Raw genomic sequence first — 72,089 nt, 5'->3', positions numbered from 1 at the left:
TGTGGGACACTCGATCGAGTACCGGGTTTTCAGCGAGGGTTTTTTATCGCGTTTTGTTAAATCCGCAAATCATTTCCGCCTCATTCCTTCTATCCTTTAGTCGCCTCTTTCCCTTCCCTTCACCATAAAACCTCCATGGAAACCTTTTGAAGGTCCTTGTGCCTTAGGAGAGCATAGCTTGAGTCGGGTAGCGGTCTTTTGTCGGGTTTCTCCTTGTAGGTATGTCGTCATCATCATCCGTATCCTTGTCTTTGCTATTAGGGTTTGCTTGATAGTAATAGATGATTGTGCTGTGGTTATAGGCATTGCTTGATTGCTGGATATGTCGTATGTTGGCATGGATTGGTTGCGGTTGCTTAAAGGTAGGTTCGCCTACTCAGTCTCTGTAGATGGTCTAGTGTGTCGGTTGTATTGTGGTTGTTGTGTATTGTCGTATTCGTATTGCAGCGGTTGTTGATTGTGAGTGTTTGTTTCTGGTTCTCGAGATGCGTTCTCGGCTGAGTGGAGTCACTTGCGGGAGTGGCTTCACGTCCTAGTTTCGCCCTCCGTGGAACCCGCCACGGGAGGGGATGTGCACATTAATGGGACAGGGTTATCACTCGGTATGATGAGCGGGGCTTAGGTGGGAATGGCTGCGGTCTCCCACTGGCAGGGCTGGTCCAGTGGACAGTCGGTGACGGAGATTGATTGGAGTGGGTGTGATTGTGTGTGTGACTGATTGTGTTGTGTTGTATTGCTAGATGTCATTGGTTTTGTCATGTCTTATCTCAGTACTGACCTTGTGTGGTTGTCTTGTTGTTTTATGTGTCTGTTGTGATCCCTTATGGTGAGCAGTCTGTCTTAGCAGGTGTTGATATCGTTGATAGCTGGAGTCCGGGCAGGGATGAGTCTTCACGAGATTTGATAGTAATAGCGAGTAGACTTGAGTTGTAACTTTTATAATGTTTGTTGGTTTTAAATCACTTGTAATATAACATAATCGTTCTTTTATCGACATTTGATTATTACTGACCTCGGGCAACCGAGATGGTAATGCCTTTATATGCTAAGGAAGGCCTAGTTAAGGCTCCTCTGAATATGGGGGTGTTACAAAGTGGTATCATAGCGACGATTTTGGAACCTGTAACCAATGAAAATAATGAACGTAGCTAGTCTAATAAAATGAACCTGGTGTATGTATAATGGGAGCCCCGCTGATGCTAGATTTTGGGTGAGTAGGCGCCCTCATTTCAAAATATTGACCCCATTGTACTTAAGCCAGTCACTGGGCATGGGAACGTGGAGTCTGTGTGTACGTATGAAATGTGTATGTTGATTGTGTTAGAACTACCTGTGGTTGAGTCTTTGTTGGAGTTAATAGGGACGTGATAGTTGCGTTTAGATTGTGCATAGTGAAGTTTTGGCATAATAAGTGAGCTGGTACGATGATTATGAGAAATGTGACAGGAGTTTATTTAATAGAAATGCGTGAAAAGTGTGGAAGTGTATGCTGTGGTAGGAATAGTAATCGTGTTGGTATTTGCTTCAAGTCATTAATAACGGTGATCCTATATGAGTTTATAATTCCTACCGTAGCTATAATAACGATAATTAAGGAAGTATTTAGATATAATACGAGAATTAGTAACTAATGATGCGTGTATACAATGCTTAATGATTGAAACTTTCCGCTGTGTAATGATCGATTGGTGTAGAATAATTTTGCTTATATTGAATTGGAACAGGATAGGCCTTAATTTACTATGTAGAGTGTGCATTTATATGACATATGAAAGAATGATTTGTCGTTAATTATATGTTTCATGTTGATGTGAACATGAGTTTGGTAGTAATGTGGTAAGATGAGTTTAAGTATGGTATGATGACGTGATTATGCCTATGAATAACTCGGTAGCAGGTAAACCGAGTTGGGTAATTTGTTGTAGCGTAAAAGACATAAACCTTATTGGTTGAAACGGTATGACACGATTGAGTAGTAATATTAATAAATGAGTAAGTGTGATGACTAGTGGCGAATTCCGAACTTAGTTTGGAATCGACACGCGATATTGTTTTTTCAGGAATCTTCAATTTATCTCGTATTTCTGATCTAGTACTCAACCTTACTTGACCGAGTGCGAGTTCTTACTAGATCGAGTAGACCTCACTCGATCTAGTTAGGAAGCTATGACGTCGGGATGTGGAAATTTTCTGCAGATACTCGACGAAATAGCACCTACTCGATCGAGTAGAGGGCACTCGATCGAGTACCCTAGGCACTCGATCGAGTAGGCTACAGTACAGAGCCACTTACGGGTTTCTTAAAACCTTTATTCTTCCTTATCCCTCTCATTCTTCCTTCTTATTTAGAACCCTAAGCCTAAATTCCTCTCAAAAGCTTTTCTCATCTCGTGTTGGTGGTGATTATTTGGGTTGTTTCTTCTTATTTGTTTGTATTCTTTTATTTTCCTACTTAATCAAGGTATGATTTCTTCTCTCTTTACATGCTTTTATGCCTTAAAATTTGTTGGGATGATGGTATATCAGAAATTTTCGATTCATATGGGCAAATTATTGCTTTTAATTGTTGTAATATGAGTCACATGCTTCCCTTTCATGAATGTTGGTGATTAATTGCTGTAGAAATAGGCTAGAAATTGCCAAATTGGGGCCGAAATTTTCTAGGGTTACCAAAATCAAAAATTTATTTTAGGTTGTTTTACATGTTATATGATGAAATTGAACACTATATATCGTACATATCATGTTGAAGGATGAATTTTGGTGATTTTCACTCTAAAAGTTGCCTTAAAACTCCGTCTTAAAAGTGCCCCGAATTGAAATTCGTCTTCCATATTTGAAAATTTGGTATGGAATATGAATGTTTAGGTTAGGGATAAACTTCAATATGATAGTGGTAATGTTAATTGATAGTGAATATGTCAAAATCGTTACAGCTGTGGAGACCGTGTGACAAGTCTAATTGAGTTGTTTTGTTTCTAATATTGAAGGTTGATGATGATATTGTTCTAAATTACCTTTCTATGAGTATGTATGAATTCCTCACATGTCTTTAAGCATGTAGATAGAATAGCATTTGAATCATGTTAGGATGTTAGAATTGATTGAGTAAACCATTTATATCATGCTAAACTTTTCATAACTACAGAGTTTGTCTGAATTGTTGAAATTATATATTGAATTGGGAACTTGTTGGTGAATGTGTGTACCTAGCTGAGTATTTGAAGTTCGATTGTGTGAATTGAATTATGTGCCTTACATGTCTATGCAAGTTGGTCTAAGTTACATGCTGAAACAGATGCCAAGACTGAACATAGGGACCCGACAGAGCAAGAGGGGGAGGGCTTCACAGCTCGAGCCTGGGGAGGGTAGTGGACCCGTAGTACCCGCGGTACCGGAGTACCCTACGGTTGTGTTTGTGGACTTTAAACAAAGGGAGCGTTTTGTGGTGTTGCAAAAACGCAAAATGAGGCCAACTAGGTGTGTGGATACTACACTTTTAGAGGATTTGGGAATAGAGATGGATGTCCGTCACATATTTGAGACTTTGGGTTTGACGGGGCTGTATCGGCTGAGGAAACATTCCTACCCTTTCCTTACTTTGGAGTTTATGAGATCCTTTAGTTATGACCCAGCTGCCCAGACCGTTGAGTTTCGGTTGATGAACACAAGTTTCTTGCTTACCATGGACCTTTTCGCTTCTCACCTTGGGTTGGCCAAGCCTCCCAAGGATTCTATCACTGATATTCCTGCTGAGTGCAGTGTCTGCCGCCTAATGCCTTGTCTTACCGGAAAGCCGGCTCCCACCTCAAGCAACATGTTGATTAATGATGTTCAGCATGTTACCTTGAGGATCTTTCTTCGCTCTCTTTCGAACCTCCTTTATGATAGACCGGATATCAGTATACTGAACAATCATGAGGTGTTGCTTCTGATGTCTTACTTGAACCCGGAGCGGGCCAGGAAGGTGGTCTTCAATGCTCCTGCCATCGTCTGCGCTAGCCTTGCTTTGATGGCTACGGCCACTTCCCGGTACCTGAGTTGTGGTGCTATCGCCACTCGGTTAGCTGAAAAGCTAACCTCCTTTGATGCTTCTTCGAAGTACGTGCCTCTGGCTACACCGGTGCCTATGATGGACCGTGACTACTATCTCGACCTGAAATGGTTGAGAACTTTGGCTGACGGTAGCCTAGCCTGGAGAGTGTGGGGGATGAGTTGGATGGGGATCCCGGCTCCTGAGCACCTTCCACCGACCGAGCTGTTAGAGCCGGTGGTGACAGCTGTTGACTCCGACGAGGAGGAGGAGGATGATGATGTGCCCCGCCAGTTGCAGACCTACCTCATTGATGACACGATTCTCGAGGTGATGCCCGAGCCGAAGAAGGGGGAGAACGCGGTGGTAGTAGAGGAGAGGCCTAGGTTGGGGAGAGGACCCCGTCGAGTGAGAGAGAGGACCGCTGAGACTAGACCACGGCCGGTAGCACCACCACAGCAGCACCCTTTTTCGTGCTACCCCTACCTTGACGCCCCGGAGACGCGATCAAGTTACTTGCCAGAGAGAGTGTCATCTACGTTGACACTCAGGAATATGCACGAGATGGCGTACACTCAGGGGATTGGGACAGAGGGACCGCATCCGGTATGGTGGAGTGGAGTTGGGGACTATAGTGGGGTTTTCCACTTTTACGAGGTGGATCAGTCAGCTTGGGGGACGCCTCAGTCCTTTGCCTTTGGCGGCTTGACCCCATGGTACGTGAGTCCGGGAGCTGGAGAGGGGGTTGATGCGGGTGTTGGGTCGTCGGGAGCGGGCACGTCAGGAGGCGATGGTGGTGGTGATGAGGTGATGGAGGAGGAGCAGCAGGAGGAGTGATACTCCTATTTCTTTATCCTTGTTTATGATCGTTGGTATTGGATGTTGGTAGTTGTTAGTAGTTAGAACTTTTACTCTCGGATTTGTATGCTTGGCCATAAGGCCGGATTTGCTAGTTGACTTTGTTGCAGGATTTTGTGAGTCGGGAGGTCATTCTGACTCAAGTTATGTGACGATTTTATATATTTATATGTGTTGGTTGTGACAGGTTTCCCAAAATTTTGACCTGTAGGTACTCGACAGAGTACCTCATACTCGGTCGAGTAGCTACAGGTGTGGCAGATTTGAGGTATTCTGATCTCAGGGCTACTCGATCGAGTAGCCAAGATACTCGATCGAGTAGCGGGCACTCGATCGAGTACCACTACATACTCGATCGAGTAGCACTTTATTCTGAGAACTTTTCGAAAATTAAAAATTGTTTAATGGTTACATAATTGTATGTTTGATGTTTAGCACGGTTAGTGATGCTTAGTGACACCTTTGAACCGTTAATGTCGTATGTTAGAAGTCGCGCTTGGGTTTTATATGCATATTTGTAACAAGTAGTGAAGTGGCGATTGTTTCTTGTTGCTTTAATATTACATCCGCCATATTTACTATCTATTCATCCGAGTTACATATTTTCATACACTTGTACATATGATATTACCATGCTTTCTCGACGGCGACTAGTTATTCGGGTGGGTTGTGTATGTTTTCTAATTTAATGAGTATATGATTAGTGAGTAATGTCCATAATAAATAATATGGTTTTAATTTATGTTACGATGCAAGTAATAAGTAACAGGTGTGGTAATTGGTGGTGAACTTCGGGGACGAAGTTCCTTTTTAGAGGGGAAGAGTAATGTCGCAAAATAAAAAGGCTGATTTTGAAATTATGTTGTTGTTCGTTTATAATGTTTTGTTGTTTATTTACAAAATTTTCTATTACTTTGGTCACATTGCTTGTATGAAGTTGTAAGTAGTCACTTTAGTTCATTGAATAATTCATGCGTCGAAGCGAAAATTGATAGTATGTTTTAAAAGACGGTCATAAAGAGGTAGTTGTGGTGCCATGTGTCGTAAGCATGTCGATATGAGATATGTTTCGTGTTGATGGTTGTTACTAGTAAAGAGAGTAATCCTGTAACATGATGGGTGATCGTTGTTTGTGTTGGTTTGCAGTGCGAGGTTGGTGTTTTATATGATAGCTGACAAGAGTCGATATATATATATATATATATATATATATATATATATATATATATATATATATATATATATATATATATATATATATATATATATATATATATAGAGCGTTAGATAGTGATGATGATGACGTGGGGGAATGACATTTCAAGGAGTAGTGAATTGTGTCGAAAGAGTGGTGATGTCGTTGTTTCCCGTGTCTTGTGCGTTAAAGTAGCTGAGTTGAACTTCGGGGACGAAGTTCTTTTTAAGGGGGGAAGACTGTAATACCCGCCCTTTTAGAGACCCTTTGACCAGCGTTGACTGACCTTGGGAGAGAGAATAATAATTAGAAGTGCGTGCGAAGTTACCTTGGGGTGTGAGTTGTGAGTGGTACTCGATAGAGTAGAGGCTACTCGATCGAGTATCGTGGTTACTCGATCGAGTATGGGGTCACTCGATCGAGTATGTGGGACACTCGATCGAGTACCGGGTTATTAGCGAGGGTTTTTAATCGCGTTTTGTTAAATCCGCAAATCATTTTTGCCTCATTCCTTTTATCCTTTAGTCGCCTTTTCCCCTTCCCTTCACCATAAAACCTCCATGGAAGCCTTTTGAAGGTCCTTGTGCCTTAGGAGAGCATAGCTTGAGTCGGGTAGCGGTCTTTTGCCGGGTTTCTCCTTGTAGGTATGTCGTCATCATCATCCGTATCCTTGTCTTTGCTGTTAGGGTTTGCTTGATAGTAATAGATGATTGTGCTGTGGTTATAGGCATTGCTTGATTGCTGGATATGTCGTATGTTGGCATGGATTGGTTGCGGTTGCTTAAAGGTAGGTTCGCCTACTCAGTCTCTGTAGATGGTCTAGTGTGTCGGTTGTTGTGGTTGTATTGTGGTTGTTGTGTATTGTCGTATTCGTATTGTAGCGGTTGTTGATTGTGAGTGTTTGTCTCTGGTTCTCGAGATGCGTTCTCGGCTGAGTGGAGTCACTTGCGGGAGTGGCTTCACGTCCTAGTTTCGCCCTCCGTGGAACCCACCACGGGAGGGGATGTGCACATTAATGGGACAGGGTTATCGCTCGGTATGATGAGCGGGGCTTAGGTGGGAATGGCTGCGGTCTCCCACTTTGGCGGGCTGTCCAAAGGACGATCGGTGACGGAGATTGATTGGAGTGGGCGTGATTGTGTGTGTGATTGATTGTGTTGTGTTGTATTGCTAGATGTCGTTGGTTTTGTCATGTCTTATCTCGATCGACCTTGTGTGGTTGTCTTGTTGTTTTATGTGTCTGCTGTGATCCCTTATGGTGAGCAGTCTGTCTTAGCAGGTGTTGATATCGTTGATAGCTGGAGTCCGGGCAGAGATGAGTCTTCACGAGATTTGATAGTAATAGCGAGTAGCCTTGAGTTGTAACTTTTATAATGTTTGTTGGTTTTAAATCACTTGTAATATAACATAATCGTTCTTTTATCGACATTTGATTATTACTGACCTCGGGCAACCGAGATGGTAATGCCTTTAAATGCTAAGGAAGCCCTAGTTAAGGCTCCTCTGAATATGGGGTTGTTACAATAACCATGCAATAGGCAAAACCCAAATGCCCTACGCCTCGCCACATAGAAGATAGAAGGGTCTGCCCTATTTATGAATCGATCGATAAAATCAAGCATTCAGACTCCTTTTGAGGTCGCAAGACGATCAACCTCAGCTCTTGTCAATCCAAGCAAATCCCTAAATTTATTCTTATATTCTTGAGAAGTAGAGGGAATAGCAGGCATATGTTCTGGGTCCCAACCACCAATTGCAGCAATTTCTTCAGGAAACGGACAGATATCACCTCCAGGGAAGGCAAACACGTGGAAGTTCGGGTCCCAATACTCAAGACAAGCATCCAAGAACGGTTTGACGACCTTAATTAGCTTCAAGCTCAAAATCGATCCAAAGTTGTAGGCACCCATATCGTGTTTCTCCACATTTGAAAATTCGTTGGTCCATTCTTTGAGACGGATTTCTAAAGTATTCATGATGTATGATTAATTAGAGAGTTTTTAGGTAATAGACGGAAGAAAGACGGAAGAATTATGTGAATAAAACCTCCATCGACGTCTATATTTATGCTAAAAGCTGTTTCCTAAAATCTGTCAGGACGGACACACTGGGGAAAGGGCGCAGCACCTGCTGCGCCTCTTCAAAGGGACGCAGCTCATGCTGCGCCTCTTCCTCAACTGTATTTCTGTGATTTTCCGCGTTGGATCTTTCCTAATTCCTTAAAGCACAATTTCCTATTCGTATGGGTTATTATTTTTGGTAATTCCGTCCAATTACCGTATTTCGAGTTTCCTAATTCAACGGGCACGTATTTCGAGACGAGATCGGCATTTTCGTCAATTCAACACACTTATCCATTTCTTTTTATTTTTTTTCTTTTTACGGAATAATTTCACCAATTTAATTATTTTTCAAACTTATCCATTTCTTTTTAATTTTCTGGGGAATCATTTCACCAATTTAATTATTTATTTTTCAAACTTATCCATTTCTTTTTAATTTTTCTTTTTGGGTAATCATTTCACTCCCGTTTCATATCACATTTTAAACTTATATGTTTTCATTTTCATTTTCTTAGCGGGTAACCCTCCCTACCGTCCGGTCATGTTCGGCAAATTTTTTGCATTTTTTCGAGTCTTTGTCTTGCGCTAATTTAGGCCATGTGTACAAATACGTGTTTTATGTACAATTTCTATGAAAATTTTTGCAGTATGACGGCATAAACCGTCATCTACCAAACCTGTTCAAAGCTAACATGCAGGTACAAACAAGACAACCCAGCAGCAAAGGCACTCAGGCCGTCATATGTACAACCAAAAAGAAATATGTACACCAAACCTGGGGCTCGTGCCCGAAACAAAGTCCGAAAGTCCAAAATAAAGGTCCTAAAAATGTACAAAAGTGTATGCAGTACAACCAACAACAAAAACAACAGGAAAACAAACGAACTACTGTTGGTCGCCGCCCAACTCGGTAAATCTCGCCTCGAGAGCAGCGATCTCGGCGTCGCGGACCTCTAGCTCCCTCAGCAGGCGAGCTGTCTCCTCTCGGGACTGCGCTAGCTCTCGCTCTAAGTCACCCTCCCTCTGCAAATGACAAGAATTGGCTCATGTCAATCATTTCAAACATAAATAAAGTTAGAGAATGAAGTAAACGAAAGGCTCATACCCGACGTCCTCGACTGCCAGCGAGTACCTCGACGGCAGTAACCCGTAGCCGGTTAGCTACCCTCCACAAAACCACAAACCGAGATGGCGCTACCTGCATTTCAATAAACAAGGATTATCAATGATTTGACAAAGTTAAACAAATGTATTCTTATACAAAATTTAATTTAAGTTGGGGAACTTACCCTCCGAATCAGATGCTGCCAATCGTCCAGGCCAGCATCTGTCACCGCCTCGCCAAGGTCTCGAAGCTCGGAGACCGTCGTCATCCCCGCCGCGTCAGTGTACTCGAGGGTCTCGGGGTACCCTGGGGGCTCGACGCCCGCTGCCTCAAACTCCTGCAAAATTCAAATGGTTCTCATTAATCGATGATCATTCATCATGTTTTCAAACCAATCAAAAGAAAAGTGAAGTACTTACCACGACCGGCCAGTACACCAACCTCCGGTAGAGGAACGTCGAGTAGTCCTCGCCAGGAAGAAGGAGAGCGTCACCACCGACGTCTGCCAAGTCAGCCTCCCTCTCAACATCAGAAGGCTCCCTGAACATCGTCCGAGGAGGGTCGATGGGGACCGTGAGGGCATCTTGAGAGCACTAGCGAGTCAAACGCTCGCCCAAGTACTACACGAGGCCCATTGACGTCCTCAGCAGCAACCGGCTCGAGCTCCTGGGTCGAAGGACCTCGGCCACAAAAGGAGGGACGCCAGTGTAGTCCGCCCAAGGTCTGGGCACCCACTAAGATAAGCAAACGAGAGGTTATGATCAGTTCTAAAAGAAAGCAATGAGAAAGCAAACAAAGAAAGGTGAGTCAAGGATACTCACGCCCTCCAGCTGCAGAGCGTTCACATCCCGTCGACAGACGTCGTGAGCACAACGCTGGCTCTTCGTACGGCACATCACCCAATCCCTCACGACGGGATAGGCTCTCTCCCCCAGCTCCGTCCTCTTGGGCGCGAAGCTCAAAAAGTAGGAGTACATCCACGCCTGCAAACAAGATAATCAATAACGATCTTTCGTGATTCGATAAGAAAAGGAAATGATCTTTCATGATATGAAGTGAAGGTTCATACCTCCAGCAGCAGTCCAGGACCAACAGTGGCAGGAGAAGTCCCCTTCTCCACCAGCTCCGGACGAACCATGGCCCTCATATAGCGAATGAGGACCGCAAAGCCAGCAGTGACCTAGTCCCATCGACCTAGGCCACTCAGGTCAGAAAGGAAGGGAATAAGCTTCGTCGACAGCCTCTCTCCCTTGTCTTCGAGGTAGAGCGAAGACAAAAACCACCAGAGCCATAAACGAGCTCTCTACTCCGCAGTACAGGGAGGAGGAGTCGTCTCCCTCCCATCGATCACCACCATCGTCGGGATCTTCCCAGCAAAGTAATCCCGGACGTAGGAACTCGGCACCAACCCATAAACCGCAGCAGCTTTTGCCACCAGGTTCCAGCCGATCAAGCTCCTAGCCTCAGCCGAGTCCACTCTCATGGCTGTCTCCGGCCACACCACAGCCTCAGTCCTGCACGGCAAAATCATGCCGTAATCCTTCAACGTGACCCCAACCTCGCCAAAAGCATGTGAAAGGTCGAGGTCGTGTCCCAGAACCGATCAAGGAAAGCTCGAATCAGGCTAAGGTTAGCCCGAATCTTCGTTCCCTTGATATCCCTCCAGGCTCGTACCAAAGCACCAAATGCTCCCCGCTCGATGATGGTCTGCTCCTCCGCCGACAGTCTCCCGTAAGCCTCCATCATCGTAGTGTAACCCAAGAAAGACCTGATGTTCCCGGCCTCCTATTTTGATTCAGAGCAAGAGCTATCTTTAGCTCGAATGAAAGAGGAAAGGGATAGCAAATGAAAATAAAAGAAGGTGAATGAAAGAATGATGAATTCAATTTACCAAGCTTTTCACCGCCCTGTAGGACAAGTGACTCTCCGCCGCCCAGATGAGATGTCGGCTATCCCATCTCTCAGCCCACACCGGTGCTCCCCTCAGCTGGCGACCACCTCGTCCAACATTGGCCTGCCTCGGGACCTCCTCCTCAATAGCCTCCTCCTCGACGACCTCGTCCTCAGCAGCTGCCACTGCAGCAGTAAAAGCCTGCTCTAACGCCTCCTCGAGCGTACGAGAAGGGTCAAGAACAGTGTCCACGTCCATGGGACCTCTCCTTGACGTAGAAGCCTCGTCACCTGCAAGGGTAGGGTAATTTAGGCCGCGTCAATAGACGACGAGCCTTAGTTAGGAGATGTTCGAGCCTTCAAAGCTCCAAAATCGCTCTTTTCTCGCGCTCTTTGGCCATTTTCCCAAAACCCCAACCACTCATGTGGTAGTATGGGTCAAGTCAAGTCTAAATTGAAGCCTAGTCATGGGTTCGAGTCGGAATTTCGACAGCATTTCGTTATAACGGTGATTATGCCCTAGAAAAGTGTCCTGAAAAAGCCGTCACAAATCAAAAATCTGAAATGGTAGGAAGTTTACCGATCATACAAGGATTCCAAATATCAAGTTTCATCATAAATGGGCAATCCTAAGGCTATTTTCGAAGCAATTTACGGTTCAGCTGTGAGACCGTCACAATTTCACTCAAACGCTCAAAACTCAATGAAAATTCGAAGTGAACACATGATTATGATCCTTATACTGCCAATTATCCATTTACAAAGTCAGTTTTACATTGCAAAATCGTTTGGGGGAAAAGCCCCAAATTTTCGATATTTTTAGGGTTGGAAACCCTAATTTGTCGATCCAAATTGTTCAAACGCGGAAGGTTAATGCCAAAATAATACACATACCTCGATTAGTCATGGAAAATGCAGGATTTGGATCAAATTTTGGCGAGAAATGGTTGGAATTTGAGAGAGTTTTGAAGGATTTATGTTTCGAAAATTATGAATAAAACACGATTTTTATTTGAGTTTTTACTCTGACAGGGACATATCTAGGAAAGGACGCAGCAGGTGCTGCGCCTTTTCCATGAGACGCAGCCCTTGCTGCGCCTCTTCCTCCGTTCCCCTCCAAGTCAATTTTCGAAAATTCGTTATAAGTTCGTTATTTGTGGGCCCATCTTTGGTGCGCCTCTTCCTCAACACCATATATCATATATTTGGTCCATTTGATGTTTATTCTTCGCCCGGACCCGTATTTTCGAGCAAACTGCAAACTGTCGCGGTACTTTATCAAGACCTCGCTTGCCATAATGAGCGAATACCCTCTGACAGGTGTTTTGACGCGCCCCGGTTATGTTCCCCCAGCGAGAGTTCCGGACAACCAATTGTCCCTCTCAAGACGTGGAGATCAGCCTCAATTATGTTCCCCCAGCGAGAGTTCCGGACAGCCAATCGTCCCTCTCAACACGTGGAGTTCAACATCAATCTCGAGTTTTGCTGAAGTTTGTTTGAAGACTGACCCAAGCAGATTTCTCCCAGCAGTTCCTGCCGACGTCCTGCTGCCCCCCTTTCAATCCTCAATATTGCGTTTTGCCTTCCCCTTGAAGTCCGACAGAGTAAGGAGTTTCAAGGAATTTCAGGTATGGTCTCTTCTTATGGCTGGCGAGCCTTCTTACGTAGTCTAATGGACTTTAAACGACCCTCTCCAATAGTCGACATACTCTAAAATGTTCCCGACGACAGGTCCTTGGCACAGATCCCTTGAGCCGCCTCCATCGCCATAGTCGTTAGGTTGTACTCTTTGATTGACCTGATGGCTATACTCTGACTTTCGCCTTGTCCAAGCCTCAGTCAAAGTGGGGACTCTGTAGATACCTCATTTCTGCACCTCTCGCAAACCACCCGGTGATGATTGGGCCGCATGTTTGGTACACGGAACGATTTATGACAGTTCGTAAGTTTATCGTCAAGTGATAGCTCAAACCCTTGTGTCAACCCCTTGGTCGTCATCTACGCACCATGGTTTTGACAGTAATTAGAGTACATTTGGAGTCCGGGTAAAAAACCGTCTTCTTTTTCTAATAATCGTTTAAAATGCCGAGTCAGAATATTCTGGAATTTTCCGGATATTTCTAAACATATTTTCAATCTTTTAGTCATTGGTAAATTATATCCCGAAATTATTTTATAAATAATAAGGAAATCAAGATCAAACCGCAATTCCATAATAGAAACGCGGAAATCTTTCTTCCGCATGAGGAAACCCTTGGGGAAAGGACGCAGCAGGTGTTGCGCCTCTTCCAAGAGACGTAGTGTCTACTGCGCCTCTTCCAAGAGACGCAGTGGCTGCTGCGTCTCTTCCCCAACTCCTTTCTGCGTATTTTAAGATCTTTTCGAGATTACTTCCAAAGTTTCACCGAAACCGTAATTCCTTCGTGTGATTAGTATAAATAGGGACATTCGTTCCTCATATTTCTCACGCAAGTGTCTGCCCTTCTCTTCTCCCTTTGCATTCTAAGACCACGCTTTTGCTTTTTGGCGTCTACGTGCTTGAACTTTCGACCACGTAAGCTCGGATCCTTCTGAGTACCAGCCTCATTTTGCATGACTGACCAATTTGACCAACTCCACATCAATCAACTCAATCAACTTTGTTTAATTTCCTCTTAGAGGGCACTTTTGTTGTACATTCGAGTCGAGCATCGATAAACGTTAACTTAGTCAATCTTGTTTCGTCAAACATGTAAGTCTGAGAGTGTAAATCCCATCTTTTATTATTGTACTTTATTTTGTAATCATTATTATAAGGTTTACGTCGAAAATATATTCAAAACCGATTTATAAAACCTTTATTCAAACTCTTTTTAACGGATTAATGGGAGACAGATGTCGAGAAGGAACGCAGCAACTGCTGCGCCTCTTCGAAGGGACGCAGCACCTGCTTTGCCTAGAGCTGGACTGTGGGCCGGGCTGGAAGCGGGCCGGGTTGGTGGGGGATAGCCCGAGCCCACACCACGGGTTGTAGGGGTGCGGGTTATACACGGGCCGGGCTGCATTTTGCTGGCCCTGAACCGGCCCGAAGTTTAAACCGGGTTCACGGGCTGGCCGGGTTGACACGTCATTTTTTTTTTTTTTTAAATATGTTCAAGTTTTGTAACTTGTAGACTTAGTTTGTAAATTTGTCGTATTAGTTATAAATTTGTAATATTTTTATTTGTAAATTAGCGGTATTATTTTGTTTAAGTTAAAATTAAGGGAAAAGCAAAAAAAAAAGGGCTTGATCAAAATTAATGTAATTCTATAAAACGATATCAAATATTTTTAATTATTTGATATTATTTTTCAAATTACGTTAATTAGGATGCCTACGTATCTCGAAAGAATCAAAGCCCACGTAGTTCTTCACTTACCTTACTTACCTTTATGGCGGATTGGTGGTGTTGGCCGTTGGGCGGTGAGTCGGTGATCAATAATCTTCATCGGTGTTGTCGGGACTTCCGGCAACGGAAGAAGCATCGGTTGTCAATAAATCATCCGTATCACTATACTCATTGTCATCCTTTTCTCCTTGACGTCTTTTTTCCGCTTGATCCCAATCTTTTTTGCACACACACATTTTGACGGTTTTTGTATCCAAGCTTGATCTTTTTTCATCTAGAACCCTTCTACCTGCACTAAAAGCAGACTCGAACGCAATGGTAGAAGCGGGTACTACTAGTACATCCCTAGCAATTTTGGATAAAACGGGAAATTGGGCGGAGTGATTGTTCCACCATGTTAGAATGTCGGGTTGTTTCCCCCCACCGGATTGATGGTCAAAACTTAAATATTCGCTTATAGTATAAGAGGTGGAAGTTGTTGTAGAAGAGGAAGTAGATGAGTGTTTATTTTTAAAAATTTTGTTAGCAATTGGGTGATCAAAAATAGTGTTAGTCGGCATTTTAGACTTCTTAGAACTAGGTTCACATTCCCCCGCAAGTTCATTTTCATAAATAACATATAATTGATGCACAATTGTTAAAGCATAATCAACATCGACTTGGGTATCATATGTGTAACCTAAAATTGTGTAATAAAAATCAAGCATGTCTTTTAAACCACTTGCTTTAACACATGGATCAAAAATCAAACCAATACAATAAATAGTGGGAAATGTAATAAAATATTCTAACCATTTTTTTCTCATTTTCAAAACAACCGGTATTAAGCATTGTACGATTTCACATTGTTTCATAGCATCAACAATTGAGCAACATTGCAAAATAACACAATGAACATTAGGAATATAAACTTGTGAAAAAACTTTTGTAGCATCTTTAAAAGATTTTAACAATTCACATACATATTGGGCAAGTACCCACATAGATGGATCAATTAAGTTGACATCGTCTTTATGACCCTCATGTTCATTATACAAAGGTGTGATAACATCTTTATATCTAATAGCATCCTTAAGCATGTTATAAGTTGAATTCCATCTTGTTGGTGTATCTAATGACCATTTTTTAGACCTTAAACCCAAACTTCGACACAATTCATCATATTCAAGTCTAAAATTCATGCCATTTCTAATCCATTTAATTACACATATAATTGGTTTTAACAAATCAAATAATTCATGAATACCTTCTTGGGCGGACAAGTTAACAATGTGAGCACAACATCTAATATGAACAAGTTCTCCTTTTAACAACAAATTGATTTGTTGTTTAACAAATTCAATGGCTTTTGTGTTGGATGAAGCATTATCAATAGAAATAGACATAATTTTGTTGGATAAATTAAACTCGTTTATTGTGGATTTAATACGAGTGAATATATTTTTACCGGTGTGTCTTTCTTCCATTAAATCAAAAGCAATTATACGTTTTTCTAATTTAAAGTCATTACCAATCCAATGTACAGTAATACATAAATAAGGTTCACCTTGTTTAGATGTCCAACAATCACTTGTTAAGCAAACACGATTATCATATGATGCAAAAAAAACTTTCAATTCATTTCTAGCTAAGTCATATTGAGATTTAGTACGTTTTTTTAATGTTTTTCTTGACACTTTATAATAAAGAGGTTGTAAAGACAATTTAACAAATTCTTCTAATTCAACACTATCACCATAAGTAAAAGGTTTCTCGGTCATACAAACATATTTAGCCATGTTATCAACCATAGTGTTTCGATTATAAAAGAATGGTCTACCTCCACCGGGCATCGAAGATGCATAGCCACTAATTGTTGGTTGTTTTACCTTTCCTCCACCGGATTTGTGATTAGTGGCATTTAGTTCATGCTTATCCAAGTGATGGGTCAAGGTACCCGTTCCCGTTCCCTTCTTCCATTGATAAGGGATGACTTGCATTCCCACCAATGGGCAAATTTTACAAGAGCATATGAAATGCACTTCTTTGCCTTGTACTTGACCTTCACGAGGCACTTTCTCAAAGTACGTCCAAACCCAAGAAATATCGCCTTGTCTTCCTCCTTTTTTCTTGGTAGTAGACGAATCTGAACCAACAAAAGTTTGCGATTCTTGGGTATTTGGAAGGCCACCAACTAATAAACATAATAAACAAAACTAATTAGTAATATAATCAAGTCAATTAATAAATGAAAATTAATTACAATATAAATATAAAGAAATTAAGATTAGAGAATTAGAGAGAAAGTATAATTACTTTGATTATATTTTTAATTAATAATATAATCAAAGTATTTAATAACAACATGAAATGATAAAAATAATTAATAATTAATAGTAAAAATGTTTTACCATCACCAAACATTCTTTCCATCTCCTCTTCATCGATTTCTTCGGGTATATCAATGTTGATATTATTAGACATTATGATAGAATTAATGAGAATTTGAAAGATTAAGAGAGAATTAGAATTTTATATTATAATTTATAACTTCACAACTTGAAATAACTTGATTATTTGAAATTAATTAGAAGATTAAGAAGATGATTAATTGATTACTAGAGAAGTAGAGAATAGATTGGAGAAAATTATGTGAATATTTAGCTTGAATGAAGTGAGTATTTATAGAACTAATTAGGGGGGAAAATACAAAATAATTTGAATTCAAATGTAATAAAAAAAAAAAGTACAAAAGTGAGCCCTAAACCAAACGGTCGACCCACCGGGTCAGGCAGGCTAGACGGGTTCACGGGTTGGTGCGGGTTGGTAGCGGGCTGGGTTACAACACACATAACCCGGGACCGGCCCGTGATTATAACCGGGTTGTGCGGGCCAAGAACCGGGTCTGGCGGGCTGGAAAAAGTGTGACCCAGTTGAGCGGGCCGGGCTAGCTCGTGCTGGAGTCCAGCTCTAGTTGCGCCTCTTCCTGAGGCTGCCGCAATTCCTGCTTTCCTTCTTCTTCCTTCGTCTTTTGTTCTTTCGTTTATTCTTTGCTTTGTCTTTGTTTGTTCTTATTTAATTAACACGATAATTTTAACATGATAATTTTAACATATAAATCATTAATAATTTATCATCATTAAATTCCCGACTTAAATCCCTTATAATTAATATTTGCGGGTTTTCGTCATTAAAATTAATTCGGATTTTTAGAGATTCGGTTCATCAATATCAAGTCTTTGAAATTCACCTTTGCATATTTGCATCTATTATTTGCCATCACCATCATTAGTTCGTCAATAATAAACTATTTAATTTAATTCATTAATCCTTGTAATTCATTATTGTAATTAATTCGTTCCAATTAGTTTTATCTCGTCTTTTATTGTTTTTACGACCAATTCACATGTAAATAATATGTTAAACCACTTCTATCCGAGTCAAATATCAATAATCGATCGTTTAATTCACCAATGAATATCAATGATATGCAATTCCGACTTCACAACCAGAATTCACCTCAGGAACAGACGCAGTGAGCACTGCGCCTCTTCCAAAGGACGCAGCAGTGTTGCGCCTGTTCCGGGTTGAATTCTGCCTCTGAACTTCCGTTGTTGCTTTGACTTAGTTGTTAGTTACGTATTAATTAACTATTATTCGTATTATCACCTAATAATCTGTTCGTTAATTTATTTTCCCTTTCTTTTTCTCAAATTATCCGTTTTAAATGTATTTTTGACATAAATCAATTAACCCGTTGTAATTATTGTATTTGTATTTTATTTCTTTATCATATTGTTTGTATGCTCTCACATGCAATCAACCTAAATTTCTACCTCGACATTAATGCATGTTAAATTACGTGTCTACCGACTTAGTTAATTCTCACATGCTAGGATTAATTTATTGGATGTTTCATAGCATGCATATAACCTTCAACATATCAAGTATAGACAACTTCCCTAATCATTAGTAGAGGCCTCTATCGAGGCGGGCAGGATTAGGTGTTCGAGAAAAAGAGCTTCCTAATATGTACCCTCACCCATTACTCCAGATCTCTGTGAACATCCGTGTTCATTGGCATCCACGAGAGTCATTCTAGACATAGAATGCTAAGGGTAACGAGTTCTTGGTGTTCATGTCACTACTTTGTGTCTTGACATGACATGAGGTATTCGAACGGTTTCCAATTTTCCACAATAAATTGGTAGCGACTCCACAAATGCAAAAGCTTGCCCGCTTTTCTCCCGACCGACCCCCCGTGGGCCCGCGTCCACACTCTTCCTGAGGCTGCCGCAGTTCCTGCCTTTCTTCTTCTTCCTTTGTCCTTTGTTAATTCATCTCGTTTGTCCCGTCTTTTCATCTTTTCTTCGTATTTCATTCGTATAACAATTTTAATTCATAATTCCTAATAATTTATCGAGTTAAATCTGACTTAAATAATCAATATTTACGGGTTTTTGCCAATTAAATCTAACCCGGATTTTTAGAGATTCGATTTGTTCATATCAAGTCTCTGGAATTCGACTTTTGTATATGTTTCTATAGGTTTATCGCGATTTTCTAATTCGTTAAATAACCTTAATCAATTTGTAATCAATTAATCCTAATTAATTCGTAATTGGTTTTAATCCGTCTTAATCTGTTTTAATTCGTCTCTATCGTTTTTATGACCAAGTTCACATGTAAATAACCTGTTAAATCACTTTTACTCTAGTCAAATATCCATAATCAATCATTATAATTACCAATTAACATTAACAATTCGCAGTTCCGGCTTCACAGCCAGAACTCACCTCAGGAACAGACGCAGTGACCACTGCGCCTCTTCCAAGAGACGCAGCATTCTTTACTTTTCGGTTGAGTTCTGTCTCTGAACTTCCGTTATTGCTTTGGCCTAATTCGTTCAGTTTACGTATTAATCGACTATTATTTGTATTATCGCTCGTAATCTATTTAATTTCTAACCTAGTTTATTTTCCCCTATTTTTCTCAAATTATTCGTCTTAAATGTATTTTTGACGTAAATCAATTAACTCATTGTAATTTCATTTATTGAAATTATTTATTTATCGTATTTATTTATCATGGATGATTTATTTACTTGTTCTTACATGTAATTAATCTAAACTCTAATTCGACATGTATGCCTAATTATTTGTGCACTGACTTAGTTAATTCTCACATGCTAGGTTTAAAAAGTTGTTTGTTGCATTGCATGTATATAATCGACAACATATCAAATATAGACGATTTTCCTAATCATTAGTAGAGGCCGCTATCGAGGCGGGCGGTATTAGGTGTTCAGTAAAAGAACTTCCTAATACGTACCTTCACCTCTTACTCCAGATCTCTGTGAACATCCGTGTTCATTGGCATCCACGAGAGTCATTCTAGAGTTAGAATGCTAAGGGTAACGAGTTCTTAGTGTCTGTGTCATTACTTTGTGTCTTGACATGACACGAGGTATTCGAACGGTTCCTATTTCCCATAAAAATTGGTGGCGACTCCACAAATGCAAACGCTTGTTTCCCAAGCGATCCCCATGGGCCCCCATTGTCTACAAATAGGTTAATACACAGGGAGTATTTATGAGAACGATGACAAATATTTTTGACGGATGTTGGCATGATGTTCATTAAGTGATGATCGGTTCAACATCCATCAAAGCACACTATAGAGTTAAGAGGAATGAACCTGTGTTGGCTTTGGAGACGGAAATGCAGCATATCTTCGCCTAAGCTTAATACCATTTCCCTAAATTAGCGATGCCATATAAGCCAAAAGCATCAACATTCAGCCATGCCTCCCAAGTAGGATCCTCTCCAGTAAAGAGGGCATGAAGTCCCTGCATAGAGATGATCACACAAGGTAAAAAAATTACTATCAATTTCAAGATACAAGATCTCTACTTCCGGCAATATGCGCCTGACCTTCCCACTGCCTACCCTAGAATACTCTTATCAGGACCAGCAGGTAGCATTTAATTCATATCCATGCTTTATGTTTCACTTGCATACTCTCTCCCTTTCTGACTATCTCTAGCTTCTATAGATATTGTCTCTTGCTCTCTCCCATAAACCCTTGCACTTAACTCATCCCCTGCCTGACTTTATCTAAGCTTATATCTTAAAAAATAGTAAAATATAGTTTGACAATCTCTGTCGTTTCTCAACTGCCTGCCTTCTCTTTGCATTGAACCAAGCATTTTCAGTGAACCAAATGCCAGTAAAGTAAAAACATGTCATGACCTCACCAACCTACTATTTGCATAGCCCACACCCCTCCAAAAAAAGACTTAAAAAATCGGCAGTTGCATAACCGATTCTCATTACCGCATTCCCCAACCTAAATATCAACACTACCCAATTCAAGTGAAACTATAAAAGAATGCAAACTAACCATGCTAGAATGCTAGTATGCCGCTGAACGGAACGAACCTGCCAATTTGAAACGGGGAATACCATCTTCCGCCGAATCAACTTCTCCTAACCCTATTTCATCAAATCAATGAAACAAGACCTTTAAAAATCATCAAAACCTTAATAGAAAGTCCAACAATAAGAAGCATGAAAAAAACACCATATTTTCTTCCTCAGTAATATTTGACTTGAGTGTTCTACAAACCATGAAAAACAACCGGATACATTGCAGCGCAGAGTTCATTTGCAGAGTTCGGACTGGCTGTAAAAATATTTAAGTTCAACCAATTTGTGTTAAAATAATTGTCACCTTTTATCAACATAAAAACCTAGCCACAAGCCAGGCCACACCACTTTCAGGTCTCTATAAATAGATATATGGAGCGAACTGGCTACCAATATCTATTCACTCTATAATCAACTTTGTAAATCATAATGTTCCACGTTACAGTGTCTACTCTCAAGTCATCATTTTGTGACGAACTGCAACAACCAAAACCCCACATTTCAATAAATAACTCCTTGTATACCAATATATTATAATATATACGCGTTAAATTTCTACAACAATCTCTATATCAAGGGCAATAATCACCTAGATAGCAGGGCAAAACTCTAAAACACACTATCAAATCGCCATCAACGTCTAAAGAACTAAGCTTCCCATGATTCCTCATCTCCTTCCCTTTATACTACAATTGTTGCTGGTGCAATACTATACCGCTCTGCACACCTCACAATTTCGCAATAATTAAGCTAAACTTAACTATAAAAGAGCATTCTTTAAGCTAATTACAATGCTAAACAGTATCATATTCCTCAAAACCCTATTAAAATAGCAATTGGGCAAATCCGTAAAATTGAAGAACCCCGCCCAAAAAAGAGCAATCACTTAAATTGTTCACCTCAACTTCGAGCAAAGCATTGACATTTTCGACCTGTAGATTGCTAATTAGAAATATTTTTCAATTTTTTTTCCATTTGCGAATTTTTTTTTTCATAATTTTATATAATTACTTAATATATGGTCAATAAGTTAATGAATTAATTAATATATGAGTAAATTATCATATAGGAAATATATATAAGTAAAATGTTTGGATATTTTTGTAACATAAAAGCAAATGTTGGATTACCCTTGTTAAAATCAAAAGGTTGGATTATTTTCAGAATGCTTGACAAACGTTGGGTTATTTTTGTTAAATTTGCCAAAAAAGAAAAAAAAAATAGATGACGTTACAATAATCTCTATATCAAGGGCAATAATCACCTAGATAGTTAGACAGAACTCGAAAACACACTATCAAATCGCCATCAACGCCTATAGAACTAAGCTTCCCATGATTCCTCAACTCCTTCCCATTATACTACAATTGTTGGTGGTGCAATACTATACCGCTCTGCACACCTCACAATTTCGCAATAATTAAGCTAAACTTAACTATAAATGAGCATTATTTAAGCTAATTGTTAGGGCCAAAATTACCGTATTTTGCCTGGGCTACGTGGCACAAGATAAGTGGGTAATTAATGAGTAATGGACCCATCACATACTTGGGGAGTCGGGCCCATGGACCGAGCCGGGGAGGCAGGCCCGAAAGCAGAATAATTCGGGGAAGGACAGCAGGTGAAGAAGAGTTCGGCTTATACTAAGATACTAATAAGATCCCGGGTAAGACAAGGAAATCCTAATTATTGCCATATTCTGAATAAGGAAAGTCCAAGTTATTACCGAACTCTACCTTGAGGAACAAAGCAATTAAGTGGGAAGCCCTAATAAACCCACTAGGGTTTATTCACTATAAATACAAGGAAGACAAACCAGAGAAGGGATTCATATTCGTCCACACAAGAACAAACAAACGGCGTGCAACAACCATCTACGTATTCTCCATGCTAAAACCCATTACTTCATCATCAAAATCTAATCATCATGAACCCACCATCATTAGACAATGATTAACCATTATCACCCCATTATTACCATAAAGAGACATATGCCATCATACCTTACCAAAATCCATTGTAATTGTACATGAAGTCCCACGTATATACCCACAAAGTAGCCCCTGCCATTCGGTTAATACTCCGTCTGTCTCCCTTATGCACCGGACAGATTATTTATCATCAGATCCGAACCGTTGTATATTATACTTGTGCTCCGACTATCATATAGTGGAATATTGGCGGGATTCCGACTCCCTCCGCGGTTGTTTCCTACATCGGGTTTTCCGCGTCACCAAAATCTCTTGTGTCATTATTACCTTATTTTGTCCTTTACTTTGTTTACATCGCTACTTCGTCTTAATTACATACATATTTCATCGCAAACCATATATAATTTAACCCCCCGATATGAGGCTAAAAAGAGCGGTCACTTTAACCCTAATTGGTAGAAATTTACCAAAACACTAATTACAATGCTAAACAACATTAAATTCCTCAAAATCCTATTAAAATAGCAATTGGGCAAATCCGTAAAATTGAAGAACCCCCCAAAAAAAATAGCAATCACTTAAATTGTTAACCTCGACTTCGAGCAAAGCCTTGACATTTTCGACCTGTAGATTGCTAACTTGGATAAATATCATAGATCAATGATAAATATACTTGAAAATGACAAATTGGTTGAAAATTAAAAGTATGCAATTAGGGAGTGCTAAAAGGGAATAAACTTACAGCTTCATCGCGATGGATGTCTAAAATGATGACTTGTTTGTCGGCGATCATTACAGCTATCTTTCATGCTAAAAAAATAAAAGTTAGAGCCTTACCGCTGCCACATATTCTTTGAGTAACGAATATTTACATTTGTTCCATCCTATTCATTCAAGCGAATAAAAAAAGAATGAGATGTTAGTGTTAAAAGCTTGAGAAAGTATACAATTAGCTGAATTTGCCTTGAAGGCGGCAGTCGAGAAGATCCTTAGCCTGGCCTATTGACAATTAAAGGGTAAAAACACCAAAAACAAAGAGAGCCCAAATCTCAAATCGACTAATCATCAAAAAGGAAGTAAAGAATACAACATATAGTGTTCTTGAAAATGGTGCTTACCTTGAAGGCGGCAATCGAGACGATCCTTAGCCTGGCCAGTTGCTCGGGTCCAAAACCTGAAATCAAAGAACGAAATAATAAACATTAAGGAGGATAAACTATAATAGAAATAATCAGACAAATGAACATAACCAAGCGGTTGCGATAAGGAAAATACATTAGTAGAAAAAACAGAATACGAAGATCAATACAGTAATCCTAAATGGCAGATAACAAAGATATGCCAAACCGAAATTCGAGGTACAATTTTAAATGTAATAATCATCAAATCAACCTGGGGTTTTGCAAGCCGTTGTCCTGCATTGGTCGAAGTCGATCAAGTAAATGAGGACAAAATCTCTATACGAAAATCACAATAGAGATACAAATATTTATTCTTATACAATTTGGTAATTCTTTGATTTCATTATATAGTCAAATGCCCTTCATTACAAATGTAAAATAACACCATCAAGCAAACATATCAAATCCAAAGAATACACTTTTGACTTTCATATAGATGTTTAGAATTAAAGACTGATGTTAGCCAACATCACAACATAACGTTATCCAAATAAATTAAACATTCACAAAATCAAAGAAACGCAAATGAATTAACATTAACATGAAAGAAAATGGAATTTAGAATTATACCCATGTGACTTTTTGGTAATTCTTGGGTCTGATTGAGCAAGAATGCTAATAATCTGCAAAAAAAAAAGGAAAAAAAAAGTGGGTGATTGAAACCCTAGATTAAAGGGTACATTTTGATCAAATTATGAAATGAGGAAAAAACATATCCATTATCAGTTATGGAGTAAGAAAAAGAAAAAATTACGAAAGAAAATGATTTTAGAGCTCGCTATAATTTTAGAGCTGCAAAAGACAAAGAATAGAAGGTGATAAACCCACAAAGAAACAAAAGACTTGATTTGATGATAAAACGGGGGAAATTGAAAACTAAAGATGTTACTGTTAATAGATTGTACCTATTACTACGACTCATTTCTAACGTGACAAGAGAATTCCAATGAAGACACCCCTCCCTATCTCCAACAAAGTTCAGAACTAACAGATTCGCTAAGCAGCAATAATCGACCAACGAAACAGTTATTAAAAGCAGCAAATAGCACAACAACCCCATCAAAACCCGACAAAGACTCAGCAAACACCGGGCCGCAAGGGTTTTAATAATTAGCAGCAACAAATTCAACAATATTCTAACAATTCTTTAGCATAACACCATAAAAATTCCAGAATACGTATGAATTAAATAGAGAAAAGACGAAATAAATAATGGTGCTAAATCAACTTACCATTAACAAGCCTCCTCAGTTTAAAATGTAGCTTTAGTGTCTCTACCTCTCTTTCACTAAGAAATTCATCACTACTCTTTGTCCCATAATTCATCACTAAGAAACACACTAAAATAAACTATTACTTAGTTGGAGGAGACCGATTTCCGAAACGATAGCCGAAGAACAAAGAAACACACTAAAATAAACTATTACTTAGTTGGAGGAGACCGATTTCCGAAACGATAGCCGAAGAACAAACAGCCTCCAGAAACGCCAAACCTAGAACATTTCCTCCAAAATTTACATCAAATTCATAAACTAATTGCTCCAAAAATAAACATATCAATTGAAAACAATAATTACAAGTAAGAAAATCAGTAAAACATACGATCATCATGAATACGTGAAGAATCATAAGAACAAAAAGATTCAAGCATTGCCATGGTGTTTTCTTCAACTCTTCTGTTACCTAATGATCTCTTTCTTTTCGATTTCTAAGATAATTGAGAAAAGGTAAAGAGGAAATGGAGTGGAGGAGAGGGAAAGAGGGAAATTGTGTGGCTGAGAATAACAGCAAAAGAGTTACACGGAAATTGTGTCACCATTGGGCTCAAAGAAGAGAAAACTGTGGCCCAGCAAAACAACAAAGCTGAGGAGGATTAATAGCCCAGCAAAACAACAATTAATATACTTCAACCCACCCGACAATAGAGCAGCCACACCGACCCATCACAACAAATCTCAACTATTCGTCCTACTATTCATAACGAATAGTAACATGTCTTACCCATTTTTATATAAGGGGTGGATATGGGAAACCTCACTAATGCACCAACCTCCCCATAATTTGAGGCTCCACCTGTAACACCCCCATACTCCAAGTGCCTTACCAGGACCACTCAGGTATAAGGATACTACCATCTCGGTTGCCCGAGGTACTGAATATCATAAGACAATAAAGAAACGTACTTTTAAAGTAATTATAGATTAAGTGATTACATGTTCAAACCAAAACTAATAAAAGGAATTACAAGGTTCTCATACGGTCTACAGCTAAAACTATCAAAGCTACTAGACTTCGTCGACGACACGGCGGAAGACTTCTAACTGCCACGTGATGACTCATCCCGGCTATCCCATACGCGTCATATCACACTGCTCAATAACGCTCACCACCCCGAATGGATCACCACGATTTTTAAAACATTTAAACGGGGTCCGTACTAATCACACAATTCAATACATATATCAACAATAAGATAAACAGACACAATTTGACATCACGCACACACACACACACACACCACCAACTCCCATCGTCTCAATACGACCGTCCACCGGACCCGACCACGCCAGATGGGGGACCGCAGCCGTTCCCACCTAAGCCCCGCTCATCATACGAGCGATAACCCCGTCCCATTAATGTGCACATCCCCTTTCGTGGCGGGTTCCACGAAGGGCGAAACTAGGGCGTGAGATCACTCCCGCAAGTGACCCCACTCACCGAGAAACGCATCTCGAGAACCATCAACAAACACAACCACAATCACAAACACAATTACAATTACAATCATCATATCAATCACTAACTACAAGACATCACCAATATCCCATTATGGGACTAATACTGAGTAGGAAATCCTACCGGATAGCACAACACGCAGACGGTATCTACAGATGTCTCAAAACGCCTCTTCTATGAACTCTCCTCCTACCATACAACACATAGATACTACTATTCAATTACTATTCATAAAAACCCCCAATTCCTAAATTGGGGTTTCACTAATCTTAACAAAACATTATATAAATTACATTAAAAGCTTACCCTCGACGCAAGGAATCCAACGACACAAACTACGATGCAAACCGACCGTCTCGAACTCCGGAATTGTCAAGAACGCGATTAGGAAGAAGACAAGTTGCTTTCTCTCTTAAACAGGTTTTAGGTTTTGTAAAAAGTGATTTAGAACAAAGACGAATTGGTTTAAATACCTTAATCGCGTAATTAACAAAACCCGAGAAAACTCCCCCGTAAAACCGGACACTCGATCGAGTACCCAAGGTACTCGATCGAGTACCCCCCTACTCGATCGAGTACCCCACTACTCGATCGAGTACCCAACAGTCGAAACTATTTTATTTCGCAACTTGCCCTTACTCGACAGAGTAAGGGCTACTCGATAGAGTACCCCAAGACTTATAAATACGGAGTATTACAGTCTTCCCTCCTTAAAAGGAACTTCGTCCCCGAAGTTCAACCCATACATAAAAACAACCATACTGACTCGACCAAGACACAACAACTTAGCTAAGGACTCGAGAACTCGACCGAACATAGAACATGAACTCTTAACCCCCATTCTACCAACTATGTTTACTTCCACAACATGACTCACTATATCGTATCTACCACATATATATCTTTCACGACACCAACTCCATACATAACCAACTACCATCCTCTAATGCTGTTAGCTCCATAATATCATCAACTATCAAATCCAATACCAAGACACTCATAGACATCAAACGGAATGTTACATTCCACCACCCTTAAAAGGAACTTCGTCCTCGAAGTTTACTCACACTCATAACATCATCCTCCAACTGTTAACATTATATAAAATATTCCCCCACTCTAAAGCATCACACTACTACGAGCACGGCCATGGCCCTTTTATAAGTATTGTCCACAAAACAAATCCCTCCTTTACGCTACGCTAACACTCTACTTCCAATTATATTACCGCATGCACCACCATGAAACTCTCTTTTATTGCATCCTACTCCTCTTAAGACAAATGTTACGTCCTCGTAACTCGCTAATACTAAACCCTTAGCTATATTATCTCATTATCCTCATCACCACCCTATGTCAAAGATAACTCGCCTATAACCTCATTTCCATAATCACTCCTATTTCTCAAGGCTCTCTTACTTCAACAGTTCTCATACTTCAAATCAATCTGCACACCCCTAACCTATACCATAAGGCTCGTAGCAAAATCACCATACTAACTCTCCATTATCACCGCAAACCAAAGATACCTCGCGCTATGTAAAGCACTTATCTTCCAGAAGCATAACTCGCGATCCGCACTCGTTACGTACACGCACACTAGATCCTCAAGTTCTTTCTTTCATTACCGCAAAATTCATACACAACTTAACATGACACTAATTTCCCCAACACCCCACACTCACTTTGTCTCAACAAAAGATTATGAACTACCTGCCGCTTTCAGCTCATTACAACACATGATCCACGAATCATTTCCCATTACCATGTCTACCGATGTCTCATCTGAAAACAAGATCAACATTACCGTAACAACCTCTCACAACCGTGTCCCATCACCAGATTATCACTATCCCATGACAACAACGAAACATATACAACTCTATTTCACATCATACTCTACCTCATTCCCAACTTAACCTAGTAAAGAAAACATAAATAAGCAAGACAACTCGTCTATCAAGACAAAATCGAAACTCGTAGAGAGCAACATCAAACAAAACAACAATCCATGTATAATCGGTATGTACTTTGAAACTCGAATCATAATCATCCCGCCTACTCCACCACAACCGGTGACGGCATCACAACACCGCCACCAACAACCACACCGTAGTGCGAAAATACCCGCATCACAACACTAAATATCGAGCCCGGATCACCACCCGAGGCACCACAACCACATCGATAGACATCACAACTACATACGATTCCATAAATACTGCCTCGGAAATAACCTTTCGGACAAGGAAACTTACTCCAATCCACTTTACTCTATCACAACGCAACATATTATATGAAATAACAGATAAGCATCTCATGAACATCATCTCTACCATTTCACGGAATACACGTGTGTTATTAATACACATAAAATTATAACTAGCCATGTCAAATTAATCAAATTATTACCTTTTTGGATATCATTCAATTAAACTACCGTGTCCAACATATATATATTACAGAACATTCATAAAATAGCTTTATAATTATCACACCATACCACTTCTTGTGAGGTCCGAACCTCACACAAACATTTACACATATCATAGACCCGTAATCACAACCAACTAGTCAATCCCGACCACGTAAGTTACCACTCAACAAAGGTTACCTGTTGTCCGAGCTTAACTCGCATGCCCCTCATCACATTCTTCCATTCGCATCACCAAAGACCTTCGCCATACATAACCATACAGCTAACACTCATTATGAGAAACCACCTCCTAAGACTATGTCTTATACTTCCTGACAACCATACTTTTATCAATTCCGTCTTTACAAAATCAGCCTCTTTAGAATTGCCACTTTTCTAATATACACTTTTCCTTAACCACTAGTCAAAGACCATAACACTACCACTGTCCGGACATCAAACCTCTTCACTCATCTCTAAATATCATGATTTCTTTTCTATCTTTGGTTAACATCCCAAACAACGAACATCGAATCCATGAACAAAATTATCTCAACATTCTTCCCAATATTTTCCTTAATTGAATCATCATCCATTTCTCCACCAAAATCTCATATCATGCAGATATTCTTCTAACTTCTTACTTTCCTTAATTCCTCGAAACTCATTATCAATCATGTTGTCCCGAAACTCCTATATAACCTTCAGCTAACATCTTCGTGATACTATCACACATTTCGATGATTCCTTACCTTTACATCACATAACTCCGGTGAACATTTTCCTCAACTTACTTTTATCCTTCTTTTCTCTTTACACTCAATAATACCAATTTAATAGCTCAACTCCTTATTACTTCTATCTAACCCTTTTGTGCACCAATTACCTTCTCATCGCTCCAAAACTCAAATCCCATTATTTTATATCGATATCATCTCCCTCTTTCTTACCACAAATATTCTCTTATTATGTCATCAATCACCCTTGCCACTAATACATCCATAGAATCAACGTTCTTGTTCAACAATTGCATCTCCTTCTTACATCTCTAGAAATCAAAATTCCTTTCATACCGCCAATTACCCAAGGAACTCACACAGTAGTTTCATCTTTTAATAAACCTCCCAAACTCACTCACTGTCTATAAATACACCTCGCGAAATGTCTCCACAAAGTTCACTATATATTACTCTTCTCAACCCCTTTAAACGAACTTTCACTACCTAAATCCATAACCCACACGACTCCTAACCATTTCCCTCCTTAACTCTTTACACATCTCAAGCTGCCACTATCCACATTCTTACTTTCAATCTTTTCATTCTCACGTTCATTATACTCACATCATCCCTTGTCTATATTCACTTATTTCTACATTACTCAACACACAATCATATCACTCATCCCGTCTCGCAAAACGTGCGCCTTGCCTCAATAAACTATACCAATCTTCCTTTTCTTTTTCCACCATCTATCATAATCACTCATAATTCATGTCCTCCCCACCGAACTCATACTCATCATAGTGCCACTCTTTACAACATAAGATTGGGTAACTTACGCTTCAGGACCAACACATACGTAAAACAATGCATAAAGAAGTAATACAACACCTTTGAATTAAACATAATATGCAACGAATGTCAAAACACAAACATATGACCCGAAATACGCATATGACCTGCACAGACCCCACTCGATCGAGTACCAGAACCTACTCGATCGAGTTGAGGCTACTCGATCGAGTGCCCAACTTGCTCGATCGAGTGCCCCGACTCCCGAAACCCAAATAGACCTTCGATCTTCGACTTACTCGACCGAGTAGCCCGGCTACTCGATCGAGTGACCCCATACTCGATCGAGTGCCCGAGGTACTCGATCGAGTACCCAAACACGATTCGGTCAAAATAACAACAAGTACCCACTCGATCGAATCAAACCCACTCGATCGAGTCATGCGACTTTCGTGAATACTACCCGCATGTTATCTCACATACCCTAACGTACTATGCATTCATTATTATTTCAACATTATGATTACAACTACGCATTCAAATCTGCGCGACTCCTCATACAATCAACAAAATAATCTACTTCGTGTTATTAAGTGCCACGTTATAAACAACCATCATGCTTTTCATCCAATTCGTTATACAAAACACATATCATTGAACCTCTATTCTTCATGTTACTACTTACCAAAAGTCAAACATTACCACCTATCATGCTCATATAACATTCAACTTTCAATCATGTATTACTCGCATGTTTTAAATTTTCATAACTTTTCATAACACAAACCACACCCATACACTACAAATCCTATTTCCATGTTGCTAATACAACAACATTACAAATCCACTTCATCACACATCATCATATACGAACTACATTCTTTTTCTACCATATCATTCATCATTCTCATATACTTTTTCAACGATTCCAACCAACATGTCAACCAACTATCATGCAACATACTTTCAACAAACCATATACAACACAATTAACATACACGTCACACATATACCCACGGACTCCACGTTCCCATACCATGTGACTGGCTTAAGTATCATGGGGCCAAGATTTTGAAGTGAGGGCGCCTACTCACCCAAAACCTAGCATCAGCCGGGGCTCCCATTACACATACACCAGGTTCATTTTATTAGACTCCCTATGTTCATTATGTTCATTTGTTACAGTTCCAAGATCGTCGCTCGATACCATTTGTAACACCCCCATACTCCAAGTGCCTTACCAGGACCACTCGGGTATAAGGATACTACCATCTCGGTTGCCCGAGGTCTTTGAATATCATAAGACAATAAAGAAACGTACTTTTAAAGTAATTATAGATTAAGTGATTACATGTTCAAACCAAAACTAATAAAAGGAATTACAAGGTTCTCATACGGTCTACAAACTAAAACTATCAAAGCTACTAGACTTCGTCGACACGTGGAAGACTTCTAACCGCCACGTGATGACTCATCCCAGCTATCCCATACGCGTCATATCACACCTGCTCAATAACTACTCACCACCCCGAATGGATCACCACGCTTTTAAAACATTTAAACGGGTCAAGATTAATCACACAATTCAATACATATATCAACAATAAGATAAACAGACAAATTTGAATCATCACGCACACACACACACACACACCACCAACTCCCATCGTCTCAATCTCGACGTCCCCTTTGGACCCGCCACGATGGGGGACCGCACCGTTCCCACCTAAGCCCCGCTCATCGTACGAGCGATAACCCCGTCCCATTAATGTGCACATCCCCTTTCGTGGCGGGTTCCACGAAGGGCGAAACTAGGGCGTGAGATCACTCCCGCAAGTGACCCCACTCGGTAGAGAACGCATCTCGAGAACCATCAACAAACACAACCACAATCACAAACACAATTACAATTACAATCATCATATCAATCACTAACTACAAAGACATCACCAATATCCCATTATGGGACTAATACTGAGTAGGAAATCCTACCTGGATAGCACAACACGCAGACGGTATCTACAAATGTCTCAAAATGCCTCTTCTATGAACTCTCCTCCTACCATACAACACATAGATACTACTATTCAATTACTATTCATAAAAATCCCCAATTCCTAAATTGGGGTTTCACTAATCTTAACAAAACATTATATAAATTACATTAAAAGCTTACCCTCGACGCAAGGAATCCAACGACACAAACTACGATGCAAACCGACCGTCTGAACTCCGGGAATTGTCAAGAACGCGATTAGGAAGAAGACAAGTTGCTTTCTCTCTTAAACAGGTTTTAGGTTTTGTAAAAAGTGATTTAGAACAAAGACGAATTGGTTTAAATACCTTAATCGCGTAATTAACAAAACCCGAGAAAACTCCCCCGTAAAACCGGACACTCGATCGAGTACCCAAGGTACTCGATCGAGTACCCCCCTACTCGATCGAGTACCCCAGCTACTCGATCGAGTACCCAACAGGTCAGAAACTATTTTATTTCGCAACTTGCCCTTACTCGACAGAGTAAGGGCTACTCGATAGAGTACCCCAAGACTTATAAATACGGAGTATTACACCACCATTATTAGAGAAGATTCCCAAAACAAAGTAAGGGTAAATTATGTTCTTTTTGGGGAGGTTTCCAAATTTTTATATGTAAATGGGGAACCCCATTGTTGCATAAATGTGGTTATAGATTGGGGAGGGTTGATGGAAAAATTAGTGGAAAATGAGATGGACGAATAAGAAAAAGAAAGATAAAATATGGGGAACCACATTGTTGCGGATACTCTAAGGAAATGCTACAAATACCAAAGAGGTCTCAACAAGTTTTCAAAGGAATGCTATAAATACAATTTTAACTAGTTTTTGTGCCCGTGCGTACGAGTACTAAAATAACTTGCACAAAAATGTGATGCACTGCTACATTGAAACTTTTTTTCCGCAACGCGGCTTCTCATATTTTGAGTTATGTAAACTATGGGTTTGAGCTTTGAACATAATATCCTTAAGAATGATATATTTGAGAAGTTATCCTAACTAATTTTTCATTAAATTTAACTTACGGTATTTTCTTGGTTACATATGTAACACCCCAAGAGATTGTGAGATAGTTGTCCCACATTGGGAAATTGAGAGGCTTATGATATGTTTATAAGGGCTTTCACCCACCACTTAGTAACAAGGTCTTGTACTTTTGGGCTTAAATAAGGACAGATAATAGGCCTAAATGTACACATTTCATCTTATTGAGGTTGTGTTACGACGTGGCGGGTCGGATCGGGGGTTATAACATAACTATTTTGAGAAATTAAAGTTGATAGAATTTTAAACAATGTCAACCTAAAAGATAGGAAAATGGATCCATAGATAACCATAAAGAAGAGAGAGGAACTCTCTCTTTTTTTTTCCAGAATTTGAATGAGATCTGGAAAACAAATTTCCTTCATCTTCTTTCCTAGCATTCCCTCTCTCTTCTTCAACCCATTTCTGCATAATCATCTTTTCTCATCTCCATGATTATTGATTATGTAGATTTTTGTCTTTTTTTAGTGCTTTAATTGAAAAAAAGTTCAGTTTTCTTTCTTGAATTTAACTTTCTCAAAGACTCGACTTTAATTTACTCTCTATTTTAGTCTAGGAGTGTTCTTTTTAGTCAATTGCCTTAACTAAAAAAGGTTTAAATCAGGAATTAAAAAGAAATATTTCAAGAATTTATCTTCAAATTGATTGATTGTACCAGATCGTTATTGTTTTAGACGGTAAGTTTATGATAATGTGTTTGGACCTTATATCATTTTAGATTTCTATTGAAATCTGTAAATAAATTGATTTTAAGGTGAAAATGGAGAAAGCGGTATGGGGGATGGTATACGGTATACCCGATTTAATCCACATCTCCAAATACCCGGATTAATTTTGATTTACCAAGGTGTGCGGCTTTTAAGCTATTTTTTTCCTCTCGTCCTTTTGCTTAAGCATCTTTATGCTCCCTCTTTTTAAAAGTGTTGATTTCCTATAATTAATTTACTTTGTGGAAACATTGAGGGTAGTTTGATCTTTCTAATGGAAAAAATTATAGATCTGCAACTTTATCATATTTTCTGTATTTTTTTGTTTCCAGTTAGAATTTTGAACAGTTACTCCGTTCAATTTTAAGAAGACTCTTTCTTATATTTTTTATTTTATATTATTCTTTATTTCTTTTTTTGGGATTTAAAGTGATATTCTTGTCTAATGAGAGTGTCCTATTATTTTTCTTTCTTTTATGATTGTTTCCTGGTATTTTGGAAATCTTAGATTTTCTTTTACTGTTCTTATTCGCAAGGATCGTATAGGTTGATATTCAATCAACATAGTTTCTTTACCTTATCAAAAAAAAATTAGATACCCAGTATCTGCACCTATCAAAAACCAGCAGATGATGATCTGATTGTAACATATCTTGATAAGCGTGCTTCGATTGGCTATACTGAGAGTTCTGAGACGGTTTAATGCAATACTCAAATACAAAATAAATAATGTCAAAAATGGTATTATCACGTCATTTGCATTAAAATAACACGATTTAGAGTTAAAACGGACTCCGAGCCGATAATCGAGTCAAAAACCGAGTCCAGTCGGCACTCAAAATATCCTCTGATTTTGTCAGAGTATCGACAGTAGGTGAAAAATCTCATATAAATGAAAATATCAAAGTTAGAGAGGTTACTTAACTTCCACACGAGAATCTTTAAACCAATTGCCCACCCCATTGTGGGGCTCGCACCCCTTCCTGCGCCGTAATTGTAATACCCACGATGTTTAAGGACCCTTTTAACCGACCCTTTGACCATGGAAGACCCTAGGAAGGGATAAGTGAGAGTCTAACTGAAGATAAGTGCCTTACGAGAGTGCTTGCTCGACCTAGTAAAGAACACTCGGTTGAGTAGTGTGAATACTCGACCGAGTAGGGCTTACTCGGCCGAGTATGAGAGTACTCGACCGAGTGTAGCTGTTGTTGACGCGTTTTTATAAAATGCAAGTTCGCAAGTCTCATTTCATTTCGCCGGTTTCATTTCACTCTAACCCTAATTTATCTCTCTCTCACCTATCACCCACTTCTCCTTACGCTCTCATATAGCCTAGACCTTAACCATGGAAGGAGACGGGATTCCACATGAAGGATGCGCGTGAGGATGTCGTCGTTGTCACCGTTGGTCCGCGTCACTAGGTAAGTCGCTGTTTTGTTGTCCTTTTCCAGTAGGCTTTTGGGTAGTCTTGTACTAGGATATGGTTGTCGTCTGTAGGATGCGTCTCGGAGTCTTGCCTGGCTAATTGTGGATGCATTTTCATGGTTTGGCGATAAGGTAGGGTTTCCCTACTCAGTTCCTGTTTAATTGATTTAAGATTGTATTGCGATTTTGGTAATTGTTATTGTGATTATCTGTTGATCCTGGAGTTGGAGTTGGGTGTTGGAGTTGTGATGATTGTTGATGATGTTCGCGAGGTGCTCCTCGGGTGAGTGGAGTCACTTGCGGGAGTGGCTTCACGCCCTAGTTTCGCCCTCTGTGGAACCCGCCACAGGAGGGGATGTGCACATTAATGGACAGGGTTATCGCTCGTTGATGCGCGGTGCTTAGGTGGGGATTGCCAGCGGCCCCCCACTGGCGGCGAGGATTACTTGTTGCGATGGGTAATCTGGCAGGATTATTCACTTTGGTGTGTAGTCGGTTACTGTGTAAGAATGGGAGAAGTGAGGTGGATGTTAACCAACTGTTGATTTCTCTTATATTTATCTTATCTTGATTCAACAGTAACTGACCCCGTGTTGTGTTTTCAAAACTGTGGTGATCCATTCGGGGATGGTGAGCAGTTGGTTTAGCAGGTACAGTTGGTCTGTTTGCTGACGGGCTTGGAGAGGATTCGAGTTACCACGCTACCGGAATAGATGTCTTGACGCATGAGTTTTGTAGTGGTCTTAGCTATCGCTTTGTATCACGTTATGTAGTTTTGGTTGTAAAGACTTAAAGTATTATAATATAAATGTTCTTTCATTGTTCATTTGATCTACTACCTCGGGTGACCGAGATGGTAACACCTTCATACACCGGGATGGTCCTTGGTAAGGCATCCTGGTGTGCGGGGGTTTTACACTAATCAGCTCTTGCTATAGCTTTCACACTTCCTTAAGGTGCTCAGATAAAGCCTACAGTGCATTGCCTTACTCCCACTTATTCCATTCCGTATAAATAGAGACTTTAACACAACATAATAACCATGTGAGATACCGCCCCTTCTTTTTTCTTTTGCATTATTCCAGAGTCCAGATCGACTTCCTAAGTCAAAAATCGACACATGAATTAGACCTATTGATCTAATTTCACAAGACTTACATATTTTATTTGGTACCGTGGCCATTGTATTTGACCGACCCATTTGACTAACTCAACACAATTAACATCATTTTAATCAACATGTTTTTTGAAACATCTCTTTTTTCGAAAAAGGAACTCTTTTTAACTTACTTTTAATAACGTGTAGTCGCAAAACGAGCAATCGTCTCAAATAGTCATTTATTTCGCAAACATCATAACATGTTAGTTGTGAGGGTGTAATTATCACCTCTATTTATTGTTCTCTTGTTATGTATCATTATTATTGTACATAAAGCATAATGCAACCTCTAATCATATAAAAACGAGACAAAACTTGTTTTCATTATGTAAAACACATGGCCTCGATTCACACTTGGCCCCACGCTTCTTTTGGAGCATGCACCATGGCCCGCGCCTCAATCTCGCGTTTTACCTAATGATTTGAATTTCGTGTTTGTTTTCAATTTTTATCGTTTTTTTTATTTCCTTTCATTTTTATACTAGAGTCACAAAGATACCAAAGGCATGTTTCGGAAACCATTTCCTTTGTTTGATGCAATGGAGACGATCTATTCTAAAAACAGAGCAACGGGTGCTAAGCGCAATATGCCTCTTGATAGAGATGATCAGGATGCAATTAATGATCAGAATGCAATTAATGACACAAGCAAAAGTGCACAAGAAGAGGTTCAAAGTGGCGAACGCACTAAAGGATCTGAAACTAGTAAAAGAAGTGGAGATGAAAGTTTGAAGCGACCAAGTAAGAAAAAGTTTCGTACAAACAAGGAGATCTAAAATGTTCAAAAGAGTTTCGAAAATCTAATGGGAAGCATGATTGAAAATCTAATGGGAAGCACCAAAGATTTACAAGGTCGGTTTACGTGAAGAATTAGGCAAGGTTCGAGGTATTTCCAGGGTCAACGTTCTAACTTTGTGCTCGATTATGACGGAGAGCGATGTTGCTGTTTTTCGTGACTTGACCGACGAGGACAAGAAGTGCGATTTTTTGGGCATGGTTTTGAGTAGACCTTAGCTTGTTAGATGAAGATTAGGAGCATATACATGGCCTTGCACACTCCATTTCCGTATTCTGACATATAACAATTTAAGTTCTTATTTTTGATTTCATAATAAGAACTCTTGTTTAACAAAAATATCTCTTTCGAGCAATGTAAATAGACTGCAAAATTTGATATAGTTGTGTACAGTGTACTTGTTTGGTAGACATTAAAAAAAAAAAGGAAAGGTCAAGATCATCCTTACAATGAAAATATATCAATACTATATATTAATTCCAGAAACCAATGGACTTCAATGTAATTAAATAAAGTTATACAAATTAATTATACTATATAGTTTTAAATCACTAGCACCATGTGATGGACTCGATTAAGGGATCTCAATGCAAATATTATATAGTTTGGGTTAAAATTAAATTATATAGAAACTTGATAATTTTCCTAAACATTTGTAAGAGACTAAAACATGGTCAATTTCCTTAAAATAAAATAATTAATTAAGATGATCAATTTCCTTAAAATAAAATAATTAATTAATTAAGATGGTCAATTTCAAAGAGACTAAAAGAAAGAAGATGTTTGGTAATTTTCCTAAATATTTATAGAATACTAGAAGATGGTCAAATTCCTTAAAATAAAATAATAAATTAGTATAAGCATGCACACTTATGGTATTAATTATTATCATCATGAAATTATATATTAAATTTAAAATCTATTTAATTTTATTAAACTATATATTAGATGTATAGAGATGTTCATTATTTAACATAAAAAAGTATAATATAAATAGGTTATAAATAATTCAAGTTAGATTCCATAACATATAATATTGCATAATTCCTTCGATTTGATTTAATGCATATATGTAATATATTTAGATAAATATATAATCCTCTTAAAATTGCATGCCTACGTAGTAAAAGTAATTTCATCAGTAAAGAAAAAAATTGTAGTAACATCGGATATAGTTATATGATAGTAATCACTCATTTGAATAGTAAAAGTAACAATATTATCAGCGAGATTAGTGAAAGGGTAGAAACAACAACAGGAGTAGTGAAATAATAAATATTAATGCGGCAATAGAGAAAGTAACAATAATACGGCGGGAGTAGTGAAAGTAACAATGATTAGGGGCAAGTAGTGAAATGTTGTTACTATTGTTTCATTAATAAGAGTAAAATATTAATAGCGGGAGTAGTAAATTTGTCGCAAAATTTATTTCATCGTAATTTTAGGATATGTCGTAGAAAAATATATTAATGATAAATTTATAAGTTATGAAATTTTAAGTAATTTTATTTAATGAAAAAAAATTTAATGGTAAGTAAAGGTAGCTCGGACACCAATACTAGTTTCTTCAAAATAAACAACCACCACCATTTTCAAGATAAAACTTAACCAAACATTTATTTTATGCACCAGAACGCCAATGCCCACAACGACACTGTTGCATCATCACCTACTACAATTTGATAATTGGTATCAACTTACATTAAGCTAATTAAAAACTCACTAATTGGTTTATTTCTTTTATATATTGGCATAGTCTGAAGTCTGATCCACCCCGTTCAGTTTACTAATACCAATAATGCAAAATATCGTTGTCTTGACATGTGTATTTATTACGACTTTCATTGACTCGTGGGTTTAGGCTGAGCAGGAGTAAGACTGAGTATTTGAGGTGTCAGTTCTAAGGTGGTGGGGTTGAGATCGACAGAGGCGGGGAGTATTATTTTCGATGGGAATGTTGTTGAGGGTTCGGATATTTTCAGATATCTAGGATCTATTATTCAAAAAGATGGGGAGTTAGACGGAGATGTGGCTCACAGAATTAAAGCGGGATGGTTGAAATGGAAGAGTGCTTCAGGGTTTCTTTGCGATAAAGATATGCCCCAAAGATTAAAGGGAAAATTTTATCGCACGGCAATTAGGCCTGCCCTACTTTACGGCTCCGTGTGTTGGGCCGTGAAGCATTGTCACATTCAAAAGATGAGTGTGGCGGAGATGCGCATGCTGAGGTGGATGTGCGGACATACAAGGAAAGATCGGTTAAGGAATGAGGTGATTAGGGAAAAGGTAAAAGTGGCGCCAATAGAGGACAAGATGATGGAAAACCGACTAAGATGGTTTGGCCATGTGAGAAGGAGACCTATGGGCGCTTTTGATTAGGAGGCTGGAGACTTGGAGAACAGAAAAAGTCCCTAGAGGCAGAGGAAGACCGAGACAGACATGGTTGAGAGTGATAGAGCACGATATGAGAGTTCTGGGGCTTGAGGAGAGTATGCTGACGGAGAGGGCACAATGGAGGGAAATGATACATGTGGATTTTTAGTATTTGATGTTTTTTTGACAGATTTAGTGTTTTGTATTTAATTTAAAGAAATTAATTTATTTATTTTTCTCTCCTTTATTACACTTTTTCACCAACCACATTCTTATAAATTTTACCTGGTTCATTCCGGATCCTTAACTCTATTTCGGTTTTTAAAAATAATTTTAATCTTTTCACTCGATTTAAATTTTAAGTTTTTATAAAAGAAAGACGGAATTCGATTTTAAAACCCCTACGTTCACCTTGACTTTCCATTACATTTTTGTTCTTCCTTTTGTTTTTCATCTTCCCTTTTTTATTCGCATTTTGAGGCGTGCGTTCACCCATGGACGGTTCGAAAAGATGATTCATGTCAGCCGACCCCAAATCATTTTGGGATTAAGGCTCTGATGTTGTTGTTATTGTTGTTGTACAACGCTATGTCAAAGAAACGATGGGATTAAACAATTTTTTAAGTGATTGACATCATGATTACTACTACTCCCAGAAACCGTATTATATTTAAATCATTTTATCACAATCATTTTGTCACATAAAAATGATGATGCAATTTAGGATGCCAAGGAGCTTCTTTACGATGACCCGGTCAGCATTTAACAATGGTTGTTACCATAAGGATTAAGGAAATTAACACCGTAAATTTTTTAACTAAAAGATAGAAAATTAATTAATAATGATTAGTGTTAGATAAATCATTTGTTGAGACCCAATTATTATATTATTCGTGAGATATTTAACGCAGTCAGAATTTGAACTCGTGACCTTTGGCTCTGTTTGGCACAACACTTCAGGTAGCTTATTTGACCAAAGTTTTTTTTGACCAAAATTTCAGCTACCTGATTTTCTTGCAAGTGTTTGGTAAGTAGCTTATTTGGTCATATAAAGTACCTGAAATGAAATGCTACCTCAGGTAGCATTTGAGAAATCGGGTACCTGAAATGATTATTTTCCAGTTTTTACCCCTTTATTCTATAATATTAAATAATTTTCATAACCTTTTACGTCATTTTACCAAAATCAGTTACATTTTCAGCTAGTTTTTCAAACACAATTTTATATAATCAGTTACCTTATCAGCTCCTAATTTTTAGCTAGGTTATCAGTTACCTTTTCAGTTTTCAACTACCTTTTCAGTTAGTTTTGCCAAACAGAGCATTAATCACACTGGCTCTGATAATATAATAGATAAATCATTTCAACCAAAACCTTACGGTGATGGTTGAGTCCCAATTATTATATTTAAATCCCATTACGCACCCTCACTCGAATGCCCATTGCATTTGAATAGTGGTTAGTGCACAGGCTCTCTCATAGATGTGCTGAAATAGTATCTCAAGAAAAAAACCTTATGATAATGATTGAAACTCAACTATCATATTTAAATCCTCTTTATGTGATCCTTAAAGATAATCTAAATTGTCAAATGAGAAAATTGTTGATTACAGACTTATAAAAACCAATTTTTGAAAATTACAGCCTTATATAATATTTTTTAAAAATTACATCCATAATATCACTTTTCTTTGAAAATTGCACCACGATGAAGTTTTCGGTAATTTTTATCAAAAAGTGACTGATATACCCTTGCTTATTTGTTTGCCTAATTACCCAGATCTTTACACTTTACCTATCATTTACCTCTCTCACAACACAACATTCTTCCAATCTCTTTCCATTTTCCATTCTCAATTCTTCACTTTTTCTCTTCGCTTCACTGATACTAATTTATAATGTCGAATCGGCACGAAAAGGAGAAAGGCGTTAATGTCCAAGTCCTCCTTCGCTGCTGGTTTTCCCAGAAATCCTCCTCGCTTTTTCACCCTTCTCTATTTCACTCTCTTATTGTTGTTTTATTGCATTTTTACCGGCCTTTCAGTAGAGCTCCGCAACAATGCGCCGCAATTTGTTATTTTTTAATTGATTGAATCGAATTTTAGGGTGTATGTCTAAAATTAGTTTGGAGAAAATTGATGATGAACCCTAATTATTATCAATTTGGGGAAATTGATGATAAAGAACACTAATTTATTTTAATAGAATATTGAAATAATAGAATTATAATTCAATTAAATTAAGTAGGATAGAATTTGAATAAAAGGGGTGAATTAGATTAGGTGATATTGTTGAAGAAATGAAGAATTAGAGAGAAGATGAGTTATGAAATCTGATTTTGGGTGAACTCATGAACATAAGGGTTGAGAAAGGTTGAGGGTAAGGGTATTTTGGTCTTAAAAAATGAACTTAAGTCACAAAAATTCAAAATGACATCAATTTCCCACCGTAGTTAATGTTTTGGTTGTAACTAGTATAAATCCCGCGCACACGCGGTTTTTTAGATAGGGACATTAGAGAATTTAACAATTATCTAATTATATTTAACTTATTTTAACTCCATTTGAAATTTTAGTATAGAATAAAACTTAATATTTTTTTTTTTTTTGATGACGAGGGGGTTGAGTCCCCCCGGGCCCATGCATTCCCGCACCACCACATGGACCATGTAAGCCACCCCTTTCGGGGGTTGCAGTGGCCAAGTGATCATCGCCCCAGCTGGTAGTCTAGTCGAACCTGGGACCTCTCAACTCCTGCATTTCTGCAAGCTTCAAGGTTTAACCCAGCTACCACTGGATTAACACCACTTGGTTATAAAAAAAAAAAAAGAAGGTTCAACATTTATTCACCGTATATACAATTCTTTGAAACTATTTTGTGTGTATCTGTGTTGTAATAAATATACTTATGTATATATTAAATAAAAAAAATAAAAAAAATAACCAAAATTTAAATGTTCATGTTGTATACAGTAGAAATAGATAGTATTAAATTAAAGTGTAAAAAAAAAATTATTCACAATTTTTTCATTTTAGAAGTAAAAACAATATATGAATGCTCTTATCTTGTAGTAGGTTAGCGATTGTATGTAATATTGGCCCAGTTGTAGACATATAAATGAGTAAATGGAATAGAATTATATAGAATTAAGCAGTTTGGCCCAATTGTAGATAAGATATAATGAAGCCCAAATATAGAATATTCATTTAGGCGGGAAAATATTAGAGCTTTCTTATTCTTTTAGTTTAGTGGGGATTGAAATAATAGAATTATAATTCAATTAAATTAAGTAGGATAGAATTTGAATAAAAGGGGTGAATTAGATTAGGTGATATTGTTGAAGAAATGAAGAATTAGAGAGAAGATGAGTTATGAAATCTGATTTTGGGTGAACTCATGAACATAAGGGTTGAGAAAGGTTGAGGGTAAGGGTATTTTGGTCTTAAAAAATGAACTTAAGTCACAAAAATTCAAAATGACATCAATTTCCCACCGTAGTTAATGTTTTGGTTGTAACTAGTATAAATCCCGCGCACACGCGGTTTTTTAGATAGGGACATTAGAGAATTTAACAATTATCTAATTATATTTAACTTATTTTAACTCCATTTGAAATTTTAGTATAGAATAAAACTTAATATTTTTTTTTTTTGATGACGAGGGGGTTGAGTCCCCCCGGGCCCATGCATTCCCGCACCACCACATGGACCATGTAACCCACCCCTTTCGGGGGTTGCAGTGGCCAAGTGATCATCGCCCCAGCTGGTAGTCTAGTCGAACCTGGGACCTCTCAACTCCTGCATTTCTGCAAGCTTCAAGGTTTAACCCAGCTACCACTGGACTAACACCACTTGGTTATAAAAAAAAAAAAAAGAAGGTTCAACACTGTTACCGTATATACAATTGCTGAAACTATTTTGTGTGTATCTGTGTTGTAATAAATATACTTATGTATATATTAAATAAAAAAAATAAAAAAAATAACCAAAATTTAAATGTTCATGTTGTATACAGTAGAAATAGATAGTATTAAATTAAAGTGTAAAAAAAAAAATTATTCACAATTTTTTCATTTTAGAAGTAAAAACAATATATGAATGCTCTTATCTTGTAGTAGGTTAGCGATTGTATGTAATATTGGCCCAGTTGTAGACATATAAATGAGTAAATGGAATAGAATTATATAGAATTAAGCAGTTTGGCCCAATTGTAGATAAGATATAATGAAGCCCAAATATAGAATATTCATTTAGGCGTAATATTATGAATGTAATTTTCAAAAAAAGTGGTTTTTATAAGGTTGTAATCAACAATTTTCTCTTGTCAAATCATTATATTAAATATTTCCAACATATATCTCCCTAAAAAGATTCATCATATCATTACTTTTGTTATTCTGACATAAACTTTATGAAATTTTAACCTCTTGCAGAATATTTTTTAATCATAAATTGTGTGCGTGTATTACTATTTTGATTCAATATTGGGTGACGCTTTTTTTTTGAAATAATTTTGGGTGACACTTTAGTATGGATAAATTTGCATAATTTATATGATGATATTAATTGATTGGAATAGTCCAAAAATTAAATTTTGTATATCTTATGATCCAAAAAAATTTGTTTTAGCTTTGCAAATAACTTTTTTTGAGATTTTATCGTATATTCTAAATAAACTTCATTTATAAAATTATATGTTCAAATAGTAATTTTGCGTAAAATCTAAATCACAAAGCTAAAAACGTCTGTTGATTTGTTTAATAAATTCAATCATCTTTCCACTTACAGATTCAAGTATTGTTAGATGGATAAATTGATTACTCTTCTTCATAATTTAATGATGATTAGCCATTTTAAAAATAAAAAAAAGTATTATTTTGCACGAATTTTTTTTATTTTTTAACATAATTGCGAGGGAAATGTTATGACGTTGTCTAGAGCAGTGACGCAAGTCACTAATGACGACGCGATTAACTGGCTGTAAACGCAAGTTACAGGTGGTGACTGACATCAATTAATGGTAGCTAGCTCCTACTCGTCACACGGTTGCTTGGACGTGGATCGAGCCGTGCTGGGCAGCAATCGAGGTTTATGGCCGGTTTTGGGTTTGGAACACGGTATGATTAAAAAATTCCAAAATATCCAACTTATCTTATATATAAAAAAAAAAACTGGTTTGAAACGCTGTGGATGCGCCACGTGTCCTATATAGCCTTAATGACAAGCATTAATTACAGCTAAGCATTTAATATGAACATAATAAATGTTGTATAAATCTCAGCAAAATAATTGTAGTTTAATAACTTTATTATAAAATTACATTAAAAAATTACGGTGATTTGATTCTAAATTTAGCAAAAAATATTTTGACAAAAATTCTAAAATGTAAATAATTACGTTCATTGCGAAAAATGCTTTCAATTGAGTATAATTTTCATTATATTTATTGAAATATTTTGATATGTAGAGATGATAAAAGTGAATGTCTCACAATGTTTTACAATTACGTAACTTTTTTTTTTGAGAAAGTTATAAAACTTAGGCCATTAAATCCATTAAGAAAAATATAACTAGGAGAGTCATAATATTTAAAACAGAACTTAAAGAAAACTACTAAGAGATAAATTTTATAGTGTGGGAATGAAATAAATTATATTGCGAGAAATTGAATATATGAGATTTTGATAGGGTTAAATAATGTGATAAGGAGCATGTATGTACACAGTAACACATTGATCGCGAATGCATTTGAATAATAAAAACAAAAGTAATAATTATTAAGTAATATAGTATTATAAACAACATGAAAAGTAGAAAACACGCTACATTTTTCTTTAATATCTTCAAATAAATATTTATGCGTCAAGTATAAAATATTGATTATGACTAACTAAATATTACTTTTAGTTAAATATTTTATATGTTATCTTTTAAATACTTAAACCTCAAAAAATAATATTTGAGAAAGTTCAACCTATTTTATTTACATGTAAACTATTAAACATCATTGTAGAAAAATAATATACTTGATAGTTGTTTAAAAAAACAAAAGCTACAAATTTCTTATAGACATGTGTAACACATAGCAGTTGCAATACACAATAAAACCATTTGAATAAGTTGAGTTTGACCCTACATGTTTGATACATAAATGTCAAACGCTATAATTAAAAAATTACATAAAATTATATTCACATCATTTTCAACAAATATTAATTGATTTGGAACATAACGTATCGTTAAATGGTATAATTTGAGAACTCAATGTTGATCGTTGCATTATTCGAATAAATTTTATTTTAATTGATATGAAATTTGATCAGTCGCAAATTTATTTATAAAACGTTGATCATGCATAATTAATTATCACTTATTAGTTTTAATTAAAATTATATGTATTTTATTTTAAAATTTTGAAGTTAAACCTAAAAAAAATTTGAGAAAAATTAATTATTTTTATTTATAAGTAAAAATATTAAAAGTTATATATGAACTATATTATTTTTCTTCAACTACAATAATAAAATTTTAAAACAGGCCGCGCGAAGCGCGGGATAGTACCTAGTTATTTATTAATAGTGATTTAATCTATATTAGAGTGATATTAACTAAACTAAGATAATAAAAAGTTCAAATAAGAATTATTTACATGGTACGTTATATAATTACCATTTAGACATCAATTTCAAACAAGTTCAGATGAAATATCAAACCTAAAAATTTTACATTTAGGATTTGAAAAACCATAAATTTTTACCTAATTTTAATTGAAACCAATAAGACTGAATTCAGATCATGAGACGCCATTATAAGATAAGAGAAGAATGTGAAGTTGTGACACCCTCATACTCCAAGTGTCTTACCAGGACCACTTAAGGTATGAGAACGTCACCATCTCGGTCACCCGAGGCAATGATAATCAAATGACAATGAATAAACATATTTAAATAGCAATATAGTTTAAAGTGATTACATGTTCAAAAGCCAAAATTGATAAAAGTGAAATACAATGTTCTCAAATCCAAAAGTACTAAGCAACTAGTCCAAAACAGCGGAAGACTCTAAGACTGCATCGTGTGACTCATCTCAGCTGACCCAAGCGTATCTCCTCATACCTGCTCAACAACTGCTCACCACCCTCGAATGGATCACCACAGTTTTTAAAACAATTAACGGGGTCAGTACTAATTACACGAAAACAATGCCACAATGAAACAAGTACACAAACAGTTCAAACAGCTCAACACAACCCTAGTCTCCATCTCCAGTCTCCGCATAACTGACTAGACACTAAAGTGTGTAGCCCTGCCAGAGTACCCATCGCAACAGGTACTCCTCGCCGCCAGTGGGGGACCGCAACCGTTCCCACCTAAGCCCCGCTCATCTCCATCGAGCGATAAACCCATGTTCATTAATGTGCACATCCCTTCTGTGGCGGGTTCCACAGAAGGCGAATCAAGGGCGTGAAGCCACTCCCGCAAGTGACTCCACTCAGCCAGGGACGCACCTCGAAGATCACAGATAGCTATATAGTAATCACAATACTTCTACCAACAACCACCAAATTAGAATTCAATACGATAATTACTCAACAACAACAACACTAACAACATCAATATCAACCATGCCATGTAATTAATACTGAGTAGGGCAACCCTACCTGGAATGCAAACACCGATAAAAGATGATCAAGCAGCGAACTCAGAATCTCTCCTCAACGAATCCTCCTCCTATACATACATGCATGCATACAATCACATAAACCGCCAAAACCCCCAAATTACCCAATTAGAGTTTAACCAACCTAAACAAAACGATATAAAAATTATATGTAAAGCTTACCCATGACACAAGGATCACAAAGATGTAAAGAACGACGAAAACCGACACTCCTAGCTCCGGGGTTTGCTAATAATTGGATGAGGATGAAGCAACGTAACTTGAATCTTCTCTTTTGTGATTTTAGGTTATAAAAAGTGTTTAAGGAAAAAGGTGACGGAATATTATATATCAATCCGCATTATTAACAAACCCGTCGCAAATCACCCGTTAACCAACTTACTCGATCGAGTAAGTGACTTACTCGATCGAGTGCCCCTTACTCGATCGAGTCCCCAACTTACTCGATCGAGTACCCATCAGACAGATTACTGTTTTGCGTAAAACCATACTTACTCGACAGAGTAAGCCCCACTCGATAGAGTACCCTAAGACCCATAAAATCGAAGTATTACAGAAGTACTCGATAAGGTTTGGATCACATGTTTTAGAGGAAAATTGTCAAATCATGCATCGGACTTGAGCCGCACCCATATGGAGAAGTCAGAGTCCGTTTCATAAGTTCAAAGAGTTCAATTCTAAAACTAACTGGCTATAGAGGGAGTAAATCTTTCTCTCCCTTCTTTTATCAATGTGGGATAACACTAACATGTTATTTTATCTATATATTATAAAAGCCAAATATTTTCTTGACTTCTGATTAGCTGTTGAGTTTTTACATGTGGGTCTCCCATGTTTTCTATTCTATTTAATTACCCTTTCTCCTCAACCCAATTCCTATTCCTATCTCATATTCCTATTTCAATTACTCATGTTAAAACATAAATTAAACTGTCACAATTTACATAAAATGTTGCAATTTACATACATTCAACGGGTTTAACATGCCAAATACCTTTAATATAATTTTAATAAAACACGGTTGTATATTATCTAATACTCAAATCTAATATTTATCAAATATTCGAATCTCCAAATATAGACTATTTATATTGTCACGATATTAAACAGTTAATCACGCTCAAATATATGTTTATGTATCTAATGATAGCGCATTAACGTCTGCTTTTACGACCTGTGCATAAATGCACGGGTATAAAACTAGTTATGTGTTGTTTTACTTTCCTTATGTTATTTTTGTTGGAGCTGGTGTCCTCCACAAATTAGTGTGATAACATTTATAAATCTCTTATAGGTTCACAAGGGTATACTTCGTATTTTATCAGTTGATTAACGATTACTTAATAACAGTTGGCTTGCAAGAAAGTTTGACGTTATTATCATACTGATGGCGGTGATCAACTGGTCCCTAAAACTCACACCTAAAGGATGTGTTTGAGAGATGTGATTATGGAAATGTAATCACATTGATGCGTTATATGACTAAAAGGTTAGTCCATGTATTTGACTAAACAGTCAGTCAATGTGTTGATGAGACGATTATTTAATCTAATTAAATAATATTAGCTGAGACGAATTAATCACAATTAAATAAATTGAATATAATAAGTTATATTTAATTATTGTATATAATGTTAGCTTAAACGAATTAAGATGTTAATTCGTAATTAAACATAAACGGTTATATTTAATAAGCAAATTATAAACATGCGATATTTATTGTGACACCCCGCGATAACGCGGAAAATATAACTAATAAATTAAAGCGAAAATTGGTGATATTTTAAAAACTTTTTGGTTATTAGTTAAAGATTAACACGCGGGTGCCAAAATGAAATGAAACAAATACAAAAAATAGACAAAATTAGGTTATTACAACCCAAGTCTAGAAGGCGGGGAAAAGATATCCCACGAATAAACATATAAAGGGTTTCTAAACTAGAAACTAAGGTCCAAGGGTTTAGTTCTCGCTAGCCCACACGTCTTCCCCCCGTAAGCATCTTCACCACCTGTCATTCATGTAAACATGAATGCCACAGTCAGTAGTGAGTAACTCAAGGTTCTCCCAGCCACATTATGGCGAAACGAACATAACAAAGAACATAAACAAACAATCATATTAGATAAGACATGGGTGAATCGAATCACAACTAAACATGGGATCATATGTGTTTAAACCAACAAGGAATAAAGAAATGATGGAATAAACAGGTAAGGCATAAGCAACAATAAATAAATGGAGAAGAAAGACAAGGAAACAGACACGAGCACGTATTTCAAGGAGATATGACCAAAGTAACCATCCAAATAAAGCAAGACATTTATCACTCTTAGACTATAATTTCCCCGGGTAGGACTACGATAATGATACGGTCCTAGTCTAAATCTGCAGATTCTCGGGTGTACATCCCGATTCGACGTGCGCCAGCACAGCACGCACCCAAGACTCGACTACTAAGGAGACCGAGTACCCCCAATCGCCAGAACAGCACGAAAGTGGCGAAAAGACTAAGATAAGACTCACTTGCCAGAATAGCACAAGTGGCCAAAAGCCGTACTTGCCAGAACAGCACAAGTAGACCAAAACCGTACTTGCCAGAACAGCACAAGTAGGTCAAACCCGTGCTTGCCAGAACAACACAAGCAGGGCAAAAATGTATGTCAAGCTCATACGATGGTAATATGGCATTTCTACAAGAATACGACTCTTACAAGTAATTATTTATAATAATATTTTCATGCTTGTAACATATAATTAACATTTCATTTCGTAATTCTACATGCCGGTTAAATAGAATAAACGAGTACAACAAACAAGTACATGGGACGGGATTATTAATGTCACACTCATAATTATGGCTTGCATCTCACCATAAGTACGGATGCGAACATCAGTCCCGACGATCATATCGCAACTAGAGGGCCTATGGCTCACCCCTAGTGTCCGATAGGACCACGACTCACACCACCGAACAATACAAGACATTATCAAGGATATGACCCTTCACAAATAATTATTTAACAATAAATATCTCATACTTGTCTTATGCAGATAAATATTTCATTTTATACTTTATCATGCCGGTTAAATAAAATATAATGAATGATTTACGTTATATGAAATATACGGGATAAAATGTGACCAAGTCCAAGTGACCCATTTATGAACCCAATAAATAAATCATGTGAAATCTAATGAATGGACTAGGATAAGCCCAAATATAAACATGTGACAAGCCCAATTGAATTAATAGGTCAAGCCCAATAGATAAGATGCAACAAGCCCAACTGAAGAAATAGTAAATGAACAATATTAACTAATTACGTTATATGAAATATGAGACGGGGATCTAATTATACAAACGAGGCAAAGTTGGCACCAAAAATTCTCATAATATAAATGTGGCCCAATTAACCCAAAATATGTAAACAAGCCCAATATCTAATGGCATAACCAGCCCAATCCGACAAACCAAACTCCAAGTGGCCCAATGGCATCTCATGTAAACAGCCCAACTAGATAAATAGGACAAACCCAATTGAATAAATATACATAGTCCCTATCATTTAGTAACCAACACTTACAAATAAACGAGGGAGGAGGGGAAGAAAGGGTGTGCACCAGCCCCTTTACCCGAGACTAACCCACACTACGAGGTCGTGGCTGCACTACAAACTCACGGCCAGGCACCGGCACTTGGCCAGCCACCACTACTGCCCTCACAGTCAACTACTAGCCATGGCCAACACCCCCCCCTAGAGCGGTCCAGAACACTACGACCATTACTACCCAAGTGCAAGCAGCACATGTAAAAACGATACGAACTCATGAGTATTATTCGGGACGACAATCACACCTACAATACGACTCAAGCAGCCACCTATGCATACCCAGACAGTCACCATACACCCGCCAACACAGCCCACGCAACCACCCTCTCACGACTGCCCATAACCGCCTTATCCAGTCACGTTAAAAACCGTCCTAAAACTGCTCTGAAAAGACTACTTACACTCGCACCAAACAGTGACACAAACGGTGCCAAAACAGGCCGTGAGCAGCCCTCCACACGACCATCATTGACTGACCACAACCACCAATCACACCACCCTAAATTCCGTCACAAACACTAGAAAAAGTCCTCTGCTTTCACGTCTAAAACAGCCCAGAAACGAGTCGTTACAAGACGACTCTTAAGACACGAATAAGCTGAGATTTTACCTAGTTAAAATACCGATTTCAAACGAAAATGAAGCGAAAACTCATAAAGCATAAAACTTTACCGCAATTAAACATTCAACACACAAATTTAGCATACAAAACGATATAATAGCAAGAGATTTCGACATTTGTCGAGTAACCTATCACCGTTACCTTAGCCGCTCCTTATTCTTCGAATAATTGGTCCCAAAAGCTTTAATCTACCACAGGGTCTTCGAAACCTTCGTCATTGAGCAAGAAAACGAAAGAGATTGAGGCAAAACCGAAACTTTATAAGATGGGTCAAAAACGAAAGTCGTACAAAATCGCAAATTTCTTACTTTAAAAGAATGAGGACGGCGAGAGGAAGTTAATGGTATAAAAAGGGTGAAGTTTGGTTGAGAAATAAGGGAGAAAATGGAGAATGAAGGAGACGATTTCAATAGAGTTGAGTCTTGGTGTTGCTGATGTTGTTTGTTTCGAAAAGCAGAAAAGGACGAAGAAGAAAGAGTAAGGATGCAGGGGGTGGGGGTCACACGGTATTAGTAGTAATAATAATAATAATAATAATAATAATAATAATAATAATAATAATAATAATAATAATAATAATAATAATAATAATAATAATAATAATAATAATAATAATAATAATAATAATAATAATAATAATAATAATAATAATAAAAATAAAAATAATAATAATAATAATAATAATAATAATAATAATAATAATAATAATAATAATAATAATAATAATAATAATAATAATAAAGGAAAGTTTAAGTAAGAGGATAAGAGAAATATGAGTGTTGTTGATTTAAGATTGGTCGAGATTAAAATAGCCTCACATATGAAAATGTGACGGTCTTACTAGACGGGAAAAAGTATCGGGTCTATAATAACTTAACACGGGAAACTATTATTTGTCGCTATTATAGTTATCCGACTAAAATACGTATTTTCATACAAATTATGCCTTAAAATATTATTTTTTATAGGAATCTTGTTTAAAAATGAATTTAGTTAAATTAAATAATTCAAAAATATAAAATAAAGTAATCAGACGGTTTAATAAATTTTAAATGTCAAAAGGGGAAATTCGCGGGTATTACAATCACCCCACCTTTTAAAAAGTTTCGTCCTCGAAACTTGAAAGTAGAAATGAAAGGTTTCATAAAATAAAACTGGAACTTTGTAATCGGTAACCAAAACATTTAAAAAGGTTACTTATCGTAATAATTAAAATTCTTTCAAAAGCTTTCAATAATATTTTCCGACAGAACCAGATTCTCATCAAAGGGACGGAAGTGCTCTCGTTGCGCATTCAAGAACATCACATTCCAAATCAAAGATATGGTCAAAAGCAAATCATTTGTATAAATCAAAAATCAAAATACTTTCAAAAACATTAATGAAGAGTTTTCAAAAGTATAAGTCTCATTCATGGAACGAAATTGCTCTTGTCGTGCACACAAGAAACCTAACTTTCCAAGTCAAAGACAAATCTAAAACAAAATCACTTGCCGACAAGCGTAGAACAAGTTATTAAACGTCTCTAATAACGAGTTCTAACATCCGATCAACGTTAAAATCAAAAGAAAAGGTAATCCACTCAAATTTTCTTTTGCAAAAGCCAAAATGGAAATAAAGGTTTCACTTTTAAACTCAAAAAAAGGAGTTAAACTCCTGAAAATATAATATTAAACCTTGACAAAGGAATCATAAATAGATCAAAGTTAACAGAAATTGGATAAAATTTAAAGAAATCTCGAGTTTAGCAATTAAAATCATGATAAATAATTTTACACTCAAGGAACAGATAGGGAACTAAATCAAATTTTCATTTTCGAACATTTTAAAATAGGTAAGATTTTGTAAAGATAATATAAATTTTTAACAATGAACCAAAAATGATAGCTTGAAACGTTTAGAAATTGTACGAAAAGGAAAGAACTTAGATATCATAAATACAAGTATGCTAAGAGGATTCAACTTAACTAATTAAAAGAGCTGTGATGAACTTACTAGGGATAAGAATTGAAGTCAAACCAATGGGAATGTCAAGGGTAGGGTTCTATAGGTCACTGGCATTAAACTCAAGGGAGGAGCAAGATGAAGCGTGGAAAGAGAGGTATGAACGACAACGCTTATGGTCAAAGAAGAAAGGGAATTAGACGACAAGGAAACGCAAGGTACTCAAACCTCAAACAACAACATCATCCTAAACGGTTCCGAAAACTTTCTAACAACAAAACTTACAATCGCAACACCCCCAAGGATTTCCTCAAACACTCATGTTACTTCATCCTAATATATTCCCTGAAACAAAGTACTCCACTATAGTGTGATCTCATCACTCCAAATCCTCAAACATCCACAACCAACTTCCACAAGATCAAGGTCAAGGTTTCCAACAAAGCTACACTCATATCCAACTAGTGTCAACCATGGGTTTCTCAAAATGGTACAACCCTCAACCAAAATCCAAATTCAAAAGTACTTTTTCACATTTTATCATCCCAAAGAGATCATGCTATACTCTCGAAACCTAACATGGTTCCCATGTAATCATCACAACACTCACAAAAGTATACCGACTCTGCTAACCTCGAGCTCAACTCAAATTTCCAAGTGACACTTCCATCACCAATGGCCAACAACATCCTAGAGGTGTTTCCTTCCAAGCTCTCATCATAAACTCTACTCCATATCAAAACCCAAGCAACAAAACTCGAGTTACCAAATTCTCAAATTCCAAGTATAAACAACAAGGCCAAGTTCCATAATCTTAGTATCATAGGCAACTCACACTTAACACACGGATTCCACCGATCAATTATACTCACCTTACCAATGAACTAGGTATAAGAATCACCAAGTATGTCTCACCACACTACCTAAGTCCTTCCAACATCACAACTTCTCAAAACCAAGAGTTATGGGTTAACCACAAACAAACTCCACAAAGCCAAATTTTCCAACCAAGGTCAACATTCCTCAAAAGAAAGAGTACTATCAAAAAGGCGAAAAAAAGGAGGATAAGCAAGGAACAAAGAACAATTTAGGGGGTACAAGAGTAGCTTTCAAAGTAAAACAGAAGAGAGTTTAGAAGAGGGATAAGCACCAAGAGATAAAGAATAAGGCAAGGTACACAAAGAATGAGAAACATCTTCGAGGAAGTAGAAACATTCTTCAAAGTTGAACAAATCTTCAATTTCCGGCAATAGGCACCAAACCTTGATCTTCACGTAGGTAAGCTCACGGTCATTGTTCCAAGGGCACAACAAAAATTAAATGGCAATCGATAAACATGTTAGAACCTAACAAAGACCAAACACACTACAGACTACCACATTAGGTCTTTAAGTCTACCCATCTCTCATTCATTATTAAAGGTCAAGTTCATATTTAAGTTTGGGGTACACGTGTGTGCGTCGGGAGCAACATAGGCTCTGATACCAACTGTGACACCCCGCGATAACGCGGAAAATATAACTAATAAATTAAAGCGGAAATTGGTGATATTTTAAAAACTTTTTGGTTATTAGTTAAAGATTAACACGCGGGTGCCAAAATGAAATGAAACAAATACAAAAAATAGACAAAATTAGGTTATTACAACCCAAGTCTAGAAGGCGGGGAAAAGATATCCCACGAATAAACATATAAAGGGTTTCTAAACTAGAAACTAAGGTCCAATGGTTTAGTTCTCGCTAGCCCACACGTCTTCCCCACGTAAGCATCTTCACCACCTGTCATTCATGTAAACATAAACGCCACAGTCAGTGGGGAGTAACTCAAAATTCTCCCAGCCTTAATATGTCGAAACGAACATAACAAAGAACATAAACAAACAATCATATTAGATAAGACATGGGTGAATCGAATCATAACTAAACATGGGATCATATGTGTTTAAACCAGCAAGGAATAAAGAAATGATGGAATAAACAGGTAAGGCATAAGCAACAATAAATAAATGGAGAAGAAAGACAAGGAAACATACACGACCACATAGCCACGAGCACGTATTTCAAGGAAATATGACCAAAGTAACCATCCAAATAAAGCAAGACATTTATCACTCTTAGACTATAATTTCCCCGGGTAGGACTACGATAATGATACGGTCCTAGTCTAAATCTGCAGATTCTCGGGTGTACATCCCGATTCGACGTGCGCCAGCACAGCACGCACCCAAGACTCGACTACTAAGGAGACCGAGTACCCCAATCGCGAACAAAGACGAAAGTGGCGGAAAGACTAAGATAAGACTCACTTGCCCAGAATAGCACAAGTGGCCAAAAGCCGTACTTGCGCGGAACAAAGACAAGTAGACCAAAACCGTACTTGCCAGAACAGCACAAGTAGGTCAAACCCGTGCTTGCCAGAACAGCACAAGCAGGGCAAAAATGTATGTCAAGCTCATACGATGGTAATATGGCATTTTTACAAGAATACGAATCTTACAAGTAATTATTTATAATAATATTTTCATGCTGGTAACATATAATTAACATTTCATTTCGTAATTATACATGCCGGTTAAATAGACTAAACGAGTACAACAAACAAGTACATGGGACGGGATTATTAATGTCACACTCATACTTATGGCTTGCATCTCACCATAAGTACGGATGGGAACATCAGTCCCGACGATCATATCGCAACTAGAGGGCCTATGGCTCACCCCTAGTGTCCGATAGGACCACGACTCACACCACCGAACAATACAAGACATTATCAAGGATATGACCCTTCACAAATAATTATTTAACAATAAATATCTCATACTTGTCTTATGCAGATAAATATTTCATTTTATACTTTATCATGCCAGTTAAATAAAATATAATGAATGATTTACGTTATATGAAATATACGGGATAAAATGTGACCAAGTCCAAGTGACCCATTTATGAACCCAATAAATAAATCATGTGAAATCTAATGAATGGACTAGGATAAGCCCAAATATAAACATGTGACAAGCCCAATTGAATTAACAGGTCAAGCCCAATAGATAAGATGCAACAAGCCCAACTGAAGAAATAGTAAATGAACAATATTAACTAATTACGTTATTTGAAATATGAGACGGGGATCTAATTATACAAACGAGGCAAAGTTGGCACCAAAAGTTCCCATAATATAAATGTGGCCCAATTAACCCAAAATAAGTAAACAAGCCCAATATCTAATGGCATAACCAACCCAATCAGACAAACCAAACTCCAAGTGGCCCGATGGCATCTCATGTAAACAGCCCAACTAGATAAATAGGACAAACCCAATTGAATAAATATACATAGTCCCTATCATTTAGTAACCAACACTTACACATAAACGAGGGAGGAGGGGAAGAAAGGGTGTGCACCAGCCCCTTTACCCGAGACTAACCCACACTACGAGGCCGTGGCTGCACTACCAACTCATGGCCAGGCACCGGCACTTGGCCAGCCACCACTACTGCCCTCACAGTCAACCACTAGCCATGGCCAACACCCCCCCTAGAGCGGTCCAGAACACTACGACCATTACTACCCAAGTGCAAGCAGCACATGTAAAAACGAGACGAACTCATGAGTATTATTTGGGACGACAATCACACCTACAATACGACTCAAGCAGCCACCTATGCATACCTAGACAGTCACCATACATCCGCCAACACAGCCCACGCAACCACCCTCTCACGACTGCCCATAACCGCCTTATCCAGTCACGTTAAAAACCGTCCCAAAACTGCTCAGAAAAGACTAATTACACTCGCACCAAACAGTGACACAAACGGTGCCAAAACAGGCCGTGAGCAGCCCTCCACATGACCATTATTGACTGACCATAACCACCAATCACACCACCCTAAATTCCGTCACAAACAGCAGAAAAAGTCCTCTGCTTTCACGTCTAAAACAACCCAGAAATGAGTCGTTACAAGACGACTCTTAAGACACGAATAAGCTGAGATTTTACACAGTTAAAATACCGATTTCAAACGAAAATGAAGCGAAAACTCATAAAGCATAAAACTTTACCGCAACTAAACATTCAACACACAAATTTAGCATACAAAACGATATAATTGCAAGAGATTTCGACATTTGTCGAGTAACCTATCACCGTTACCTTAGCCGCTCCTTATTCATCGAATAATTGGTCCCAAAAGCTTCAATCTACCACAGGGTCTTCGAAAGCTTCGTCATTGAGCAAGAAAACGAAAGAGATTGAGGCAAAACCGAAACTTTATAAGATGGGTCAAAAACGAAAGTCGTACAAAATCGCAAATTTCTTACCTTAAAAGAATGAGGACGGAGAGAGGAAGCTAATGGTATAAAAAGGATGAAGTTTGATTGAGAAATAAGGGAGAAAATGGGGAATGAAGGAGACGATTTCAATGGAGTTGAGTCTTGGTGTTGCTGCTGTTGTTTGTTTTGAAAAGCAGAAAAGGACGAAGAAGAAAGAGTAAGGATGCAGGGGGTGGGGGTCACACGGTATTAGTAATAATAGTATAATAATAATAATAATAATAATAATAATAATAATAATAATAATAATAATAATAATAATATTAATATTAATAATAATAATAATAATAATAATAATAATAATAATAATAATAATAATAATAATAATAATAATAATAATAATAATAATAATAATAATAATAATAATAATAATAATAATAATAATAATAATAATAATAATAATAATAATAATAATAATAATAATAATAATAATAATAATAATAATAATAATAATAATAATAATAATAATAATAATAAAGGAAAGTTTAAGTAAGAGGATAAGAGAATATGTGAGTGTTGTTGATTTAAGATTGGTCGAGATTAAAATAGCCTCACATATGAAAATGTGACGGTCTTACTAGACGGGAAAAAGTCTCGGGTCTATAATAACTTAAGACGGGAAACTATTATTTGTCGCTATTATAGTTATCCGACTAAAATACGTATTTTCATACAAATTAAGCCCTAAAATATTATTTTTATAGGAATCTTGTTTAAAAATGAATTTAGTTAAATTAAATAATTCAAAAATATAAAATACAGTAATCAGACGGTTTAATAAATTTTAAATGTCAAAAGGGGAAATTCGCGGGTGTTACATTTATAGTTAATGTATATATTATACGATATTGTAATTATAAATTATTACAGACCGGCATTAATATATCGACTGCAAGCTGTTGTGTGTAGACTTATTAATACGGAATAAAATAAATGACAATTTATAATAATACACATTATTATACATTTTAGATAACAACTTAAAATAAGGAGATTTTTCTCCTTATTTGTTGTTGGTGCCTCTCGGTTAAACCGAAAAAAGGAAAAGAAATATCCCCTTTTTCTTCTCTTATTTTTCGGTTATTATAAGGGGAAAAAGGGATTCATTTCTAACCTAATTTTCATTTTTTTGACCTAGCATTCCCTCATCAAACAAAACACAACAAAACCCTAAAATTAATCAGTGAATTTTGGGGATCTATTCTAGCAAGAACAAAAGGGCATTTCTCATATCATCTTGGGTGCAACGATTAGGCGAATATCAATTTTGATATTGTTCGTAGGCCATATTTGCAAGGACCAAAGGTTGATTATTAATCTCTTCTCTTTGTTGATGTTAATTCATTTATGACTAGTTATCATTAATATAATTTCGTTATAATCCTTATAATGTTAATGGAAGTATACCAATATTTCCTACAAGTGGTATCAGAGCCAAGGCCACGAAATTATTTTTGATGATTTTCATAAATTGTTTTGAACAAAAGAAAAAAAAAAAGGTGCGGCTGTTTTATAAAAAAAAAAAAATTTGCCGATTTGTTTTTTTTTTACAGCCGAAAGTTTTTTTTTGTGTTGTTGTTTTGATTCCATTTGATTTATTCATATTATTGTTTTAATAGGTTAAGATGATAATATAATGAATTTGTAGATGTGTTGATTTAATAAAAATTAAATTGATATGTAAATGGAATTGCTTTGTTTATGATGATAATTTGTTTTTGCTATATAGTTTTTGGCATACATGAGATTAAATTGTTGTTTAAAGAATCATGTTTCATTAATTTAAATGTTGATGATTATGCCAATCATGACCTAGTAGCAACTATAAACAAATTGTTCATATAAATGATGGTTATTTTGTTATTAGGGCATTATGCCGAGTGCAAAAGAAAAAAATAAGTTTCTGTTTTCTTTTTCGGTTTTGTGCTTTTGCCGAGAAATTTTTTTTTTTTTTGTTTTTGTGCTGTTCACCGTGAGCAGATTATAAAAAAAAAAAAAATTGTTTCTGTTTTTTTTTTCGGTTTTTGAGGAAATACTGAGAAAAAAAGGCTGTTTTTTCGTTTTTTTTTGTTAAATACCGAGTAAAAAGAAAAATTTCTGTTTTTTTCTTTCGTTTTTGGATTTGCCGAGAGAGCAAATAAATAATTTTTTTTTTTGTTTATTTTGGCCAATATTGATTATACATTAAATTAATAATTTATGATTAATTGTTGTGAAGAAATTCACAATTTTTAGATACCTAATTATTTTAAAGAAGTTTAAAATATTGATGGATTAATTCATATTAGAAGATTAATGTGAATTAAGATTGAATTAATGTAAATAATTGAGGAATTGTCACATAATTTGATCAATTAAATAGGTGGTTTGGATAAATTAATCTACATAATTAAGGAATTATGTCTTGCATGTTTAATTTATTAGTTGATGGAATTTTTTTTAGTTGAATGAATCGATGAATGGATTTATTTACGTATTTTTGCAATCGGTTGTAATTTGTAATACCTAGTGTGGCCTTAGTTAAATTATGTTTTCGTAATGATGGAAACATAATTTTTAATGTAATTTGAGATCTCGAATCTCCTTTTATTTTCTTTAAGTATTATGTTTTGAAATTAGAATGTAAATAGGTTTATTTTGTAATTTTAATTGTAATTTTAAAGAAGACTAAAGATGGAGATTGGAGCTCACTCCCGCTACATGGACCAAGATGGAACATCAAGACAAGCTTCGCGGGTCCAAGGATGGATTCCAAAATTGTATTTTATGTTCATTTTGGTAGATAGGCCACACTAGGACTTTATTTTGTTTTACGTTTTACCGTTCTTATTGCTTTTCATTCACATGTTAGTTAGTGCATCATATTCCGCCTAAAACCAAACCACCTACTAAAATGCATGAAAATTGACTCATATAGATTGAATGTTAGTTTTCATAGACATACAGATGTCACACTTTTTAAGCCATCACCTTAGTTTATTCATTCTCGCATGCTAGATATTAGTTCACTTAAAATGAATTAAAATAAAGTTGATGCGATCTTCCTCTAAAACTAAAATTGAGACTAGTCTTTATGAGGGCAAACAACTATGAATCCCTTCTTCGTCGGTAGGCATATAGGACCTTACTCTCCATATGACCCCTTCTACGTTGGGTAAGTAGTTTGTGTTGACTTAGTTTACCTCAACATTATAGTCCGAAGAGTTTCTCGTGATTATGATGGACTAAAAATAGAATTTACAGAAATTTATCGACCAAGTATTCTAACGTTAGAATTAGCCAAAAGGTTGGCTTATCAATTTACAGATAATTGAGTCTTGGGATCATTTATATAATTTTTGAGGGAGGTCAATTGTATAAATGCTTGAGTCTTCGCGTTATAACAGTATTTCATTAGACTAGAATCATAACGATGAGTATGCTTATTATATTTATTCTTCTTTTCGCAGTGTAGAATACGTTTATTTTGATAATACTGTTACAACAAAGGGCTGCAAATAACGAAATCCCAATGCCAAGTGCCACACTTGGACGCGAGTCCTGGCTGAAAGCTTTCATGGACCACATGAATCAGTTCACACGTCTGAAAAATGACGGGTCCAACTTTGCGGACTGGGAGGCATCATTGCGGAATGCTGCCATTGCTGACGGTAAGCTCAAGTACTTAACTGAGCCAATACCGGTAAACCCAGGCCCCAATGCAGGAGTTAACGAGTCACTTGCCTATAGTGACTTCGTCATGGAAGCAGGTGCGATAAAGAACGTACTCATCTTTGCAATGGAAACCAATTTGCAGAGACGCTTCATTGCCCAAGGAGCAAACAAGATTTTCACCACGCTCACTAACGAGTTCTCAAAAGCACTAAGAATCATTACTTATGAGCATACCTGTCGCTTCTTTGATGCGAAACTCCAAAAGGGCCAACCGGTTAGCCCACACATTCTTAACATGATTGAGAATGTCGAGAAATTGGAGGCACTTGATTGCAAAATCAGTGCGAGCATAGTCATTGACCGTATGCTTCATTCACTTCATGATGGTTTTGCCCTCTTCAGGGCAAATTACTACATGAATGACATGAAGAAAAGTTCTCATGAGCTACACTCACTTCTCGTACAGACCGAGAAGGATATGAAACTGAGTGGGAGCATGAAGCAAGATGTTCTCATGATTTCCAACAAGAATAAGGGTAAGGGCAAAGCTCCCGGTGACCTAACTGTAGGTAAGCCAAAGTTTAAGAAGCCAGGAAACGGTAAGAGTGGGCCTGGTGAGACTAGTGGCTCACAAGGCAATGCAAAGAGCAAGGGCGGTGACATTGAGTGCCACCATTGTCACAAGACTGGACATTGGAGGAGGAACTGTCCCGTGTACCGTGAGGCCGCGTCACTCCTGTTGGTATGTTGTCTTATATTCATATGATTGAGATTAACCATGCAAGTTTTGGAACTTGGGTACTTGATACTGGTTGTGGTTCTCATCTGTGTAATCATTTGCAGGGCCTAAAAAACATCACACCTCTCGGAAAGGGTGATGTGGACCTGCGAGTCGGGAATGGAGCTAGAGTTGCTGCAGTCTCGAAGGGAACATACATAATCCAACTCCCTAGTGGTTTTGAGTTATTTTTATATAACTGTTACTATGTACCCAGTTTATCTAAGAACATTATTTCTGTTTCCGTACTCGATAAAGACGGTTTTGCATTTTCAATAAAGGATAATAGCTGTATTTTCTCTTTTAATGAAATGATTTATGGCAAAGCAATTTCCATGAATGGAATTTACATCTTAGATCAAACTACAGATATATTACACGTGAATAATAAGAAATTAAAGGTTGGTGACAAAGATCAAACCTATCTATGGCATTGTCGAATGGGACACATAAATGAAAAACGTGTAAAGAAACTCGTCGATAATGGGACTATTCCCGCATTCAATTTTTCTACATTTGGCACGTGTAAATCATGTCTTATCGGCAAAATGACTCGAATTTCCTTCAAAGGTGTTGGAATGCGCGCTAGTAACCTATTAGGACTCATACATACTGGCGTATGTGGACCTATGTCAATTACCGCTAGAGATGGCTATAGATATTTTATCACTTTCACGGACGATTTGAGTAGATACGGATATGTCTACTTAATGAAGCATAAAAGTGAGTCCTTTGAGAAATTCAAGGAATACCAGAATAAGGTTGAGAACCAATTGGGTAGAAAGGTTAAAGCACTCCGTTCAGATCGGGGTGGCGAATATATTTCAAATGAGTTTGATCAACACCTTAAAGACTGTGGAATCGTTTTACAGTTAACTCCACCTGGAACACCTCAATTAAATGGTGTGTCCGAACTGAGAAATCGAACATTACTTGATATGGTTCAATCCATGATGAGTCACACGGTAGTACCTGATTCATTATGGGGTTTTGTTCATTTGTCAGCTACTCTTATACTTAACCGAAGTCCGACTAAAACTGTTGACAAGACTCCATATGAAATGTGGAGGGGAACGGTCCCCAACTTGTCCTTTATTCGGGTTTGGGGCTGCGAGGCTTATGTCAAGTGGAGACACGAGGATAAGCTCGGCCCGCGATCGGTCAAGACATACTTTATTGGTTATCTAAAAGGAATGTTTGGTCATTACTTCTATTCGCCTACCGAACATCGAGTTTTTGTTGCGGCTAGTGCGACATTCTTAGAGAAAGAATTTCTCGAGAACAAGACAAGTAATAGAACCTTCGAGCTGTCGGAGATTCAAGAACCAACAACCGAGGAACAAATGGAGGAAGTTGTTCCTCCAACTGATGATACGGTTAATATTCCTCAGGAACCTAGGAGATCGGGTAGAGTCTCTAATCCTCCGGACAGATACATTGGTATGGTCGAGGAGAGTGACGTTTTGCTCCTAGAGAGTAATGAATCCGCTACCTATATAGGTGCCATGACCTGTTCCGACTCAAAGCTATGGCTTGAAGCCATGCAATCCGAGATGGACTCCATGTATGAGAATGACGTATAGGATCTAGTTGATTTACCTAATAAGGTAAAACCTCTACAGTGCAAATGGCTTTACAAAATAAAGCGTTCTATAAACGGGCAACCAGATACCTATAAGGCACGACTAGTGGCAAAAGGTTTCACTCAAGTGCACGGATTGCATTATGATGAAATTTTTGCACCCGTAGTTATGCTGCGTTCCATTCGGATTATCTTAGCGATTGCCGCTTTTCATGACTATGAAATTTGGCAAATGGATGTGAAAACCGCCTTCTTAAACGGTTATTTGGAGGAGGAGTTGTACATGGTGCAACCCGAAGGTTTCATAGATCCTGAAAATCCTAAGAAAGTGTGCAAGCTTAAGCGTTCCATTTATGGACTTAAGCACGCTTCTCGGAGTTGGAATCATCGTTTCGACCAGGTGATAAAAGAGTATGGTTTCACTCGATCGGTCGAGGAACCATGCTTATATATCAAGTCGAGTGGGAGCAAGATTGTTTTCTTGATATTGTATATCGATGACATACTCTTGATTGGGAATGACATTCCTCTCTTATCTTCGGTTAAAGGATGGTTGAAGAACCATTTCCAGATGAAAGATCTGGGTGAGGCACAATGCATATTGGGAATCCGTATCTATCGAGATAGATCACGACGGACGTTATCACTGAGTCAGGAGTCTTATTTGGATAAGATTCATGAAAGGTTAAGCATGACCAACTCCAAGAAGGGGAACCTTCCAATGACGTCTGGGATGCATTTGAGCAAGTCTCAATCACCCACGACGCCTGAAGGGATTGAGCGCATGAGTCGTGTTCCTTATGCATCTGCAATAGGATCAATCATGTATGCCATGATATGCACACGTCCAGACGTGGCATATGCATTGAGTATGACGAGTCGGTACCAAAAGAATCCAGGTGAAACACACTGGATAGCTGTTAAAAACATCCTTAAGTACCTACGGAGGACTAAGGATAGGGTATTGACTTATGGAGGAGATACTAAGCTATGCGCAATCGGTTACGCAGATGCTAGCTTCCAAATGGATCTCAGTCCAGGTTCGTCTTCACTCTTAATGGTGCTGCGGTCAGCTGGAAGAGTTCCAAACAGGATGTTGTAGCAGATTCTACCACTGAATCCGAGTACTATGCCGCTTCGGAAGCAGCAAAGGAAGCTATATGGATGCGTCAATTCTTACAAGGACTTACGATAGTTCCTAGTTCAAATGACCCGATCACTATCTATTGTGACAATAGAGGTGCCATCTTCCAGGCTAAGGAGCCAAAGTCTAGCAACAAGTCTAGACATGTACATCGAAAAGCTCACCTGATCCGAGATTACGTGGAGCAAGAAGAGATAGTGATTGACAAGATAGCTTCAGATGATAACATCGCGGATCCTCTCACTAAACCGTTGAATTATGATAAGCATGAAGGGCACGTTATTTCCATGGGAATTAAACGTGTTCCTGTGTTGTAGTAGTTGATTATGGATTTGATACATTATCTTTTTCATATACTATTTATAACTTCATCGTTTTAATATAATATTTTGTTTTTCATGTGGATTGTACTGACAACATTGAACGCCACAAAGTGAACTGAATTACATTATATTTGTTTTAGTCCGTAATCGCCCATATGAGCTGATAACTCTGGCTATTATATTGTGCAGTCGATTGATGGTGGATTCAACGAGCCATAAGTCAAACAGTTGGCTGATCGATCATAGATGCGAGTTATAACGATACCTCGTAGGACAATAAATTGTGACAACGTAATGGAGTCCTAAATTTTTAAAAACATTCGGTGCCAGGTCGTGGATTGGACGTCCATTGTGTTCCTAGAGTCGATTCTTTTGACTATCGACTGTGTCTTGAGATTAAGGCAGTTTTTGGGTGACTTTGGTTTCTTTCTCATGGTCTGCCGTAACAGGAGACTAAGTAGATTTTTTCTAGGTCATTTCATACTGTGCTTATATCTGCAGGATTCGAGTTGAAGAAAATATCCAACCTTTATCGAGTTTAGTTATTTCTCGGGGCCACTCGAGGAGTTGTAATCAAAATGCATGGCCATGCTCGAATGATGATTCGTTTATCAGTTAAGTTACTCTCTAGTCGGGGAAACCACTCTTGATATTGATCACCTGTAAAATACGACCTTTGTGAATACGGATTTTGCAAATTGTTTTACATTGAGTGGGAGAAATTTTAGGATATGAGAATCGGTTATCGCACATACACTTGTGAGGACAAGTGGGAGTTTGTTGGAGCTGGTGTCCTCCACAAATTAGTGTGATAACATTTATAAATCTCTTATAGGTTCACAAGGGTATACTTCGTATTTTATCAGTTGATTAACGATTACTTAATAACGGTTGGCTTGCTAGAAAGTTTGACGTTATTATCATACTGATGGCGGTGATCAACTGGTCCCTAAAAGTCACACCTAAAGGATGTGTTTGAGAGATGTGATTATGGAAATGTAATCACATTGATGCCTTATATGACTAAAAGGTTAGTCCATGTATTTGACTAAACAGTCAGTCAATGTGTTGATGAGACGATTATTTAATCTAATTAAATAATATTAGCTGAGACGAATTAACTGTCACTTCGTAAATTGAATATAATAAGTTATATTTAATTATTGTATATAATGTTAGCTTAAACGTATTAAGCTGTTAATTCGTAATTAAACATAAACGGTTATATTTAATAAGCAAATTATAAATATGCGATATTTATAGTTAATGTATATATTATACGATATTGTCATTATAAATTATTACAGACCGGCATTAATATATCGACTGCAAGCTGTTGTGTGTAGACTTATTAATACGGAATAAAATAAATGACAATTTATAATAATACACATTATTATACATTTTAGATAACAACTTAAAATAAGGAGATTTTTCTCCTTATTTGTTGTTGGTGCCTCTCGGTCAAACCGAAAAAAGGGAAAGAAATATCCCCTTTTTCTTCTCTTATTTTTCGGTTATTATAAGGGGAAAAGGGGATTCATTTCTAACCTAATTTTCATTTTTTTGACCTAGCATTCCCTCATCAAACAAAACACAACAAAACCCTAAAATTAATCAGTGAATTTTGGGGATCTATTCTAGCAAGAACAAAAGGGCATTTCTCATATCATCTTGGGTGCAACGATTAGGCGAATATCAATTTTGATATTGTTCTTAGGCCAAATTTGCAAGGACCAAAGGTTGATTATTAATCTCTTCTCTTTTGTTGATGTTAATTCGTTTATGACTAGTTATCATTAATATAATTTCGTTATAATCCTTATAATGTTAATGAAATTATACCGATATTTCCTACAATTTTAGCCAATAGGTTTAAGGTAGTTTGTTTCCAAATCTTAGCGAAGTAGAAATAAAGCAAATTGTGCTATGGAAAGAGTCGAATTTAGGAAGCTATTTCATTCCGTCAGTTGTAGGCGTCAATTTAGGACGTTTCTTGAATTGAGGTCTTCTAGTCGGTCTATTTCACTATAAATAAGGGTTATTGTATTCAGTTTTATTCATACAATCTGAGAGTTAATACAAGAGTATCTTGTTTGTGCTTATTGAGTTACGAGTTTATAAGTTTATTATTTCGTTCTGGCGAGAGTAAGATAATTTACATTCGTCCTTGCGTGGTTGAGTGTCTTGTTGCTTCATATCCCTTTATTTCGTGCAACTTAAACACGTAAAAACACCAAAACACGTTAATTTTCGCTGCAATTTTATTAATCTAAAACAAACATAAGAATCGTATTAGTTTTACATCATCGAATCCTTTCTAAACCCGGAGACAAAAGTTAGAAAAACGAATGGTGTCGTGTCCCTTTGAAGGATCATAGACAGATTTGCATCTCTTTGTCGTGAGTTCGTGACTTCGTGAGCTCGTTTATGGCCACAAATTCAAATGTTCGTTACTGTTCGTTAATGCGTAATACGTGCTCAAGAATATAGGTGTAACAACCCATGTTTTCATTTAGGCGCTGTTTGGTAAACAGCATATTGGCCAATTTTTAGCATATTCAAGGGTTTTAGCATGTTTGACCAATCAATATGCTAATTTTAGTGTTTGGTAAACATCATATTGAAACAGCATATTTGGGGTTAATATGATGTCTTACAATATGCTGCTTACCCCAGCATATTGGTTAGCATATTGTAAAATAGGAAATTTTTCTCCATTTTACAAAGAAAAGTAACAATCTACTAATCGTAATCTGCCAATTACCAAACACTCAAATTAATTATGCTAATTATAATATGCTATTCAAACCTTCTGATAAAATCTGTCATTTATAATCTACTTTTGCAATCTGCTTATGCTGAAATTAATTCGTTGTTTACCAAATAGGGCCTTAAAAGGGAAAAAATAGTTGGACCTTTTGTTGGGTGAAAACTGTTGCCCACTTGCTCAAATAGAGACTTGAATCGCGTTTTAAACCAAATTTGAGTGGAAATCGAGTCAAGTTGTTTGTTAGGCCAAGTTAAGCTTTTGGGCCCTTTTAGAGTCCCTTATGTGTCACCGTGCATTATAGACTAGCTTGACATTGTTTCCGCTACTCTCGTGTTGTTTTACCAGGTTTGGTATGCTCATTCTCTTTCCGCTCCTTTCGTGTCGTTCTTCCGAATTCGGGATACTCGGGTTCCGTTCTGTTTAATCGAGTCTTCGATGCGAAACATTTATCGCATGTCGAATCGGGAAATGTTCGTCTATGAGAGTCGTGCTTGTGTTTGAAAGAGTTGGTGCTTGTATATTATCTTTCATATTTCATATAATATCTTATACTTTGTATTTAGGTATAGTGTTATCTTCTAGTTATTTTGTTTACGTTTATTAGGAGATTTGTTAGGAGGTAGTTCCTAAACTAGTGGCTTGTATCTTGTATATATGGATGTATCCCTTTGATCATTAGGATGCATCAATACAACGATTACTTTAAACTTCTGCATGGCATCTGAGCAGGTTCTTTGATCCTCACACACACACACACACACACACACACACACACACACACACACACATATATATATATATATATATATATATATAACACAAATTTATATTTCAAACGAAACATCTTAATCATGACGGGACCAACTGCATCTGGCACACCCAAGGTGGAATTCATTTCACCATCATCTCCACTTTATCTTCATCCAAATGAAAGCACGAGTTTAACATTAACTCTCAAGAAATTTAATGGAGAGAATTCTGATTTATGGGCCGATGCTGTAAGAAACGCTCTTGACGCGAAAAACAAATTGGCGTTTATCGAAGGCACAATTAAGAAGCCTATCACGCCTGATGGTCAGGAGGAGTCTCTCGAAGTAGTGGCGTGGCGACAGTGCAACGCCATGCTCAAGGCTTGGATAAGATGTTCGATTGACGAAGATTTACATGCTAGTATCAGTTTTACGGGTACTATCATGGAAGTTTGGAAGGAATTGAAGGAGCGGTATGCTACTGGAAACGCCCCTAGAGTGCATCAATTAATGGCGGAATTAAGCAACTGTAAGCAAAAGAAAGATCAGTCCGTGGTTCAATATTACACAAATCTGAAAACCATATGGGACGAATTAGCAAGTTATAGCAAAGTGCCTACGTGCACTTGCAGAGCGGCTAATGAAATGCTCAAAGAGCGTGAAGAGGAAAAGGTACATCAGTTCCTTATGGGACTAGACACAAGTATTTATGGGCACATCCGATCAAACTTATTAATGGATGACGAAGTTGCCTCGTTGAGTAGGACTTATGCCCTAGTATTAAGAGAAGAACGACATAAAGCCGTAACAAAGGGAAAAGAAGAAATACTTGAGGCGACTGCGGCCATGGCGGCTAAGGTCAGAGAGGGAACTGCTCCTGCTCGTGCTCGGGTGAATAACAGTTCGTTCGACAAAGATGAACAAGACATCTTCCATTGCGGATATTGCGGAAAAACATGGCACACGGAAGATAATTGCTGGGATAAACCGGGCAATCAAGGCAGGGGGAGAGGCCACGGAGGCCGTGGACGGCGTGGCAAAGGCCGAGGAGGCCGTGGTAGTCATCTAAGGGCAAATGCGGCTGGAGTTGCTGATGAAGGGATTAATGGAAACCTGACATTGGAAGAGTTAACGCAACTTCGTACTCTTTTGGCGAAAAACGAAGGTAACAGTAAACAAACAGGTACGAATAACAAAACTTGTGACAGTTGGCTTCTTGATAGTGGTGCTTCGCATCATATGACAGGTCGACGTGAGTTACTAGAAAATATCTACAGTCAAAAACATTCCACTGTAGGGCTACCAAATGGTTCGAAAATCATGGCTCATGAGCATGGAACCGTGACTTTATGTGATAATTTTATTCTTAAAGATGTCCTCTTTGTCCCGTCTTTAACATGCGACTTAATCTCCGTTCAACAACGCATTAAGGAAAATATTTGCGTAGTAACCTTTTATATTGATCATTGTGTTATACATGACCTATCTACGAGGATGAAGATTGGACGGGGTGAGCAAGAAGATGGGGTCTATTACTTCAAGGCTAGTCGGAATAAAACAGTAGCACAGGTTAATGCTAATGGGGATGCGCGACTATGGCACAAGAGGCTTGGCCATCCTTCGAGTAGTATCTTACCCTTCTTTTCTAGTTTAATTGGTTTTAATTTAAGTTGGAATTCAAAGGATATTTGGGATCCGTGTTGTCGTGACAAACAAACACGGTCTTCTTTTTAGTTTAATTGGTTAAAATTGTCCAAAGAGATAATGGAACGGAGTTTCTCTCCGGAACATTAAAACAATATTATAATGAGCATGGAATTATTTTTCAAACTAGTAACGTTGATACACCTCAACAAAATGGGAGAGTGGAACGGAAACATAGACATATCCTAGAAAAGGCCCGAGCTTTAAGCTTCCAAGCTAACTTACTGTTAGGCCTGGAATTCTGCAGACGTCCCTGATCAGTATCTCACCTTAACCTGACCATCAGGCTGTCAGGGTGTCAGGGTTTTAGGACACATGAAGATAGGCGCCAGGCCATGGAGAGGACAACGGTCAAAATATCAGGACGATATCAGACCAGGAAGACATATTACAAGAGGAATATATGCGCAGCATTGAATAGGAAGATCTCGCAGTAAATGCAGTAATTAAGGGCGTAATATTGGCAATTATTGCGGGTAATTTAGGAGAATAATCCACATTAATGCCGCCATCACACAGCCGTTCAGCAAGAGCTTATATAAGGGATATTTGGAAATCATTTGAAGGATCATCACAAGACAAGGCAATATACAACATTCTCATTTCATTCATAGATAATTACGTCCAATTGTGCTCAATACATAATACAATAGTGAAATCCTCTCCTGGCTTGGTGCCCGTGATTTTTTCCCATTTAAGGGTTTTCCACGTAAAAAATTCTTTGTCTTATTGTTGTTATTTTTTTATTACGTTTACAATTTATATTTTGCCCCTAACGACCTGACTATTAGGGCATTTAGAGCTAGTTAACCCTACCCAAATCTACCTTGACCTGATTTCGCCTTGCGCAAAATCCACACAAAACAATTGGCGCCCACCGTGGGGCATCTAGCTCTTTAAATCCTTTTTTCTCATCTTACAAAAACTCAAAAATCCTACAAAAATGGCC

The sequence above is a fragment of the Silene latifolia genome, chromosome 9 (genome assembly GCF_048544455.1).
Source record: "Silene latifolia isolate original U9 population chromosome 9, ASM4854445v1, whole genome shotgun sequence".
In the NCBI taxonomy this organism is placed as follows: Eukaryota; Viridiplantae; Streptophyta; class Magnoliopsida; order Caryophyllales; family Caryophyllaceae; genus Silene; species Silene latifolia.
Note: the sequence above shows the minus strand (reverse complement) of the source record.